This window comes from Diceros bicornis, chromosome 7, assembly GCF_020826845.1.
Source record: "Diceros bicornis minor isolate mBicDic1 chromosome 7, mDicBic1.mat.cur, whole genome shotgun sequence".
Lineage (NCBI taxonomy): Eukaryota > Metazoa > Chordata > Mammalia > Perissodactyla > Rhinocerotidae > Diceros > Diceros bicornis.
In genome coordinates, this window is record NC_080746.1 from 75,042,948 (window position 1) to 75,103,895 (window position 60,948).

The 60,948-nt window shown below is 37.1% G+C and overlaps 1 protein-coding gene across 5 annotated transcripts; it reads left to right on the top strand.

Annotated features, from left to right (window-relative positions):
* The first annotated feature begins 22,258 nt into the window (after positions 1–22,258).
* NUCB2 (nucleobindin 2) lies at positions 22,259–60,643 on the top strand. Of its 5 annotated transcripts, XM_058546070.1 has the most exons (15): positions 22,259–22,347; positions 26,443–26,597; positions 28,659–28,735; positions 37,637–37,780; positions 38,341–38,448; positions 41,815–41,941; positions 50,736–50,839; positions 51,670–51,855; positions 52,053–52,143; positions 52,729–52,787; positions 52,884–52,976; positions 54,027–54,116; positions 59,335–59,505; positions 59,794–59,875; positions 60,531–60,643. In XM_058546070.1, exons 4-15 carry the CDS (start codon positions 37,637–37,639, stop codon positions 60,536–60,538), a joined length of 1,263 nt encoding a protein of 420 aa, XP_058402053.1. In that variant the 5' UTR covers positions 22,259–22,347; positions 26,443–26,597; positions 28,659–28,735; the 3' UTR covers positions 60,539–60,643. The 5 variants fall into 5 exon arrangements, with proteins under 5 accessions (XP_058402053.1, XP_058402052.1, XP_058402056.1 ...); XM_058546069.1 differs by lacking the exon at positions 28,659–28,735; XM_058546073.1 differs by lacking the exons at positions 28,659–28,735; positions 52,884–52,976.
* The last annotated feature ends 305 nt before the right edge of the window (positions 60,644–60,948 follow it).

Genomic DNA, 60,948 nt, shown 5'->3' on the forward strand with positions numbered 1-60,948 from the left:
AGATTAATTTAGCAAGATTATATATTTTTCTCCAGCCATGCTCATACAAGATAACTGTAATTCAAAGAATTAAGGAACTGAGAAACTAAGGTGTTGGATGGATCAGCTGTGTGTGTGTGTATTCACAAATAGGAACATATATATACTTTTCTGTTTCTTTTTTCATTTAACAATATACATTGGTTATTACATATCAGACTGCCTTATACCTTTTATTGGCTTCAGAGTGTATGGGTGTGCTCGTCTCTGCAAGGAAATGGAGGCCCCGTGGTGAACAAAATTCACTGGTAATGTCTTAACTTACTTTTCTCTCATAGATCCATGAAGTGTGGGTGCCAGGAGTTGCATAGGCCCATGTCCTCTGGCTGAGTGAGACAACTTCCAAGTAATGTAGAACACTGAATTGTTGATTATTACTAAGCATAGTTTTAAATGTATGTAGTTTTGCTTCTTATTTTTATATGCTATAGAGCGTCTATGACTTTGGGTCATGTTAATAAACATGTTCACTTTTGCCACTTCAAGAAGTTGAAAAACAGATGTATAAGGCTGTATAAAGTTGTATCATATGTGTTTATGAGCTTTGCTAGTCTGCTAAAATGCTCCTGTACAACAAGTAGTTCTCATTTATCCATCTCCCCAGTTTTCTCTGTGCAGAAGTTAGTTACTTTGGTTAAAAGTTAGTCAATATAAGTGGCTGAGACTATTCTAGGAATTATAGTAACAAAAAAATATAGTAACTATTATTTTTAGGAATAATAGTAACAAAAAAATACAACTGTGTATGTCTTTTTGTTTTTCGAGAAAAAAGAATAGTTTTTGTCCAAAAGCAGAAATTCTCAGGTTTTTGGTCTCCAAATTCCTTTACTCTTATATTTTTCATATTGGAAATCAAACCAAGAAGATTTTAGACTTTTTTATTGATTTCTTTAAAGTTAGCAATGAGGACTCCATTGCATGTTAACATAAATAACATCCTCGTATTATTAGGAAATAGCTTTTCAAATAGCTTTGACCTGAGACAGAATCACCGTCCTAAACATTAGTAAAGTGTCAGTTTGTTCCAGAATATTAAAGAGCATAATGCAGGACAAAATTTAAAAGTTAATTTTATTGGCCTTGTGTCTTCTTAGTCCCTTTGGGCTGCTACAACAAAATACCACAGACTGGGTAGCTGATAAACAACAGAAATTTATTGCTCACAGTTCTAGAGGCTGGAAAGTCAAAGCCAACATGGTTGCCTTCTGGTGAGGGCCTCTTTTTGGTCCGTAGCGGGCACCTTCTTGCTGTGGGGGCTAGGAAGGGGCTAGGGATCTCTGTGGAACCTCTTTTATAAGGCACTAATTCCATTCATGAGGGCTCCACCCTCATGACACAAGCACTTCCCAAATGCCCCACCTCTTAATAGTATCATCTTTAGGGGTTAAGATTTTAACATATGACTTTTGGGGAGACACAAACATTTAGACCATAGCACCTTGGCTTATACTACTTGAATTTGAAAAGAAGATATGAAATGGGCTAACATTTTAGTGAAGTTGACTCTGTCTTGGTGGGTTTGCTTTTATGATATTATTCCTTGAAGAGACCAATCAGACACTTTGTGGCAAGTTGAGTACATCAGGCCTCTTCCATCCACTTGGGCGCCTCCTGGTATTCTTCTGCTCTATCATAACTATGAACAGTTACATGAAGCAAACCTGGACTGAGAAGAGTATGATTACCAATGGATTCAGATTCCTCAGAGATAAAAGATTGAGTTGCACTACCCGATAAGCCACCAAGACCTGCTGAGGTGCTTGGTAGCTGAGGGTGAGGGGAATTTAGAATACATAGTGGAGGAAGGAGAGGATGAGTACCGGTTGAGGCCTCAAGATCAACTGCAATGGATGCTGTAGTTCTTCCCACAAACCGTCCTCATTAAGTTTCCCCTCAAGAAGAGAGGCCCCTGGGCACCATGGAGGAGGTGCTCCCTGAACCTATATAGAGAAGTAGATCTGCATGGTGCAATGGATAGACTATGGCAGCTATGAGAAAGTGCCTCCTGGGTCCCTGACTACAGGGAGCACAATTGACTGTGGGCCCAGCCACTGTGCTTAGAGATTCATCCCTATGTTTGTGCCAAGGCCATCCTCCCTAGTCAGTGACTGAACACAGCAAGGATACTAAGGGAAGCCCCTTCTTGGGAGACTTGCTCTTCTTATGGTGACTTCAGCTGGAAGACTACCTGATGGCCTGGTAAACTTTTCTTAGAACTGCATAGCAGTCTCAGCACTCCACCCAAACTTCTTTCCTTCTTTCTCTCCTTCACTCAGGGTCAGATTTGCATTGTAATCCGACAAATCTCCCAGCCTTCTCTGGCTCCCTACCCATTTTCTCTCTCATAGACATTTCCCTTAATAAATTCCTTGCATGTTTAATCCAGTCTTGATGTCTGCTTTTCAGAGGATCCAGGAAACTAATTAATTACCAATCATCCATCCATCTATTTATACAAAACCATGAGTTTATACTGATTCCTCCAATTCCATTATAATACCATAGGGTTTATTCTGGCCTTCTTGCTTTCCGTATTTGAACTTTTTTCTGACAGTGAGAAATCTAGAAATTACCTACATATATTTACTAATTTCCTCTATCCTAGAATACACAAAAGATAGTTTCAGAATTACTAACTTGTTCCATGGCAAAAAACAAACCGACTAACTAAAGTTTAATATTTGCTTACAGATTTTTTTTGGATTTGACATCAAAAGCAAAGCCAACAAGCACAAAAATAAACAAGTGGGACTATATCAAACTATAAAGATTCTGCACAGCAAAGGAAACCATCAACAAAATGAAAAGGCAATCTATGGAATGGGAGAAAATATTTGCAAATCATATATCTGACGAGGGGTTAATCCAAAATATATAAGGAACTCATCCAACTCAACAGCAAAAAAACAAATAACCCAATTAAAAAATGGGCAAAGGGCCTGAATAGATATTTCTCCAAAGAAAACATACAAATGGCCAACATGTACATGAAAAGGTGCTCAATATCATTAATCATCAGGGAAATACAAATCAAAAACATGATGAGATATCATCTCACACCTGATAGAATGGCTATTATTGAAAAAGAAAGTGTTGGCGAGGATATGGACAGAAGGGAACCCTGGTACGCTGTTGGTAGGAGTGTAAATTGGTACAGCCATTTTGAACAATAGTATGGAGGTTCCTCAAAAAATTAAAAATAGAGCTACCATATGATCCAGCAATCCCACTTCTGAGTATTTATCCAAAAGAATTGAAATCAGGATCTCAAAGAGATAACTGCACTCCCACGTTCATTGCAGCATTATTCACAACAGCCAAGATAGTTATCAACCTAAATTTCCATCAGTGGATGAATGGATAAAGAAAATGTGGTGTATACATATAACAGAATATTATTCAGCCTTAAAAAAGAAAGAAATACTGCCATTTGCAACAACATGTGTGGACCTGGAGGACATTACCCTAAGTGAAATAAGCCATAAGTGGAAAGACAAATACTGAATGATCTCTCTTATATGTGAAATATAAAATAGTCCAACTCATAGAACAGAGAGTAGAATGATGATTACCAGGGGCTGGGGAGAGGGGAAAATGGGAGCTGATGGTCAAAGGGTACGAAGTTTCAGTTATGCAAGATAAGTAAGTACTGGAGATCTACTATACGGCATAGTGCCTATGGCTAACAATACTGTATTGTATACTTAAAATTTGCTAAAAGGGTAGATCTTGGGCCAGCCCACTTAGCGGTTAAGTGCTCACGTTCCACTGCTGGCGGCTCGGGTTCAGATCCTGGGCGCGCACCAACACACTGCTTCTCCAGCCATGCTGAGGCCGCGTCCCACATACAGCAACTAGAAGGATGTGCAACTATGACATACAACTATCCACTGGGGCTTTGGGGAGAAAATAAATAAATAAATAAAATCTTTAAAAAAATAAAAAAATAAAAGGGTAGATCTTATGTTAAGTGTTTTTACCACACACACACAATAATAATAATAATAAGAAGAAGAATAAAGAGAGTGGGAGGAAACTTTGGGAGGTGATAGATATATCTGTGGCCTTGATGGTGGTGATGGTTTCATGGGTATATATTTATCTCCAAATTCATTGTGTTATATACATTAAATATGTACAGCTTTTACATGTCAATCATACTTCATTAAAGTAGCAAAAAAAAAGTAAAATAAAAAATATATTTGCTTATAGTTCTTTTGGTCTTTAGCCCAAGTATATATATGCCAAAACACTGTGTTCAAAAGTTACTTGGATTAGTTCTTTTATCTTTGAATTTTGACCATAATCTGTGGTTTGACCTAAATCATGATTTCAGTTAAGGGCTAATTCGATAGCCAAGGAAAATGCCAAACCAATCCATAGCCCAAAATGGAACCCATATCTAAGATCAGACTTGCTGACCAGTCCAAGCACTTCAGTTCAGAAATCAGCTTACAATCCAGTCGGAATCCCAAAGTGCCATCTCAATACAATGTGTTACCCAGAGTTGTATTGACATAGACAACCATGTTGTCCTCAGCTAAGAGGTCAGCCCAGCTCAGAACATAGTTATGTGCCAGTCCAGCTTGACATAGAAACCAAATCACTCCTGACTAACCCAGATTAGAACCAAAGTCTGGTTTAGGATGGCCCAGAGCCCAGAATATGATAGCTCATTCCCAGACTCATTCACTCATTATTTATTCAACAGTGTTTATTGTAGGCCTTCTAGGTTCCAGGCACTGTGGTAGGTATTAATGCTTATCTGGACATGCGAAGATTCCTAAGAGGCTTGCGTCACCCTAGCAGCCTAAATGCAGGGTCCAGCTCCTCTTCCTGTTGTAGTCAACACTTCCAGACTAGCCATCTGATAAACTCTCTAGATTTTTTTTCATGACCTCATATTCTGCTTCATTCCCTTATGACAACTTTTTATTACATAATAGCATGTCCCATCGTGGCCCCACCCATAACCTTGTGACCTAGTAGACTTCTATACCTACTTATGACCATTCATTCAACAAACATTTATTAAATGTCTTTAGATTACCAGGCCCTAGAGACATGAAAATACTGCCTTCAAGTAACTCATAGTCTTTAATTCTACCAAAGGTGATAAATAAATTTTTTAAAAACCCCCTGCAATTGTATAATAAAGATATAAATTCTTTAATAAAAGTGTCTTCAAGATTCTATGAGAGCCTAATGGAGGAGTTGTTTCTTAGTGCTAGGAGGGCATGGTTAGGGGAAGTGATTTTTCCACTGTTCTTTGAAGAATGACTAGGAGTTTGGTGAGAGAGAAACACATTCCAAGAAAAGAAGCAGTCTGAGCCAAGGCATGCAGGCAGTTAGGAGAATAGGATGCTCCAAGGACAAATAGTTGGTGATGTTATGGAATATATAACTTATCCTTTGGAGACATAATGGTTTATACCACTTGGGGATAATGAGAATTGTTCTAAACCCTGACCCAAGGATGTTTGACACTGAGGATATTTATAAACATATAAGAAGAATACACCAATATTAGTGAATTTTCTTGGAAGGTATCTTATGAGTTAAATTACATTGATCCAGTTTAATTCCTTGATTAGGAAATCAAAGCTTTCAAATACATAATGGGGGCAAAATGCTCTGAGGTCAGAATAGCAGGATCAGAAAGAATGTTCTTGGGATTAAAATGGCAGGATATAAATATCCTGCTGCTTCCATCCTTGTCACAATGGATTTTCCAAGGCATGCATATCTTCTTATGTCATAGATTACCTTCCTCTCCTTTGATGTATTTCTTCAACATCCCCTCACTTCTTTGTTATGTGGAATTCCCCAAACCAGTGTCACTGACTTCAATGTCTATAAGCGCTAGGTGGATAATGTGAGTACACCTGGCTACATGGGGACTGTGGTAAACTAAGAATATCTGCCTTGTCCAAAGAGAAAAGCTGTTACTTTGCTCCAGACAGCCATTGCCATGTAGGAATGCAGACTAATGGTTGTCAGAATTCCAACAGTTTCAAGAGAAGCCAGAAGTTCTGATTTTTATTATGGTAACTCCCAATTTGGCAACTAATTGGAAAAAAACTCAACCCTGTATGCAGGCCAACAAAATATGTCTATTGGCCTGATTCCACCCCTGGGCACTAGTTTGCGATCTTTGTTCTAAAACTCTCCTACTTCAGTGTGATATCATACTTGAAGGAATGAAGGACTGTTCCATCTCCTTCTGACATCACTGAATTCCTAAATATGAACTCAACCCCCCTCTTCTTATGAAGTACTATTTTGCACCATCCTCTGGTGATTTCAGAATTTGCCCACCCTTTTAAGTGTCAAGTTTTACCTCTCTCCTTGTGATATCATGAACTATACCAACAATATTCCCCTCTACTCTTGACGTTTGCCTGGCCACACATTTTATGATATCATGAATTTCCCTATCAACTTGGAATGACAATTCCTCCATTGCAATCCTTTGCATATTTCTTTGTATCATCCCCTTGTGACATCACATGTTAACCTCATCCTAGAACTGCAACCTGGGATGGGCAGTGGGAAGATACAATCAGTATGGCATCACAAAAAGATGAGGTTGTTTGGGAAAGTTCATGGTGTCATAAGAAAACATCTATGTTAACAGAGCTTTTAAAAAGAATCATAAAAGTTAGAGAAGGATGTTTAAATACTGTGATTTAGATCTCTTTAGAGTGAGTAAAATGTGTAAGCTCAGCTTTCCAAGCATTTCACATCAACTTTATCACAGTGAAATTTTTTTAAAATTTATTTTAATGAGGTCATAATAGTTTATAACATTGCGAAATTTCAGTTGTACATTATCATTTCTCATTCACCATATATATGTGCCCCTTTACCCCTTATGCCCACCCCCTAACCCCCTTCCCCTCTGGTAACCATTAATCTGTTCTCTTTGTCCACGTATTTATCTTCCACATATGAGTGAAATCATACAGTGTTTGTCTTTGTCTGGCTTACTTCACTTAACATAATACCCTCAAGGTCCATCCATGTTGTTGCAAATGGGATGATTTTGTCTTTTTCATGGCTGAGTAGTATTCCATTGTGTGTGTGTATATATATATGTATATATATATATATATATATATACACACATATATATATACACACACCACCTCTTCTTTATCCACTCGTCAGTTGTTGGGTACTTGGGTTGCTTCCACATCTTGGCTATTGTGAATAACACTGCAATGAACATGTGGGTGCACAAGTCTCTTTGAATTGTTGATACCAAGTTCTTTGGATAAATACCCAGTAGTGGGATAGCTGGGTCGTATGGTATTTCTACTTTTAATTTTTTTGAGAAATCTCCATACTGTTTTCCATAGTGGCTGCACCAGTTTGCATTCCCACCAGCAGTGTATGAGGGTTCTCTTTTCTCCACATCCTCTCCAACATTTGTTGTTTTTTGTCTTGGTAATTATAACCATTCTAACAGCAGTAAGGTGATATCTCATTGTAGTTTTGATTTGCATTTCCCTAATGATTAGTGATGTTGAACATCTTTTCATGTGCCTGTTGGCCATCTGTATATCTTCTTTGGAAAAATGTCTGTTCATATCCTCTGCCCATTTTTTGAACGGCTTGTTTGTTTTTTTTGTTGTTGAGTTGTATGATTTCTTTATATATTTTGGAGATTAACCCCTTGTTGGATATATGATTTGCAAATATTTTTTCCCAGTTCATGAGTTGTGTTTTCGTTTTGTTCCTTATTTCTTTTGCCTTGCAGAAGCTCTTTAGCCTAATATAGTTCCATTTGTTTATTTTTTCCTTTTGTTTCCCTTGCCTGAGTAGACACAGTATTCGAAAAGATCCTTCTAACACTGATGTCAAACAGTATACTGCCTATATTTTCGTCTAGGAGTTTTATGGTTTCATGTCTTATCTTCAAATCTTTAATCCATTTTGAGTTAATTTTTGTGTATGGTGAAAGATAATGGTTTACTTTCATTCTTTTGTGTGTGGCTGTCCAGTTTTCCCAACACCATTTATTGAAGAGAATTTCCTTTCTCCATTGTATGTTCTTGGCTCCTTTGTCAAAGATTAGCTGTGTGGTTTTATTTCTGGGCTTTCAAATCTGTTCCATTGATTTGTGTGTCTGTTTTTGTACTAGTACCATGCTGTTTTGATTACTATAGCTTTGTAGTATATTTTGAAGCCAGGGATTGTGATGCCTCCAAGTTTGTTCTTTTTTCTCAGGATTGTTTTAGCTATTCGGGGTCTTTTGTTGCCCCATATGAATTTTAGGATTCTTTGTTCTATTTCCGTGAAGAATGTCATTGGGATTCTGATTGTGATTGCACTGAATCTGTAGATTGCTTTAGGTGTATAGACATTTTAACTACGTATATTCTTCCAATCCATGTGCATGGAATATCATTCCATTTCTTTGTGTCATTGATTTCTTTCAGTAATGTCTTATAGTTTTCATTGTATAGGTCTTTCACCTCTTTGGTTAAATGTATTCCTAGATATTTTATTCTTTTTGTTGAGATTGTAAATGGGATTGTATTCTTGAGTTCTCTTTCTGTTAGTTCATTTAGAAATGCAACTGATTTTTGTCAGTTGGTTTTGTACCCTGCAACTTTGCTGTAGTCGTTGATTATTTCTAATAGTTTTCTATTGGATTCTTTAGGGTTTTCTTTATAAAAAATCATGTTGTCTGCAAACAGCAAGAGTTTCACTTCTTCTTTTCCAATTTGGATACCTTTTATTTCTTTTTTTTGCCTAATTGCTCTGGCCAAAACCTCTAGGACTATATTGAATAGGAGTGGCGAGAGTGGACATACTTGTCTTGTTCCTGTTCTCAGAAAGATGGCTTTCTGTTTTTCCCCGTTGAGTATGATGTTGGCTGTAGGTTTGTCATATATGACCTTTATTATGTTGAGGTACTTTCCTTGTATACACATTTTATTGAGAGTTTTTATCATAAATGGATGTTGGATCTTGTCAAATGCTTTCTCTGCATCTATTGAGATGATCATGTGGTTTTTATTCCTCATTTTGCTATTAATGTGGAGTATCACATTGATTGATTTGTGGATATGGAACCATCCCTGTGTCCCTGGTATAAATCCTGCTTGATGATGGTGTATGATCCTTTTGATGTATTGCTGTATTCTGTTTGCCAATATTTTGTTGATGATTTTTGCATCTATCTTCATCAGTGATATTGGCCTGTAATTTTCCTTCTTCGTGTTGTCCTTGTCTGGCTTTGGTACCAGGGTGATGTTGGCCTTGTAGAATGTGTTAGGAAGTGTTCTGTCTTCTTCAATTTTTTGTAATGGTTTGAGAAGGATAGGTATTAAATCTTCTTTGAAAGTTTGATAGAATTTTCCAGAGAAGCCGTTTGGTCCTGGACTTTTATTTTTTGGGGGGTTTTGATTACCGTTTTAATCTCTTTACTTGTGGTTGTTCTATTCAGATTCTCTATTTCTTCTGGATTCAGTTTTGGGAGATTGTATGAGTCTAAGAATTTATCCATTTCGGGCCGGCCCCGTGGCTTAGCGGTTAAGTGCTCGTGCTCCGCTACTGGCGGCTCAGGTTCGGATCCCGGGCGCGCACCGATGCACCGCTTCTCCGGCCATGCTAAGGCCATGTCCCACATACAGCAACTAGAAGGATGTGCAACTATGACATAGAACTATCTACTGGGGCTTTGGGGAAAAAAAAAGGAGGAGGATTGGCAATAGATGTTAGCTCAGAGCTGGTCTTCCTCCTCAAAAAGAGGAGGATTGGCATAGATGTTAGCTCAGGGCTGATCTTCCTCACCAAAAAAAAAAAAAAAAGAAGAATTTATCCATTTCTTCTAGCTTGTACACTCTGTTGGCATGTAGTTTGTCATAGTGTTCTCTTATAATCCTTTGTATTTCTGCAGTATCCGTTGTAATTTCTCCTCTTTGATTTCTAATTTTATTTATTTGAGCCTTCTCTCTTTTTTTCTTAGTGAGCCTAGCTAACAGTTTGTCCATTTTGTTTATCTTCTCAAAGAACCAGCTCTTAGTTTCATTGATCCTTTCTGCTGTTTTTGTGGCTTCAATTTCATTTATTTCTGCTCTACGTTTTATTATTTCCCTCCTTCTGCTGACTTTGGGCTTTGTTTGTTCTTCTTTTTCTCATTCTGTTAGGTGTAGTTTAAGATTGCTTATTTGAGATTTTTCTTGTTTTTTAAGGTGGGCCTGTATTGCTATGAATTTCCCTCTTAGGACCACTTTTGCTGCATCTCATATGAGTTGGTGTGGTGTATTTTCATTGTCATTTATCTCCAGATATTTTTTGATTTCTCCTTTAATTTCTTCATTGATCCATTGCTTGTTCAGTAGCATGTTGTTTACTCTCCACATATTTGTCACTTTCCTAGCTTTTTTCTTGTAGTTGATTTCTAGTTTCATAGCATTATGGTCAGAAAAGATGCTTGATATGATATCAATCTTCTTAAATTTATTGAGGCTTGCCTTGTTTCCCAACATATCATTTATCTTTGAGAATGTTCCATGCACTTGAGAAGAATGTGTATTCTGCTGTTTTTGGATAGAGTATTCTACATATATCTATTAAGTCCACCTGGTCTAGTTTTTGTTTAATTTTACTATTTCTTTGTTGACTTTTTGTCTGGATGATCTATCCACTGATGTAAGTGGGGTGTTGAGGTTCCCTATTATTATTGTGTTGCTGTTAATTTCTCCTTTTAAGTCTGTTAACAGTTTCTTTATGTACTTTGGTGCCCCTGTGTGTCAGGTGCATATATATTTATAAGTGTTAAGTCCTCTTGGTGGAGTGTCTGTTTTATCATTATATACTGCCCCTCTTTGTCTCACATTGCCTTTTTTATCCCCAACAACATGAAGACGTAAGATAAGTAGATGATTTTCCTTTCATTCATTCATTCAGCAAATATATATTGATTGCCTACTATATGCATCAGATACTGTGCTAGGCTCTGGGTAAATTGTGATAAACAAATCAAATATGGTCTATACTCTCATGGATCTTATAGTCTAGTTAGAGAGACAGACAAACAACAATTAAAGAAAGAAGTGCATATATATATGTAAAGGAATTTCATATATATGTACATATATACATACATACACCATACTATTAGGGAGAATAATGGGAAGGGGGAGAGGGAAATTACTTTAGATTGAGTGGTTAGAGTGGGTTTTTCTGAGGCAGTGGCACTTGATTTGAGTTCTAATGGAATGAGAAGGATCCAGCCATGTAAAATGCAGGGGAAATAGTGGTTTACTAAAATGGGTATAGCTTGGGCAAAGTCTTTAGTTGGAGTTGGTTTCTGAGAACAGGAAAACCAACATGGCCAGGGAATAGTGACTGAGAAGCAGAGTAGTGAGAAATGAGGTTGAACAGAAAGACAAGAGTCATCATGAAGAGCCTTGATAGCTACAATGAGGAGTCTGGATTAGAAACATTGTTTTTGAGTAGATTAGTGTTATGTTTTAAAGATCACCCCTGACTACTGTGTGGAGAATGGATTATAGGGGATCAAAGTGGGAGTAGGACACTACTTTGGAGGCTATTTGCAGTATTCCCATGAGAAATGATGATGACTTGGACTGCGTTGGTAGCAGGAGAGAGAGAGAGAGAGAAGTATATTATGTATTTTGGAGGTACAATCAACAGAACCTGCTGATGGATTTGATACGTAGTGTGAAGGAAAACTAAGAATCAGGGATGACTCACAGGGTTTTGGCTTCAGCAACTGGGTACATACCATTTACTGAAATGAGAAAGAGAGAGTGCTGAACAAGTTCTTTGGGAAGCAGATGTTAAGACAGAGTTAGATGTGCGAAAAGTTTATCAAGGAATAACACTTGTAAAAGGAAAGAGATAGAAGTAGAATTCTGTAGGGGGAGTTTGCAGACAGTCATGCAAATCTGACAAAGTCTCTGCCAGCCCAGTGAGGAGCTCCAGAGCAAAGATTGCCAGTTAGTGGAGTTCTGTGTTGGACTAGGCTCTTGTACTACCACTTTCCTCATTCATTGGCTTGGAGCCTCCCCAAGAAGAGTACACCCTCAGTTATACCCCAAGAAGAGTGTAACTTTTGTTGTAAAGCTGAGGCAGACCCTGAAGTGGGTAACAGTTTAAGGCTATCAGCTAACCACACTCCTCATGCTGGGCTGTTAGTCCTTTTTTGAAGGGGGATGTGAGCAGCACATCTCCATGTGTCCAACAGGAAACAGCAGATAGAAAAAGATCCAAAATTTAGTTTTAGACAGCAGGGGGGCTAAAATAGTTAATTAGACCATTCATTCCTCAAATATTTATTGAGCTTCTGTAAAAGGCCATTCAAATGGAGATGTCATGCACGTAGTCAGAAGCAGTCTAGAGATCAAAAGATGTATTTGGGCCAGAGATATTTGAGAATTCACATATTCACTGGTTGGGATCACCCAATAAGAGACAAATGGTTTTTAATCCTGACAAGTATCACTTCTCTAGGGATTGTTTGGAGGCAATTTGGGTTGTCACATTGAGGGACAAAGAAGATACTACTGGCATTTAGCAGTTAGGGTCTAGGAATATAAAACATCCTGAAATGCATGGGAAATCCTGCCCAATGAAGAAGCATCCAACACAAAATGCCAATAGTGCCCCTGTGGAAAAATTGGCTGTAGACACAAAAGTGGTCCCAGAATCAAGCTTTGGGACATTCCAGCTTTTAGAAGTTGGGTAATGGAGAAGAAGCTGGCACAGGAGACTGAAAAGGAGTATCTAGAAAGGTAGAAAGAAAACTAGAAGAGAGTGGTGTCAGATACCAAGAGTGGAAAGTGTTTCAAGGAGGGAGAAGTCAGCAGTAAGGAATGCTGCTGACCAGTTGAATAAGATGAGGACAGAAAATTGTCCATTCAAAGGTAAGCTTAATAAGAGCAATCTCAGAGGGGTGGTGGAGGTGGAAGCCAGATTGGCATAAATTGAGAGTAAAAGGGAGGGGAGCAAGTAGAGAAAGGAACTTTTTAAAGGAATTCAAACAAACAATAAGTGAAGAAACAAGCTGGAGGGTGATTTGGGGTGAAGGAAAGGATTTTATTTCAAATATTATAATATGAAAGTTTTAAAGACACAGAAAAGTTGAAAGAATTTTGTAGTAAATATCACCAAATTCTATAATTAACATTTTACTACACTTGTTTTATCACATCTTCTTATCTATCCATAAGGAAGGGATTTTTAAGAATGGAAAACACTCCTATAGCATATTTGTGTGCCTAGAGTGTGATTCAATAGCTAAGGGAAGATTAGTGATATAGGAAAGAAAGAGGATAGCCAAGTGAGAAAATGAAGTCCTTGAAAACTGGGTGAGGGGAACAGGATACAGAGCTCAGGTAAAGCAGTTGCCTTTTGTTGTTACAGAGGGAAGAAAGAGGAAATGGTTAAAGACTCATGTAGGTTTGTGGGTTTGATATTGGGAAAACATGGCAGATGCTACACTGTTGCCTAACTAACAGCTTAGACTCTCTTCTCTTGCTAATACAACCTAAAATTTGGCCCCAATGGCCCAGACTCAGAGGATTAATAGTGATGGGTCTAAGCCAGTCATAACCACTGCATTCCCCTTTGCCAGATACTACCTTTCCCATCATATCTTGCAGCTAAGAGAATGGCCATATAACCTATTTCTGGTCAATGAAACTTAAGGGTTATTTGCTGAGGGGGCTTCCGTGAAGGCTTTTCCCTTGCTGATGAAAGGAGAGGAAATTTCTCACATGAAAGGTCCTTTAGCTGCCCCCCCACCCCATGTTTTTCCTACTTTTGAATGGGGTCATGATTTATGATGTCAGGAAGTATGATAGCCATCTTTCAACCTTCAATAAGCTTGAAGATGAAAAGCCAGAGCTGGGAAAAAGAAAGAGGCTGCGATGATACTGCTTAGCAGCTGAACCAATGCCAACAACTACCTACCTTCAGCCTTATTTTTATCATAGAAAAATAAACTCCAATTCATTGAAGCCTCTGTAGTCAGGTTTTACGTCACTTTAGCTGAATACAGATACAGAATATGGGGGAAGTATGGTACCTTTTTTTCTGCTAAACACCTCTTCCTAGCTTGGTTCTGGTTACAGACTCTATTCCCCAGGCTGCAGGAGTAAATTCCTGACCTAAACAGGACTTAGATTCTTTGTACCGAGAATTTTAAACTTAAATAGGAACACCCAAAGACGGAAGGAGATAACCTAATTATCATGTCTAGAAAGAAGGCCCAAGATCTCCTGCCCCTGGGATTCTTTTCCCACTCATCTGTCCATTATCATCTCAATAAATCCCCTTTCTCTTTAGGTTAGCTGGCATTGGCTTCTGTTACTTTAAACCAGTGGTTCTCAACCAGGGGAGATTTTACTCCTCAATGGATGTCTAGCAATGTCTGGAGATATTTTTGGTTGACACAACTGGAGGTACGCGTTATTGGCATCTAGAGTGTAGATACCAGGGATGCTGCTAACATCCTAAACATACAGGACAATCCCCCACAACAAAACATATTTGGCCCAAAGTGCCAGTAGTGCTGCTGTTGAGAAACCCTGCTTTAAAACAACAGTTCCTTAACTTGCACAAGGAGATTCTCAAAAAAGCTGACTTAGGGTCAGCTGAAAATGAGTAGGAAGGAAGAAGGAGAGGTCTGAGGAGCAAGAAGAAGTATGGAATGGACTTTGAGGGTGTGGAAGAGAGAGTATGCTAGAGAAACATTGGAGGATTGCTGGGCAGTGGTTAGGGTCTGTCTGATGTTGGTGACTATGAATTTAGAGACATGGATCTAATGATATTTCTTCTGCAATGTAGAGCTATACTGGTTCAGACAAGGAGAAGGCATATTTTGGGTTCATCCAGGGCTGAGTTTTTGTCAGGTAAGAGCAACAGAAGGAAAGAAAGGCAAGGGAGTTGATGTTTGTATGGGACTTACTTTACTGATGAACCAGAGAAATTAAGCAGGATAATGAGGGAAGAAATAACAAGAGAGAATTGATAATAAAAACTAATGGGAAAGAGAAATTAAGAAAACCATCCCATTTACAATTGCATCAAAAAGAATAAAATACCTAGGAATAAATAAAGGAGGTGAAAGACCTGTACACTGAAAACTCTAAGACGTTAATGAAAGAAACTGAAGAAGACACAAAGATGGAAAGATATTCTGTGCCCATGGATTGGAAGAATTAATATTGATAAAATGTCCATACGACCCAAAGTAAAGTACAGATTCAATGCAATCTCTATGGAAATTCCAATGGCATTTTCCACAGAAATAGAACAAACAATCCTAAAATTTGTATGTGTTGACTGAAATAAAGAGTCTGGGTAATGGTTAATTAAAGAAGTTTATTCGATAGTCAAAGTGAGGAATTCGAATCCCGGGAAACAGTCCAACAGAGTATTCTGAGGAACTGCTCTGAGGTCTACAGGTCTGATGTAGTTTATATACTTTTTTAACAAAGCAGTGTACGTGCAGAAAGGGCTTACACATCTAATAGTCGTCTACTTCAAGGATAACAAGAACTTTTGGTTATACATCACACAAGGCTTGTAATGTTGGTGTTATCTATGTGTGGAAGGAGGTAAGGACCAGGGTCATTACTTTTTCCCTCAATCTCTAAGAAACGCAGCTGGGAAACGTGAGAGCAAGATTCTCTCTTTCCTATTGCTGATTCATCCTGCTGGCATCTTCAGTCATGAGATGAGGGGTTGCAAGGTCATTTAGACACAGGCTTATGAGGCCTGCATGGCTGCTTCACAGTATAGCATGGATTTTTGTACTGACTTTAAGCCTACGCAGCTTGCTTGCTAGATTTGCCTGTTAGACAAGGGAGAGGAGTCCCAGTTTCGTTCATATACGTAACCACAAAAGACGCTGAATAGCCAAAGCAATCTTGAGAAAGAAGAACAAAGCCAGAGGCATCACACTTCCTGATTTCAAACTATATTACAAAGCTGTAGCAATCAAAACAGTATGATTTTGGCATGAAAACAGACACAAGAGATCAATGGGACAGAATAGACAACCCAGAAATAAACCCACGTACATATGGTCAATTACTTTACAACAAAGGAGCCAGGAGTATACAACTGGGAAAGGACAGTCTCTACAGTGAATAGTGTTGGGAAAACTGGACAGCCACACGCAAAAGAATGAAACTGGACCACTATCTTATGCCATATACAAAAATCAACTCAAAATGGATTAAAGAAATGAACATAAGACCTGAGACCATAAAACTCCTAGAAGAAAACATAGACGGTAAGCTTCTTAACATCAGTCTTGGCAATGATTTTTTGGATTTGACACCAAAAGCAAAGAAAACAAAAGGAAAAATAAACAAGTGGGATTACACCAAACTAAAAAGCTTCTGCACAGCAAAGGAAACCATTAACAAAATGAAAAGGCAACCTATGGAATGGGAGAAAATATTTGCCAATCATATGTCTGATAAGGGGTTAATATCCAAATATATAAAGAACTGCTAGAGGCCAGCCCGGTGTCGTAGTGGTTAAGTGCACACATTTGCTGGGGGGGCCCGGGGTTCGGATCCCTGGCGCACACCGACGCACCGCTCGTCAACTGTGGCAGCGTCCCATATAAAATAGAGGAAGATGGGCACGGATGTTAGCCCAGGGCCAATCTTCCTCAGCAAAAAGAGGATTGGCAACAGATGTTAGCTCAGGGCTGATCTTCCTCAAAAAAAAAAAAAATGCTGGAACTCAATAGCACAAAAACAAATAATCCAATTTAAAAGTGGTCAAAGGACCTGAATAGACATTTTTCCAAAGAAGATATTCAAATGGCCAACAAGAATGTGAAAGGGTGCTCAACATCACTAATCTTCAAGGAAATGCAAATCAAAACCACAATGAGATATCACTTCACACCTGTTAGAATGGCTATTATCAAAAAGACAAGACATAGCAAGTGTTGGTGAGGATGTGGAGAAAATGGGACCTGTGTACACTGTTGGTGGGAATGTAAATTGGTGCAGCCACTATGGAAAACAGTATGGAGATTCTGCAAAAAACTAAAAATAGGGGCTGACCCGGTGGCATAGCGGTTAAGTTCACATGCTCTGCTTCGGTCGCCTGGGGTTCATGGGTTCGGATTCTGTGCAAGGACCGACGCACTGCTTATTAAGCCATGCTGTGGTAGTCCCACATATAAAGTAGAGGAAGATGAGCATGGATGTTAGCTCAGGGCCAATCTTCCTCAGCAAAAAGAAGAGGATTTGCAATGGATGTTAGCTCAGGGCTAATCTTCCTCAGGGAAAAAAAAAAGAAAATATATTAAAAATAGAACTACCATATGATCCAGCAATTCCACTTCTGGATATTTATCTGAAGGAAATGAAAACACTACCTCAAAAAGATATCTGCACCCCCATGTTCATTGCAGCATTTTTTACAATAGCCAAGACATGGAAATAACCCAAGCGTCCATTGATGGATGAATGGATAAAGAAATCTACATACATACAATGGAATATTATTTAGTCATAAAAAGAAGAAAATCCTGCCATTTGTGACAACATGGATGGACCTCGAGGGTATTATGCTGAGTAAAATAAGTCAGACAGAGAAAGACAAATACCATTCTCACTTATATATGGAATCTAAAAAAAAAAAACAAACAAAACCCACAGATACAGAGAACAAACTGGTGGTTGCCGAGGAGGGGGGTGGGAAGTAGGTGAAATGGGTGAAGGGAGTCAAGAGGTACTAACTTCCAGTTAGAAAATAAATAAGTCACGGAGATATAAAGTACAGCATGGTGACTATAGTTAAAAGTACTGTACTGCATATTTAAAAGTTGCTAAGATTGTAAATCTTAAAAAGTTTCATCAGAAGAAAAAAATTTGTAACTACAGTATGTGTGGTGATGGATATTAACTAGACTTACTGTGGTGATCATTTCACAATATATATGTATTGAATACATAATATTGAAACATTATGTTGTACACCTGAAACTAATATAATGTTATATGTCAATTATATTTCAATAAAAAAAGAAAAAGAAAGAAAAAACCCTGATGGGATCAGGTCGATCCAGGGACCAGCAGCATTGGTATCACCCTAGAGCTTGTCAGAAATGCAGAATCTCAGGCCTCATTGTCGATCTACTGAATCAGAATCTGCATTTTAACAAGACTCCTACCTGATTTGTATGCACTGAAAATTATTAAAGTGAAACCTCACTAAAATGGAGTCAGGAAACCAGAAGGGGGAGCTCTCATGCAGTACCACTCGATGTCAATTGAGTTGAAACACTATCAGGTATAGACCCCAACAGAAGAATCATCAACAGGAAAGAATCATCAATTACAGGCCCCAACAGGAAAAAATGTACCTTGCATCTCCTACAAGGAATCAACTACCCAAGCAAAGGCCAATGAGAAACCATCAGTCTTGCTTTTCACCAATGGTCTTTCGTTTAAAACAACTCTGCCCAACTTCCTCCTATTTCTCTATAAAATAACACTCCTCTCCTTTGCTTGCTGGGCTTGCTTATGGCTTTTGCCATAGCTTGTTGTCTTGAATTGCAATTCCCCTGCTATTCCTGAATAAACCCATCTTTCTGGTAAAAGAACTGGCTGTTTTATTTTTAAGGTTGACAACACATTAAAGTTTGAGAAGCAACGGATAAGAGGATTTGATGAAGGTGATCGTTTTTGTACTTGGAATACTGAAAAGGTGATTCTGGGTGAATTATCTAGATCATGGCTTAGCAATTTTTTTCTGTAAAGAGACAGTAGTAAATATTTTTGGCTTTGAGGGCCAGACAATCTTTGTCACAACCACTTAACTCTGCCATTGTAGTAGAAAAGCAACCAGAGACAGTACATAAACAAATGAGTGTGGCTGTTGAGTATGACTGTGTTCCAATAAAACTATTTACAAAAACAGGCAGTTGGTTGATTTGGCCCGAGGGCCACAGTGTGTTGACCCTTGATCCAGACCCTAATAAAACTAGTAAGTCTTGGCCCCCAGGTAGAGTGTACGGTGGAGTTGCCTTGTTTCTGATGACTTACTGTCTCTCATGAGTAGGTACTACAGTCTCCCTTTCCCCTCTTCTGAACAGAATGAAGAACTTGCCAGTTGACGTTCTGTGGGATCCTAGCATAAGCGAGAAGGGGAAACTTGAAGAATTAGAAAGCCAGAATCCCCTTGACACCATTTTTTTTTTTCTGGAGTACCAAGAGATGTCATAGGAGGTAGGCTTCACATCAGCTGGTTCTCTGGAGTTGTTTCCCTTTTATTTTCTCCTGGCCTTTAGGAAACTCATTTTGAGCTTCTCAGCTAAGCCAAGGGAAATTAAGGACCACCTTGCTTAGACCACATTGAGCAATGGCCTCTCGATGGCAGTGGCAGTGGTAATCAGAGAGGGGTTCAAAGGCAACAGGCTGGGGTTTGGTGGGAGGGTGGGGGGAAGAGAAATAATATCTATTGAGCATCTCCTCTCTAACACTTTACATACATCATTTGAATCCTAACAGTAAGTTCAGTATTATGATTCCAGGTTACAGATGGAGAAACTGAGACCACTATGTTATCGAACATTAAAATAGCACTTACTGTGTGCCAGGCACCACTCTAACTGCCTCACAAATATAAACTCATTTAATCCTCATGACTATTTGAGGTGGGAACTATTGTTGTCTCCATGTTAGAGATGGGGAAGCTTTGCTATGGAGAGAATTTAAGGAACTTGCCAGAGGACATTCAGCTAAGAAAGGTGGAGCTGGGTATTTAATCCAGCCAGGGCTGGGACCCAGTTCTGACTCTAAAGCCTTGTTTTTTCCCTTGTACAATGTAGCAGTATGTTCCTCAGTCCTCCTCCCCATCAGGAGATTCTCCACCAGTGCTAAGCCCCCAAGTTTTGGACTTTACCTACTAAGTAAAGTAACATTTCTTTATAAGTCCCTCAGATCATAGGATGTTTCCAGGGCTCACTATCAACATTCCTATTTTTCTCTACCACAAAACAACCTTTATAAGAGATGCTGTTGCCTGTTTCATATGCACATGACATTCTGAAATATTTTCGTCAGGGATTTCTCCTAATCCTGCATCTTGCTGTTTAATCTTTGTTTGCCCTGTCTTCCTTGTCTTTTCTTTTTCCTTCACCCCAGAATATTGCTGAGAATAACGCTGGCATCCCAGGCACCAAGCTAGTGTTCATTATCCTTTTCCTTTCATTGTATTGTTGGACTAATCCAATCTTCTCATTTTCCATTCTTCATCTCCATTGGATTACTATAAGTAATACAGATAGATTATTACAGATCTTTCAAGGCGTCCCCTTAAAGGGTCTATGCCAAATTTTAGTGCCTGGTTCAGGCACTATGTATTTGACACTGTGGTAGACAATGGGTAATAAAAATGTGGAAGATAGGTCCTGCCTTCAATGTGTTTACAGTTTAGTGTTTTCCACAGCATTGGGCTGTGGTACTTTTTCCTGATCTGACGCTAACATTGGCTACTAAGGATACACAATCAATACCCAAGTAATATTTCTCATGTTTTTCAAATGGAGCTCCTACACCATAACCTCTTGAATATCCTTTCTTTCTCTAGTGCTTTTACTCTTCAATCTACCCATTAGAACTGAATATGATGGGCCGGCCCTGTGGCGCAAGTGGTTAAGTGCGCGCGCTCTGCTGGGGCAGCCTAGGGTTTGCTGGTTTGGATCCCGGGCGCGCACCTATGCACTGCTTGGCAAGCCATGCTGTGGCAGCGTCCCATATAAAGTAGAGGAAGATGGGCACAGATGTTAGCCCAGGGCCAGTCTTCCTCAGCAAAAAAGGAGGGGGATTGGCAGATGTTAGCACAGGGCTGATCTCCTCACACACACACAAAAAGAACTGAATATGATCATTTTCCTTACATTTGCCTCTGCTGTTAAACCTTCAGTGGAGGTAGAGTCACAACATTCTAGGACTTTCATGATGATAAGGGAGATAGTTTGAGATTTTCATTTAGAGAAAATGGACAAGTGTTTCCTTCTGAACCTTAAAGAGGAGCTTAACCTGGAGGCACTATTCTAAGTATGCAGAGGAGAGGTGTATGAGAGTAAGGATTGCAGGTCTTGGAATCCAGAGATTTGAATTATAGTCTTAGCGGGGCCACTAATGCGAGAATGGCTAACATTTACTAAGCCCTTACTATGTGCCAGTCACTTTTCTATTGACATGGTATGCTGTAAGGAGGGAACTATTATTATCCCATTTTACAGACAAGGAAACTGAGGCACAGGGTTCTTAAGTAACTTGCCCCGAGTCATAGAGTTGGTTTGAGATAAGTAGAGTCCGGTTTTGCAACATAGGCGGTCTGACTAGATTGGTGCACTTAGCTACAAGGCTCTATTACTTTCTGATAAAAGGAAGCTACCAGTACTAACATATACGCAGCAGGTTCTGTACTGGTTTTCTGGAATATTATCTGATCTTCACTAACACCTCCGAGGTAGATGATATGATTTTTTACAAGGGAGAAAACTAAAGGCCCAGAGAGGTGCTATTACCGGGCAGACTCAAGCTTTAAAACCAGCCTCGAGGCTCCAAAAGCTTCTCTAATCCTCGAGCCACGTATATCTTCGAGCCTCAGTTTCCCCATCTTTAAAATGAGGGTGTGGAGTAGATGTCTCCGTTCTATGGGGGGTAGGGTGTAGAGAAAAGAGACATGTCCGCAGACGGGTGGGAGAGAAGGTGGAGTAAAAAGCAATCGAGCCACAGTGGCTCAGAGCCCAGCGTGACGGGGGCGGGTGAGGCTACAAATGCAAGATTCCCGCCGTGGAGGAGGCCGGGGTGTTAGAAACGGGCGAAAACGGGCCTGACAGCTCGTCTCTGACCCAGCTGGGCGCTGCCGGCGCGGGCCAGCAGCCAATGGCGAGGCGATCCCTGGGTTTTGTCCCGATCCCGGGACAGCACCTCACCCGCCCAAATCTCGCCGCACAACCTTCTCCCCTGGAGAAGGAAGGGGCGCGGCTTCCCGCCCGCGTCACAGAGCGCCACGTCCCTCTTGGCTCAGCCTCCCCCAGGCTCCTACAGCCTCCCCGCCAGCCCGCGCAGCCTCGCCCCCGCCAATCGGCGCCGTCCGCGATCCCAGTCTGACCAACAGCGGAGGCCGGGGGGCGGGTTCTGTCGCCATGGCAGCCAGGGGGTGGGAGCGCGCGGTCGGCGAAGGAATAGAGCAAAGCCGCGGGCGGGGGCTGGAGGGAGAGGGCTGCGCGCTGCCTGCGCTCTGCAGGCGGAGCCTCGCGTGCCGAGACCCGGCTAGGTAAGGCTGGTGGCCTCGAGGTGGGCGCAGGTCACCACGGGGGGAGGCTGGAGCGGGTCCTGAGATAAGGTTCAAGGCTTCGCTTGCCCTGCCCGGGCAGTGAGGATGGTGGGGTCCGCACAGTGGGCGGACACGGGTCGGGGTTGGGGGGCTTCCAGCTGGAGCCTGAGGCGTGGGGTCCCTTCCCCCGCTCCACTCGCTGCAGGGCTTCCAAGCTTTCTTTGAGGTCGGTGAGGGTGGCAGGCTCTTGGCAGGGAGCAGGTGGGGGTGGGTGCAGGACCGAGACCCCGGCGGGTCTCCCCACTGGCCTTGGCAGGTCAGTGGGCGAGGCAGGTGTCCACTGGTGTGGACGGTATACCCATCAATTCCGGGCTGATGCTCACCACCATGCGCCGCCGAGCAAAGCTAGGCCCGTGAATCCTACTCTTCTGCCGGTTCTGTGACCGGCAACCCCTGACACTTAGGAGAGGAGAAAGTTCATGCCAGTTGTGGTATTGTTTTCCCTTAAGTGACAAATCATTAGTTGTGAGATGAGCTCTTTCAGTTTCACAGTATGAGAAAGATGGTACTTCCTTGTTGCACCTGCTGAGTAGTAACTCAGTGAGCAAATGTGGTTATTGTTGTGGTTGGTGCTGGCAATGGTCTTGGATGGCAGTTATTTTATAATATTGAGAGAGAGACAGAGAAAGAGCGAGAAAATACGAACATGAACCATTGAACCATTATTCTTGTTTCTGGGAGACAGAATCTCTTGAAGTTCTCAAAGTGTCCACTAAACTCCTAAACTGGGTGATGTACATTTACGCAATTGAATAAGTAAGTGCTGCCAGCTAAGCCTTTTAGTAAGGCTATTAAACCATGGATAAATATGAACACCAAACGATATATTATCTACGTTAAAAAAAGTGGGGGGGGGGAAGGAGGTTAAATGCAAATATTTTTAATAGTCAATTTTGTTTGAAGGAGATTGTGGACTCTATAAGAATTGAAAGAGCTGATGAGACAATTGCTTTAGGGAATTGGTTAAAAGTATGGCTAGTGGTAAAATAGATTTGGATCCGATAATCTATAGCTTCTTTTACGACCTATTTAAATTGTTTCCTAAGGCCTTCCCTGGTGAATTCTGTTGAATAATTAGAGTCAGGCAATATCTAGATTCTTGCATCTTGTCCCTCATAGAAATTGCCTCAAAATTTATCCTGATTTAAGCTGAGTGTGAGTTCTTATCTTATAAAACTTGAACAACAAGTTCAACAAATGTCAAACAAACATGTTTCAACAAATGTTCCTCAGTTGGTAGGGTTGAAAATTTTTAAAAAAATATATGGAAATTTAGAATTAGAAATCTCAAATAATATCACTCTTGTTTTTAGGGTGAACATGGAAACTTCTATTTCTCACCTTGGTCTTTAAATTCTCCGCAATCTGGTCCAACTTTCTAGTATGAGTGAAAAATTCATTTGTCTCCTTGTAGTTACCTATGCTGTTCTCTTCCTCTATGCTAATTTTACCCATCTTGTAAGGGCCGAGTCTGTGTTGTGTTTACCTTTCTCTGATCTCCCGAGGTACTTACTGTTCATCTCACACATTTTGTATATATGCTTTCAGCATGCTTTTTGCCAAGTTGGTTCGTGCTCTGTAAATACGAGTCAAAATGAAATGCACAATTAAGGCAATGAGGGTACCTTTCAAAACACTGGTTATTGATTCTGGTCACTAATATAGAGTATCAGTAGCATGATCAACACCAGTTTCTTTTTGTTTTGGGATATGTTGTGTATCTCTATAGACATACCTAACTAATTTTGTGTTATTTAGAATAATATTTAAATTGCTTTCCACTTTCTAAGGACCCTTTCGATGACTGAAATGTGCAAAATATTTTAAGTATTGGGTAGCTGGAGAAATCAAGTGTAGGATTTTAAAATATATGGAAAATAATCCTTAAAGTAGATAATCTTTTAAGTATTGTGAGTAATTGAGTTGACTATATTTGGCGTGATAGATGATTAACTTTTTCTAAATAACTGAAGGTCTAGAAAGGGGAAATTTGTTATATTTATGTTTAATACATGCAAATTGTTTATAGACTTTAAAACACAGGCTCCTCAGAATTTCAAATAATTTATTCAAGGAAAAATATCAATCAATTAATAATTTCAATCTAAAATTAATGAAAAAAACATGATATAGTGAAAAGTATACTTAATTAGAATTTGATGGCCAGATTCCAGTTCTGGCTCTGCCAAATGATCTTGGCCAAGTTAGTTAACTAGCCTGTGCTTTATAACATTTTATGAAAATAGAGTGTGAACCAAGCCACCTCTAAGATCATTTCTGGTCCCAGAATTCTCTGATTTAAAAATGTTAAAGCAACCTAATGGAAATTGAGATGGCAGTTACATGCGTTTATTTTTGGCAGTATGTGTAAATAATGAAGACATTGTAATTTTAATAAATTTGTTTATTGAGTGATACAAATGAGCAACAGTATCTGCTTTTCATAAGTCTATTATTGAGGATACTGTAACCGATTGTTACAATGGGAAGAAAAAGGTGATATCATGGTTTCCTTGATTGGTGTCCTTTTCTACAGATCTGAGCATCAGAGACACTAAGATCTATACTGATGTCTTGATACAGGGAAGGGTTGGAGTCCAGCTCAGCTGATCATGTGTCTGATGTTTTGTTTTAAACCTCACTTTCCCATTGACTCTCATTTTCAAAGGGAAAAATGGAGATGAGCACCAGGTTACTGGTTGCCCTTGTCATTGCTGCCATCGAGATACTCAGAAGCCATTTATTGTCCTCCACCCCACTCCTTTTCGCAGTTAGAATTATGACTTTGACAGTAAGAAGCAGCAGCCCAAGTTTCCTGGTTCAGGGCAGTGCCTTAGAGAAAGAAACCTGGGTCTCTTGCAAAAGTTCTGTTTTAATGCCAGGGAGGAAAAGATTGTGTTCCTCTTGTTGGATGTATTCTTTTCATTGGTCTGCAGCTGCATCAAGACTTTGGCTGTCGTAAATGCTCTATGGAGAACTCTAATGTGGCTCTTCAAAAAATGACATTTAAAGATTGTATGTCAAACTGGTTTGCTGCTTTTTAAGTTTTATAACTTTGGGTGTTTGCAGAACAGATTTTCATTGTTTCAATATATAGCTATTTCATTTTCAAGACAGGAAGGGCATTAACATTTATCGAGCATTTACTATTGCCATGCACTGTGCTAGTTACATGATATTCATTGTTATTTTCATCCAGTCAAAACCTTATGAAGAAGTATTAGTTAATTTTATAGGTAGGAAAATTGAGACTCAGAGAGGCAAGTAGCTTGCCAGTAAATGGGAGTGGTTAGAGTTCAATCTGCTGTTTGTTTATTTTTGGCCATGCTGTGTTAAGAAAAGTCATATGCCTTTCCGACATATAACATGCGTGTGATCACTCTCCTGTTTAGATGATTTTATGGTAAATATACCATAAAAAGAAAGAAATATCTGCATTCTTAAAATTTGAAGATATTTTATTTGCTTATTTTCTTTACAGACTGCTCAGAAATAATTGATTATGTTCACCAGTGAGTTTGCACGTGAGCTAACGGTCTTGTACCTTATGGGTAGGTAGTGGAGTTTCAAAAAAGAATTTGAGATGTTTTGCTTTATTACTGATCTGTGTGACTGAGACTGAGGCCAAGGTTAATTTTTAAAAGTGATGGTAAGGGTAAAAGAAAGATTCCAGTGAATGATTTAATGGGAAAACTTAGCCTGTATCTTGAAGTCTCATTGCTGAGGAAAATAAGGTTTTAGTCTGAATTCTTCTTAGTTATTTAAAAGGGGAGCCATATGGTAAAACCTAGGCACACTACATCAATATCTTTGTTTATTCTGGTCTTTGATTCTGTTTATTTGAATATCTCTCTCCCCTCGCCACTGGAATATGATATTATTTAGTCTCCTTCCATATCAGAAAAATTTGGTATTTTTTCTTTTCACGGGATGTGACAAATGCATACACTATCCTGTGCCCTTACCACTGTAATAATGCTAAATTTATGTTTATATTTAATGTGTTTTTATTTCATTTTTTTTTTTTACATTTAGAACCTGTCAAGAGTCGGTTTTTAGTGAAAAAGCATTGAGGTAGGAGCCAAGACCCACCTCTTTGCTAATTTGATATTCTGCAAGTCATCTTATCTCTCTGGATCTCAGTTGTCTCATCTGTAAAAAGGAGATAAAAATTCTTTACCTGTCTGAAGGTAAGTGATCAGTTAAGAAAGCAAAAAATAAAAACAGACTTAATGGTGGCTTAAACACACAATATTTATTTTCTCATGTAAAATAATTCTTGAAGTAGGCAATCTGGGGGTACATATAGTATCTTCATAAAGTCATCAGGGACCTAAACTTATTTCAGTTCTTTGCTCTTCTATCCCTAAGGTGGGGCCCTGGTGCTTATAGTCCAAGATAGCTGCCAGAGCTCTAACCATCACAGCCAAGTTCCAGGCAGCAAGGTAAAGACAAAGAAGGATGCATCTTCTCCCTTTAAGGAGACTTCCTGAACCAAACCTCAGGCTACCAGGGAAGCAGGGAAATATAGCTGGATGCATGACTGCTCTGAATAAAATTGGGCTTTTGTTACTGAGGAGGAAGGGAAGATTTGGATATTAGCAGGCCAATAGAAGTCTCTGGGGGCCGGCCCTGTGGCTTAGCGGTTAAGTGCACACGCTCTGCTACTGGCAGCCCCGGTTTGGATCCGGGCACGCACTGATGCACTGCTTGTCCGGCCGTGCTGAGGGGGCGTCCCACAGCAACTAGAAGGATGTGCAGCTATGACATACAACTATCTACTGGGGCTTTGGGGAAAAAAAGGAGGAGGATTGGCAATAGATGTTAGCTCAGAGCTGGTCTTCCTCAGCAAAAAGAGGAGGGTTGGCATGGATGTTAGCTCAGGGCTGATCTTCCTCACAAAAAAAAAAAAAAATAGAAGTCTCTGCCACAGTATGGATCTTTTTCTCTTTCATCTCTGAGATCTTGTGGCTGTGATAACCACTAATAGAAACTTCAGTAATTTGCCATGGCAGAGCTTTAAGTCTGACCATTGTCTACAGAAGAAAATAAGTTTCGTGTAATAAATTGTGTTTCCTTTTTTACTTTTATCCTATGATTCATTATAAAAGCCTTTCTGTCTTGATTGGGTATTTGTTTTGGTTATGTTTTTAAATTACTCATAAATGCTCAATAGATGTTTGTTGTGCAATTTATGGCTGCGTTAACAAAGAGCTAACATTTATTTAGCCACTTGCTGTATGCAAGGCACTAAAAAGACAGAGATAAGTTGTCCCGAGAGTATCACATAGTAAATCATCAACAAGTAAATTTATGTTGAAAAGTATAATCCACCTCAAGTTAACTTTAAGTTCAGTATCATCACATGAGGCACACTTTTACCTTCCTTGTTAGTTAGAAGTTGTTTTTTTTTTTGTAAATCACTTAACCGTTACCTGTCTTGAAATTTCCTCTTACTTAACTGCTAGGCTTTGCTTACCTTACTTTGGTATACCAATATTTTATTTCCTTCCAGACTTTTCTTTGTAAATATTACATAAATATATCCTATACTTGTCATGTGAAATGGTTCATTTGCTACTGTATCTGTAAAGAAAGTAAATTGAAATCAAGTTTTGATAAAAGGAAACTGAAATTCAGGGAATAGAAATTAGAGGGGGGAAGAATCTAAAAATTCAGTCAATCGTTTATGGATATGAGAAGGAAGATAAGGAGCAAATGAAGATTTTATTTCTACAAAGTGTATTTGTGTTTTTGCAAGGTTTAAAATTTTTCCTTGTATCACTTAGGCACAAAGTACAAAATTCTTTTGCTACTAGTCCTTTGATTTCCTTTTTTTCCAATCTAGAACCATTGACCCCAAATAAACAAAATAATCAGGAGCCTTATGAGTATAAAAAAGGCCTAGTTTTGTTTTTAAGAGACATTTAGCTTTGTAAGTCACCTGACTGAAAATGTTTATTTGCTGAGTACCATTTTAATGCCTTTAACATTTTTTTAATTAATGGAAAAAGGATCATGCTATGCATTGTTTTGTAAACAGCTTTTTTTCAAATTGCAATTGTTTATTTAATAGGTTGCCTTCCACACTAGATTGAAAACCCTATGAGGGTAGACAGACCATGTCTGTCTTGAGATCACTGCCTGATTTGAACCTGCTGCTCATCCTACTTGAGAGTCAATTGTCAGCCTATCCTGATTTGGATCAGTCTGCTGTTTCAGCCGAGCTTAGCCCAGTGTCTCCTCTTTAGGTCTCTGTTCTTATGGAAGAAGAGGGTGATAAAAGAAAGGAGAAGGCCATTGTTACTGACCCAATAATGGAAGAAAAGTAGCTTTGTGTCCTCTTCTTCCCATTGCCTCTCCTTATCCCTCATCTCTCCTTTTGTGTGGACATTATTGGGTTTATGAAAATCTGTAAACCCATCTCTGACACATGTGACGTTATGTTAGTATTTAAAGAGATTTTTGTCATTACTTTTCTACCTAATATACTATAACATTTTCTAATTCTTTTGTTATAACAGTTCACATTTATTGAGGCCTTATTAAGGAGTAAATTTTAATTAACTTTAGACTTCAGTAAGTTAATTGTCCTAATTATTTCTAGAATAAACACTAAAAGATTAGAAACTAGTAGAGGGGGAAAAGTATGTTTAAGAAATTCTCCATCAATCAAAAACAAAAAGAAAAACAAAGGCAAGGAAGGAGAGGAAGTAAATATTAAAAAGGCAGGATAAATAGCTTAAAAGAAGATGGTAGGTTTAAAATTCAACATACGATATTTCGTTGACTCTAAGACTCCAGTGATATTAAGACACATCATTATATGCCATATAGAAAAAATACTGCCAATTAAACCATGACATTGAGCTTTACCACTTACATTTTCACTTTATGTTTACTGAAAATCCTTTTTTAGATTCATTTAGACATAGATTTTTCTCACATTGCTTTTATGCATACATAAAGAAATGACAAGTGAAATAAGACTTTTCCACATTCATAGTCTGATTCTTTGGAAACACTTTCTTGATTCAGAATTGTCAATGTCTGTGTTTTTCCACACAACATTGTTCTCTACTATGGAAAGTGGGTGATTTTCTTCTGGGAATTTCTTCAAGCCCCTTTGCCTGGAATTTTCTTCCAAGCCTCTGACAGTCATTTTGTAAGCTTTGATCGTAGCACTTTTCAAAAGATGACAACGGAAAGTTTTCAGATTCATCTTTTTTCTCAACCTCTCCTTCAGTGGTTTGTTGACTGAAACACTGAGGAGTTGCAGTTGTCTAGACATGGCATCAGGAATAACATCGTCATGTTACTTTTCAGGCAAGCTATTCTTTAAATATTCAGATACATGGCTTCAGAATGCATCAAGAACTAAATGGATACACTTGGTTATGAAGGGCTCTTGGACATTCAAACCAGATTTAGTTAGCTGAGTCATTATCCATTCCCTGTCACCCCCTGCTTCCTTTTATGGCATACAATTACATTTTTAGGAAATTATTTTGTAGTTTAAAATTTAATATGGCAGCAACTTTTGGCACAGGTGTTTATGATAGTGTTACAGTGATGTGCTATTTCCTAACCCATTTCAGGATATCAGTCTCTTTAGCACCTTTAGCATTAGTGTATCATTTTGAGGCACGTAGAAGAACATCAGGATTTTGTCAGCATTTTCTATTGACTAAACTCAGCTTTGTTTTATCCTCAAATTCCTGAAAGTTATGCAGCTTCTCTTCAATGTTAGTAGGAAGTTTCCGACAAATTGACATTTGCCTTAACAATGCATGAATCCATTGTCAACTTAAAAAGCAAATTCTCCGGTTATTTTACTCTCAAAACGAGTTTATTTGGGAATTGTCAAAAGAATTGCAATTTGAGATGAGCATGCTATTCGGAGAACAAAGGAAGGGGCATGCTTTTATAGAGCAAAAGAAGGAGTGGGGAGGGGCTTTTCTAAACAAAAATCCATTGGAGGAAAATAACAGTTTACGGTGGCGATGGCTTCTCGTTGGCTGAGCTCTGGCCTTTTTCATCGGCTGTGCTATTGCTGGGTGGCGAGAGAAATCTTCCTTCAGTAGTAAAGTAGTCGTACTTCTTGTCAGAGATGCAAGCTTACATTTCTTCCTGTTGGGAGTAATTGATGATGTATGGTAGGGTGTGAGAGCTCCCTCTACAGGCCTTCCCAACTCCAATTTGGTTGAGGTTTCTTTTACTAATTTCCATACCGTCGAATCAGCCTTATGTTTCATATAAAGTTTTTTATTTATTGGAGGCATTGTCAGTTTCTCCTGCCTTCATTTGTATTGTTTGGCTGCTCATAGGTAATCTTGTTGCAGCTCAGTAACAAAATGTAACACAGCTTTGTCGACTTGTGGTTATCATCTTGTCTAAAGTCAGGCAAAGCAATTAGTTGTTCTTTTAGAAGAAAATGTAAAGTTGCTATTATTCCTTTAACATCAAATATTTGCTTCACTAATATCAGCTGCTTCATTTCAATGTTTACAAAATAACTTTTCATTTCAGTCCTAACTCGTGATTTAATCTTTTTGAAGACATTTAAAGTGGCAATTAAACTCAATTTGTGAAGTACCAACAATGCAAAAACTCAATCTAAAGTAATGGCGGTAAGAAAAGCTATGATAAAGTTCGTGCACGTACATGCAATAAAGACCGTTCCTACTGCGATTTGGTCACCACAATTTTAATGTTTCATTAACTGAAAAACACTCTGATTTCTGAGATGTTAAACTAAGGAATTGTGCATCTTGGAATTGATTGAGTACATTATCAATAATTTGGTTAAATATAAACAGAGAAAATACTCCAGTTAGAAGATGGAGATTGTTAGGCTGGATGAAAAAGAAGTGTGTGTGTCTGTGCATGTGTGTGTGTAGCCACACACTAATCAAAAGAAAACTGGTTTAGCTATATTACTATCAAATAAAGTAGACTTTAAGGCAAACTGCGGTATAAAGGTCACTCACGTGATAAAGGAGTAACTCCACCAGAAAGCTAGAAAATCATAAATTTGTGTACACTTAATAACACAGCCTCAAAATATTTAAATAAAAATTGATGAAATTAGAAGGAAAAACAGATAAATCCAAAATCATAGTGCAAGATTTTCACTTTTCTAGTAATGATAGTACAAGCAGACAAAAATCATTAAGAATATAAAAATTGGATAATTATGAAAAGTTATAGAGCATGGCTAGTTCTTCTATAGGTTAATGATGGCTTGTAAATTGTGTTTATTCTTTTTTTATCTTCAGATTTTATTTTATTAGCTCAGATTTTTTTGCCATGTTTTTCGTTCCTTTAAAAAATTGAAATATGATTCCCATATCATAAAATTCACGCTTTTAAAGTGTACAATTCAGGGGCTGGCCCCGTGGCGCAGCAGTTAAGTGTGCGTGCTCCGCTGCTGGCGACCTGGATTCAGATGCTGGGCAGGCACCGATGCACCGCTTGTCAGGCCATGCTGTGGCAGCGTCCCATATAAAGTGGAGGAAGATGGGCACAGATGGTAGCCCAGGGCCAGTCTTCCTCAGCAAAAAGAGGAGGATTGGCACAGATGTTAGCTCAGGGCTGATCTTCCTCACAAAAAAAGTAAATAAATAAAATAAAGTGTACAATTCAGGGGTTTTTAGTTTATTCACAAGGTTGTGCAACCATCACTACTATCTAATTTTAGAATATTTTCATCACCCCAGACAGGAACCCCATGCCAATTAGCAGTTATTTCTCATTCCCCTCCCTTGCCAGCAGCCCCAGGCAAGCATTAATCTGCTTTCTCTCTCTATGGATTTGCTTATTCTGGACATTTGATATAAATGGAATCATATAATGTGTGTCCTTTTGCATCTGGTTGTATTTATCATTAATTCTATTGTATTTGATTTTAAAACAAACAAGTTTCTACTTGAACTCTCAGTCTGTTGTTCTTTAAAATTATCAAAAAGTGAAACCACTTTTGGTTTGGAAATGGCAGTCACAATTCATTATCTTCTTCCTGCAAAAGTTGGAAAGAAATCCAACTTGAATGAAATGCAGGTCTGACCATCTCTTTAGCTAAAATCAAGGAGGAACTTACTTTCTCCTTCCAAAGAAGCAAGATCTGTCTGATCACAGGGCACGGTTTCTCACATCTTGTATCCAAAGTGTGAAACATTTCTGGCTTTACCTCATTTTTGTTGTGTCTAGATAGTAACCTTCTTTGGTAGTTGGTTTTTGTAATTCTTTATATCCCAGGACCCAGATCTTCTACCTGCTCTACCAATGTAATTTTTTAAAATTTATTTTTATTTTTTATTGTAAATCGTGGCTGCTATTTATTTTTATTTTTATTGCAGTAACATTGGTTTATAACATTATATAAATTTCAGGTGTACCTCATTATATTTCGATTTCTGCATATATTACATCATGTTCACCACCCAAGGACTAATTACAATCCATCACCACACACATGTGCCTAATCACCCCTTTTGCCCTCTCTCCTCCCCCTTCCCCTCTTGTAACCACCAATCCAATCTCTGTGTGTGTGTGTGTTTGTTGTTTTTATCTTCTACTTATGAGTGAGATCATATGGTATTTGACCTTCTCCCTCTGACTTATTTCACTTTGCATAATACCCTCAATGTCCATCCATGTTGTCACAAATGGCTGGATTTCATCGTTTCTTATGGCTGAGTAGAATTCCATCGTGTATATATACCACATCTTCTTTATCCATTCATCCCTTGATGGGCACTTAGGTTGCTTCCAAGTCTTGGCTAGTGTGACTAATGCTGCAATGCACACAGGGGTGCATGTATCTTTACACATGCGTTCTATCAATGTAATTTTAAGCTGGCTAAATAAGCAATATTTAGTCTAAAGGCATTTATAAATCATATAACTTAATCATTTCATACAATTGGTGTGTGTACAAGCAATTTTATTAGTATTTCTGATAATGTAACAGAAAAGATCTATACTTTATTCAAAAGAATAAACTGTTAATAGAATTCAAGAGTTTAAAGAATACTAAGGTCTAGTTAAATTCGCTTGTTTAAAAAAAATCCATTATTTTTAAAAATGAGGAAACAAGCGGGGAAAGGTAATTGACTAACCTATGATCACAGCAAGTGAATGGTGCAGCTGGAATTAGAATACAGACCTAAATTTAATTTTGCCTTACTCTTCTTAGATAAAACGCATGTTTGTTTTTCCTTGAGGATTCTAATTTACTTTTCAGGTAAGCATTCTCTTTGTCTTTCATTGTAGAGGAGGTTCGTGAATAAAAGCAAAGGGAGGCAGTAGCATGCATCAGAATCACCTATAGGGCTTGTTAAAACAGATTGTGCCCCCGTCCTCCCTGCCCCCCTCAAAGAGTTTCTGATTTAGAAAGTCTGGAGTAAGCTTTGAGAGTCTGCATTTCTAACAAATTTCCAGGTGATGCTGATGCTGCTGTCTCGGGGACCACAGTTCGAGAACCACGGCTTTAAAGCAGACATAGGCTTTTGGAGTCAGTAACTCCAGGTCTAGACTCTGGCTCTATGACTTACTCCTGTGTGACCCTGATCAAGTTTTTTAGCTGATATGTCTCAGTGTCCTGTACTTTAAAATGGGGATAATAATATTTATGTCACAGAGTCGTTGTAAGAATTAAATTAGTTAATATAAAAAAAAAGTTTAGCATACTGCCTGGTACATAGTAAACACTAATAGATAGTTTCTGTTGTTATTTATAATAAGCCTGGGGCCCAATTAAGTGTTTATGAACTATAAATTCAGTCCATGTTTTAGAGTAGATGCCCAGAGACTTTGTCACTTTGTCACTTCGAGATGCCGTCAGGACACACACACACATTCCTCTTTTGACTTGCTTTCTTATTTATGGTAGCCTTGGCAGAAGAGTGAGAGAGCAAAAGTGACAAATTGGTAAAGGGATTCCACTTCCAAGATTGGATTTAACTATAGTTTACTTTTATTAATCTCAGGCTTCTATTGTGTATTGAAGTAAAGGTGGATGTTATTAAAAAAAAACAGCATATTTCAAAATATATGACATAGCGGCGAATTGCTGAGACAGAACTGCTTATTAATTGCCCTGTGTATGTGTGTTGTATGGTGGGAGGAGAAGGGCTTAGGGGACATTGGAGGTAATGCAGGGTGGAGGGGAGGAGTCTGTGTGAAAGATTCTTTTAAACTCTGGGTTGCCCATATCAAGGGATAGTCGCAGTTCCTGATGAGGTCTGCAAAATGAAGTTACAGAGGTATATCACCGAGCTGACTTTCTGCGTCCACATTATAGAAAGACTATTCAAATCATGTTAGCAATTAATCATTTTCTAACTATATGTGTACCATGTTAGGAGCCATGGAGACTCAATTAAGCTCCAGGAGTGTGTGTAGAAGATATCAAAATTGACTGGAGCAAAATTGACTGGTGATTTAAGTCATAACCTGGGCTTTTCAGCCATAAATATACTTAAAACTATTATCCTTTTTAATGGTCATTTGGTCAGCTTGTTTATAGTTGCACATGGGACTTGCAAAGAGAAACAAGAGTTTCAATTCAGAGCTTTTTAAAAAACAATTAACTCAATGATACTTTTTAATTAATTAAAAAGAAATAGGTAAAAGGTATAGCTAATAAATACATGAAAAGATGCTCAACCTCGTTAGCTAATGAAATGCAAAATCACAATGAGATACCACTTCACACCCAGTAATAATAAAAAGATAGACAATAAAATGTGTTGGTGAGGTTGTAGAGAAATTGAATCCTGCATACATTGCTGGTGGGAATGTAAAATGGTGCAGCCGCTATGGAAAACAGTTTGGCAGTTCCTGGAAAAGTTAAACATGGAGTTACCAAATTGACCCAGCCACTCTTCTCTACGTATATAACAAAAAGAATTGAAAATACGTTAACACAACTATGAACACCAATGTTCATAGTTGCGTTACTCATACTAGCCAAAAAAGTAGAAACAACCCAAATGTCCATCAACTGATGAATTGATAAACAAAATGTGGTATATCCGTACAATGGAATATCTATTCAGCTATAAAAAAGAATGAAGGATGGATTCATGTTCAAAATGGTTGAACCTTGCAAACATAATGCTAAATGAAAAAAGCCAGATATAAAAGGCCACGTATTACAGGATTCCGTTTATATGAAATGTCCAGAATAGGCAAATCTATATAGACTGAAAGTCGATGAATGGTTGCCAGGGCCTGCAAGAATGGGGGAATGGGGATTGACTGCTAATGGGTATGGGGTTTCTTTTTGGAATGATGAAAATGTTCTAAAATTAGTTTTGATAATTGCACAACCTTGTAAATATACTCAAAACTACTGAATTGTGCAATTTAAAAGTATAAGTTTTATGGCATGTGAATTATATCTCAAAAACCCAAAAACAAAACATACACCTGTGGTGGGCATGAAGCATGAATGAGAAATAAACCTTTGTTGTCATAAAAAATAATTATGGGAAGAGGAGTAGTTCATGGTGGGAAGGCATTCTGTGGAGAAACAAACCATCCTTCTATTAGAGATGCATAATGCATAGTAGCTTATCACAAGTTCTAAAAGTCTTTTGAAAATGAAAACCTATTTAGCTTCATCGAGCCAATATCTCCCAAACATTTCATCATGAAAAACATCTACTCACAACAGTTGTGTTGAGGAACCTAGGGTCCTAGAGAAAAGTGAATCTTAGGCTTGAACATATGTACATAGGAATCACTTGGAAAGTTTGTTAAAACAGATTCCTGGGCCCCACTCCAGAGATTTTGATTCAAGAGGTCTTGGGTACAGCCTGAGAGTTTGCGTATCAGACAAGCTACGAGGTGATTCGATCCTTCAGGTTTGAGAACTAAACTTTGAGTAGCATCATTATAGAATAGGCAAATCCTATACCTTAAATGGATGAATTTTATGGCATGTGAATTATATCTCAATAAAGATGCTAGAAAATTTGATATACTAGAAATGGTACTAAAATGTGAGTTCTAGTGATTTGGTTAATGCAAGACAATGCTCTATGAATGAATTGTTTTAATTAAAAATTTCTTCATCTGTAAAATGAGTCACTACCCTATGTACTACCCAGGGTTGTGGTGAAAATGAGGCAATGTACTCTTATCCAAATTGTGTTCTGTGGAGAAAAACATGTTACTTAAAAAAAAAAATTTCATAGCCGGCTAAGTTTGGGAGACTGAGCTAAATAATGCATATTCTGGATTGATGGTCTGACCATTATTCTTGACTTGGACCCTAACATAATGTTATGATTGAATGAAGAAAATTTGAATAATATTGTGGGACCCGCAATAGTTGCTCCTCTTGGGTTTCAACCCTGTTACATCCTGCTTGATGTTTTTTTTATTATAATTTTATTTATTTATTTCCCCAAAGCCCCAGTAGATAGTCCTGTGTCATAGGTGCACATCCTTCTAGTTGCTGTATGTGGGACGCTGCCTCAGCATGGCTGGAGAAGCGGTGCGTCGGTGCGCGCCCGGGATCTGAACCCCGGACCGCCAGCAGCAGAGTGCGCGCACTTAACCGCTAAGCCACGGGGCCGGCCCAATCCTGCTTGATGTTTTATTGACCTATTTATTTGAAAAATTATTGACCAAAAAGAATTTTAGCAAATGACTATTGGCTATGATAAAATTGTGTTTAATAAGGTAAAGAGAATATTGGTAGCTAGTTGTTTGCCTCTTTTAATCAACTGATGTTCATAGAGCAACTTATTTTCAAAATTAGGTTGAAACTAAATTAAATTATCATATCCAGAAATAATTTTAGCTCTCTAGTATTTTAATTGAGAAAAATATATATAGTTTTTATTTACTTCTTCATTTCTTAAACTTGGGTTATTTATTTGTTAAAATTTTGAGTCCCTCATTACCATCTTTATATGAAGCTTTTATAATTAACCAAATGCTTTCTTGTACTATATGAGCAGTTTAAACTTTAAAATTTTGTTTCCTTGTCTTCTTAATTTTAGCTGAAAAGCATTCTCCCCCGATTTTCTTTAGTGATCTATTTTAAGCATTACTTTTAATAAGTTATAATCTATTTTTAACATTTTTCCTAGAATTCTTTTGGTATTAAACTTCCTGAAATTGAATATATTATTAATGTCGCATTGGAAATGCATGTATATATAGTTTGAAAACATCTTTTCAGGATCTTACTATAATTATACCTTTATTTCAGATGAGGTGGAGGGCCATCCTACTACAATATTGTTTTCTCTTGGTTACATGTCTACTTACTGCTCTTGAAGCCGTGCCTATAGATATAGACAAGACAAAAGTAAAAAGTACTCAACCTGTGGACAGCGCAAAGATAGAACCACCGGTAAGTGAAATGATAAAGATAACCTTGTGGGAAGAATTTTAACTAAAATATTGCTAATATTTCTTATTTACAAAATTGGACATTTAGGAACTATTTCTAAAATAGCAGTGAAAAGTGTATTGAATGAGCATATGTTGTTTAATATTAGGCAATATTTATTTAATGTAGTTAGTATATTAGATAGTGCAAAGAAGAATTAATCATAATACAATTCTAGTGTAGAGCTGACCAGCCAAGAAAACACTTTATTGTATTCAAAGGAGAGACAGATAGCAATGAGGAGACACAGGTGACAATGGAGTAAAACCAATTAATATTATTCGTTAAGTCTTCATTGTCTAAGCCATATAGAAAATCTGCCTTTATGCATCAGTAAAACATGGTATTGGTTCTGATACAAAACTCTTTATTTAAGAAATACAGCTTTTTAACTTTGCCTAAACTATCAAAGTAGATATGTCTCAATGCGATTTTGCTAGACTTTTTTTTTAGATTGAAATCTTTAGGTGCGGGGAAGGAAAAACTTTCAGAAGCATTATTGTTTCTTTCTTGATTTGAAGGATACTGGACTTTATTATGATGAATATCTCAAACAAGTGATTGATGTGCTGGAAACAGATAATCACTTCAGAGAAAAGCTCCAGAAAGCAGACATAGAAGAAATAAAGGTAAATGTAATTAAATAATTATTTAACAAACATTTGGGCATGCCAGACACTGAACTGAGTACTGGGGATACAAAGATGAGACACATTCCCAGCCCTTAAAGAACGCTCAAGGGAGAATAATATACAGAAAAAGATTATTAGGATGAATATATGATGAATGTGTAATGTATTTTGGAGATACTGAGAATGAAGACATAACTCACTATGAAGCAGTGGGGAAAGGTGGAAAGTCATTCTTCCTGTTAGAGATTCTGCCAGTGCTCAAAGATGTGACTAGGAAAAGGAGAGAGACTGGGAGGCATCCCAGGCAAAGCTGCAAGTGTATAGAGACAGGAGCTATATAGCACACTGGAGATAGTAACTGTGCTAAACTGGAACCTAAAGTGGGAAGTGGAGACAATGATTGGCTAAATGACGAGGTTGGAAAGAATCATGGGCTGGATGACAGACGCCCTTGTACATCGTGTTAAGGGGCTTGGATCATGATGTGATGACAGCAGGAAGCTATTCAAAGGTCTAGAATATGTTAAGTTCTGGTGTTTTAATCAGGTCCAGATTTATAGAAGAGGTAATGACCATATCTTACTCCAATAGGGGAGGTTTAATTATTTGCCTCTGTCTTAAGAACTTTATTAGACGTAATCCTAGCCCGGGACGTTTTTTTTTTTTTCAATTGATGTTTTAATAGTTTTTAACATTGTGAAATTTTGGGTTGTACATTTTTGTTTGTCCATCACCATATATATGTCTCCCTTCACCCCTTGTGCCCACCCCCCACCCCCATTGCCCCTGGTAACCACAATACAGTTTTCTCTGCTGGGACATCTCTTTAATACTTGTAATAAAGAAAGGGAGTTGTAAGATCTGACACGAGAGATTCCTTTAAAGCCCATCCTTGAAGGGCAATGAATCCATTTAGTTGGGTTTATCTTAAGAGTCAGATAGTAAAGAAAATTTCCAATGATTTAATTTTAAACTTTCAGTTATAGCTCTCCAGATAGTTTTGTTTATTTACTTATGTTATTTTTATTTATTTGTTTTTAACTTTCCTAAAAAATGATCTTGCCTGTTTCTAGAATCAGAATTAGAGAACTTTGTTTGAGGGAACCTTACTGGGTCAAATATCCTTCTTATTTTAGTCTCTGTCCCTGGTGTGGCCATCTTTGAGAGACTTACTGGCATCAGGTTGGGCAAGTCTCCGAGCCTGTGTGTGGCTTTTAGTTCACATCTCCTCCTGGAGGCTATGAACTGTTCTGGGGGAAAAGGCAGCAGAATTAAACCAGTAATTCCCCTGAGTTGTCTTGAGAATAATTTTGTGCATTCTTTGAAGAATTAATTTGACCTGTGGAACTAATTTCCTGGGGTGAATGATGTTTAATGTAGAACTTTCAATGTCTCTTATCTACTTAAATTAGGACTAAGAGCGTTATTTGGGGGTAATAGAAAATGTGGATAATGGGAAGTCCTATCTAGAAATAATCAGGGTAAAGGAGACAGCAAGCTTCCTGGGTTGGTGTAGGGAATGCTTTTATAACTGTCTTCCTCTCACAGTCAATTCCTGATCCCTCTCCCTATTGAGGGGTGTGGGGGAGGCAAAATGAAGTAAGTTAAACAGTTATTCAATGAAAAAGAAATGAGTAAAAATAGACAATAAAACCCAAGCTAACAGAATCATTACAAATAGCTCAGCAAAGACTCTGGTCTCAGGAAAAACTGGGAAAAAGAAAAAGTTAGAATTTGTCCTTTCCTCTTCAGCCAAGCATTTTGAAAGGGGAATCGTACTACATTTCTTCGCTTCCCAAGCATTGCGAACTGGAAAGATGATGGCTTTGCCTGCACCACTTCACTGCATGTGCTTTCGTAGAGGGTGTCAGTGACTTCTTAATTGCCAAATCCAGTGAACACTTTTTATTCCTCTTCTTACTGGACTCCTTGATTTTATCCCAGTGGTTCTCAGATTTTAGGGCTTGTTGAAACACAGATTTCTGGACCCTACCTCTGGAGTTTCTGATTCATTAAGTCTAGGGCCTGCATTTCTAAGGTTCCCAGGTGACGCTGATGCTTCCACTTGGGGACCACACTTTGAGAACCATTGTTTTATCTGATAATAATGACCGTTGTCTCCTTGAAATATGCTGCTCTTTTTGCTTCTGTAACAGCACATTCTTCTAGTTCTTCTCCCATCCTGAACATTCTTTCTTGGTCTCCTTGTGGGGTTTCTTTTCCTTACCTCCCTCGGCAGGCCCCATTGACTCAGTCCTGAAAGGTTCGTCTGCCTGTTTGCTAGTGAGACTTGCAGCTTGTGATTACAAACACATTTGTAAATTCAAGAAAGTAAACCACTAGCTATTTTGTTTCTTAAATTTTGGAACATGTATCTCATTACTCGTTTATGAAAAAAGTAATCAAAGGAGACAACCTAAAAAAGATAAATTTTGAAAAGTTATTTACATATGGAATGACTAAAGCTGAAGGAGGCCAAGTTACTTTAAAAAATTATTGAAATATAATTCATACATATAAAATTTGCCCCTTTAAAGCATACAATTCAGTGGTTTTTAGTATATCCACAGAGTCATGTGACCATCACCACTATCTAATTTTAGAACAATTTCATTAACCCCAAAAGAAGCCCTGTACTCATTAAGCAATCACTCTCCATTTCCCCCCTCTCCTCAGCTCCTGGCAACCACTAATCTAATTCCTATCTCTATGGATTGGCCTACTCTGGACATTTCATATAAATGCAGTCCTACAATATATGGCCTTTGTGCCTGGCTTCTTTGACTTAGCATAATGTTATCAAGGTTTATCGTGTTGTAGCATGTATCAGTATATTCATTCCTTTTTATGGCTGAATAATATTCCACTCTATGGTTATTTCATGTTTTGTTTATCACTTCATCAGTTGATGGGCATTTGGGTTGTTTCTTCTACTTTTTTGGCTAGTATGAGTAATGCTGCTATGAACATTCATGTACAAGTTTTTATGTGAACATATGTTTCAATTCTTTAGGTATATACCTAGAAATGGAATTGCTGGGTCATATGTAATTCTGTGTTTAACTTTTTGAGGAACTGCCAAATTGTTTTCCAAAGTGGCTGTGCCATTTTACAATTCAAGTTACTTTTTGAGTTTCTCCTTTGTGCTTTAATTATGCTTTTCTAAATTTTATGGCTTTTATTCATGTTGATTTTAGAGTTGCAAACTTGAATCCCTTCTGAAAGAAATGCTATTTGTAATATCAAATTTATCTAAATTAGTCAAAAATATTTATCACTACTTTGTTTTAACCCTATTTTTAATATAGTGTATCTGGTCTAAAAATGCAATGTCATAGATAAAATTATTAATTTTTTTAACAGAGTGGGAGGCTAAGCAAAGAGCTGGATTTAGTAAGTCACCATGTGAGAACAAGACTTGATGAACTGAAAAGGCAAGAACTAGCAAGGTTAAGAATGCTAATTAAAGCTAAACTGGATTCCCATCAAAGTAAGTACTAAAGAAAAGGTAGGAAAATTTCAGTATTTACATGTTGAGATCAGTTTACATTAGCATATGCCATGTACTTCTAGTCAAAATCTAGTGTTACTACAGTCTTGTGTCCCTTAGTGATGGGGATACATTCTCAGAAATGCGTCGTTAGGCAATTTCATCATTGTGCAAACATCATAGAGTGTACTTACACAAACCTAGATGGTATAGCCTACTACACACCTAGTTTATATGGTACTAGTCTTATACGACCACCATCATATATGCGGACCATCATTGACCAAAACATTATGTGGCACATGTCTATATTGATTTAGCTTCTCTTAATTTTTAAAATTTAATTTTTTGAATAGGTAATACATTCACATCATTCAAAAATCAAAATGGGGGTTGGCCCAGTGGGGTAGTGGTTAAGTTCATGCCTTCCGCTCCAGCGGCCTGGGGTTTGTAGGTTTGGATCCCAGGCATGGACTATACACCACTCATCAAGCTGGCTGTGACAGTATCCCACATACAAAATAGAGGAAGATTAGCACAGATGTTACCTCAGTGACAGTCTTCCTCAAGCAAAAAAAGGAAGATTGGCACCAGATGTTAGTTAGCTCAGGGCCAATCTTCCTCACCAAAAAAAAAAAAAAAAAGGATTCTAGATTGGAAATCATAAAAAAAAATCAAAATGATGAGCCTTAAATAATTATATCAATGAAAAGAAAGAATGAAAAGTAATGAATTAAGCCACTGATTTAAAAGAGGAAAAATAACATCAAAGCAAACCAAAAGAAAGCAGAGAGAAAATCTAATTAGAACAATTTCTATAGATGAAATAGAAAAATTGTCAGAGAGCTAGCTCCACAAAAAACCCCAGGCCCACACAATGTCAAAGGGTATTCTACTAAACCATTAAAGAGCAGATTGTCAGTGGTATTAAAACTATTCCAGAGCATAGAAAAAGAAGGAAAGCTTCCACCCTCATATTGTGTATCGATGCCAAAACCAAAATTATTGTACGTCAAAAAAATACTATATCATAGCAAGTGGAGTTATTTCAGAAATGCAAGATTGACTTAAATATTAGGAAATCTAATACTATAAATCATCATATGAGTAGAAATAAGAAAAAAATTTTGGTGTGACAAAAGATATCAAGTCAAAGCACAAATGATAAATTGGAATAAATCTTTGAAACTGTGTTTTTTTAAATTAAGGTTATTTTTTTAGAGCAATATAAGGTTCACAGCAAAATTGAGGGGAAAGTACGGAGATTTCCCATATAGCCCCTGCCCCCAAAAATGCATAGCCTCCTCCATTATGAACATCTCCCACCAGAGTGGTACATTTGTTACAACTGATGAACCTACATTGACACATCATTATCACTCAAAGTCCATAGTTTACATATTCTATGGGTTTAGACAAATTTGCAATGACATGTATCTACCATTATAGCATCATACAGAGTAGTTTCACTGCCCTAAAAATCCTCTGTGCTCCACCTATTCATCCCCCATATTCTTTTTTTTTTTTTCTTTTCCTTTATTGTGGTAACATTGGTTTGTAACATTATATAAATTTTAGGTGTACATCATTATATTTCGATTTCTGCGTAGATTACATCATGTTCACCACCCAAAGACTAGTTACAATCCATCACCATACACATGTGCCTAATCACCCCTTTCCCCCTCTTCCCTCCCCCCTTCCCCTCTGGTAACCACCAGTCCAATCTCTGTCTCTATGTGTTTGTTTGTTGTTGTTTTTATCTTCTACTTTTGAGTGAGATCATACGGTATTTGACTTTCTCCCTCTGATTCATTTCACTTAGCATAATACCCTCAAGGTCTATCCATGTCACAAATGTCCAGATTTCATGGTTTTTATGACTGAGTAGTATTCTACTGTGTATATATACCACATCTTCTTTATCCATTCTTCCCATCATGGGCATCTAGGTTGCTTCCAAGTCTTGGCTATTATGGATAATGCTGCAGTGAACATAGGGGTGCGTGTATCTTTATGCATTCACATTTTCATGTTCTTTGGATAAATACCCAGCAGTGGAATAGCTGGATCATATGGTAGTTCTATTCTTAATTTTTTGAGGCATCTCCATACTGGTTTGCATAGTGGCTGCACCAGTTTGCAGTCCCACCAGCAGTGTATGAGAGTTCCCTTTTCTCCACATCCTCTCTAATACTTGTTATTTCCTGTCTTGTTAATTATAGCTGTTCTAACGGGAGTGAGGTGATATCTCATTGTAGTTTTGATTTGCATTTCCCTGATAGTTAGTGATGTTGAACATCTTTTCACGTGCCTGTTGGCCATCTGTATATCTTCTTTAGAGAAATGTCTGTTCAGGTCTTTTGCCCATTTTTTAATTGGGTTGTTAGGTTTTTTGTTGTTGAGTATTTTATATATTTTGTTGTTGTATGAGTTTTTCATATATTTTGGATATTAACCCCTTATCGGATATATGGTTTGCAAATATCTTCTGCCAATTGATAGGTTGTCTTTTTGTTTTGTTGATGGTTTCCTTTGCTGTGCAGAAGCTTTTTAGTTTGATGTAGTCCCATTTGTTTATTTTTTCTATTGTTTCCCTCGCCTGGTCAGACATGGTGCTTGAAACTATGCTGCTAAGACTGATGTCGAAGAGGATACTTCTTATGTTTTCTTCTAGAAGTTTCATGGTTTCAGGTCTTACATTCAAGTCTTTAATACATTTTGAGTTAATTTTTGGGTATGGTGTAAGATAATGGTGTACTTTCATTCTTTTGCATGTGGCTGTCCAGTTTTCCCAACACCATTTATTGAAAAGACTTTGATTTCTCCATTGTATGTTCTTGGCTCCCTTGTAGAAAATTAGACCATAAATGTGTGGGTTTATTTTTGGGCTCTCGATTCTGTTCCATTAATCTCTGTGTCTGTTTTTGTGCCAGTACCATGCTGTTTTGGTTACTATAGCTTTGTAGTATATTTTGAAATCAGAGAGTGTGATATCTCTAGTTTTGTTCTTTTTTCTCAGGATTCCTTTAGCTATTCAGGGTCTTTTGTTGTTCCATATAAATTTTAGAATTCTTTGTTCTATTTCTGTGAAAAATGTTGTTGGAACTGTGATAGGGATTGCATTGAATCTGTAGATTGCTTTAGGAAGTAGGGACATTTTAACTATGTTAGCTCTTCCAACCCAAGAGCATAGAATATATTTCCATTTCTTTGTGTCTTCTTCTATTTCTTTCAACAATGTTTTATAGTTTTCAGTGTACAGATCTTTCACCTCTTTGGTTAAGTTTATTCCTGAGTATTTTATTCTTTCTGTTGCAATTGTAAATGGGATTGTATTCTTAATTTCTCTTTCTGCTACTTCATTGTTAGTGTATAGAAGCGCAACTGATTTTTGTATGTTGATTTTGTATCCTGCAACTTTACCATATTCATTTGTTATTTCTAAAAGTTTTTTGGTGGATTCTTTAGGGTTTTCTATATATAAAATCATGTCATCTGTAAATAGAGACAGTTTCACTTCTTCCTTTCCAATTTGGATCCCTTTTATTTCTTTTTCTTGCCTGATTTCTCTGGCTGGGACTTCTAATACCATGTTAAATAAGAGTGGTGAAAGTGGGCATCCTTGTCTGGTTCCTGTTCTTAGAGGGATAGCTTTCAGTTTTTCTCCACTGAGAATGGTATTAGCTGTGGGTTTGTCGTATATGGCCTTTATTATGTTGAGGTACTTTCCTTCTATACCCATTTTCTTCAGAGTTTTTATCATAAATGGATGCTGTATCTTGTCAAATTCTTTCTCTGCATCTTGAGATGATCATGTGATTTTTATTCTTCATTTTGTTAATGTGGTCTATCACGTGGATTGATTTGCGGATATTGAACTATCCCTGCGTCCCTGGAATAAATCCCACTTGATCATGAGGTATGATCTTTTTAATGTATTGTTGTATTTGATTTGCTAGTATTTTGTTGAGGATTTTTGCATTGATATTCGTCAGTGATATTGGCCTATAATTTCTTTTTTTGTGTTGTCCTTGTCTGGTTTGGGTATCAGGGTAATGTTGGCTTCATAGAATGAGTTGAGAAGCTTCTCCTCCTCTTCAATTTTTTGAAAGAGTTTGAGAAGGATAGGTATTAAGTCTTCTTTGAATGTTTGGTAGAATTCACCAGGGAAGCCGTCTGGTCCTGGACTTTTATTTTTTGGGAGATTTTTGATTACTGTTTTGATCTCCTTACTGGTGATTTGGTCTATTCAAATTCTCTATTTCTTCTTGATTCAGTTTTGGAAAGTTGTATGATTCTAAGAATTTATCCATCTCTTCTAGATTATCCAATTTGTTGGCATATAGCTTTTCGTAGTATTCTCTTAGAGTCTTTTGTATTTCTGAGGTGTCCATTGTAATTTCTCCTCTTTCATTTCTGATTTTATTTTTTTCTTGGTGAACTAGCTCATCCCCCATATTCTTTTACTTTTAGACTATGAGAACATTAAATAGTTATGAAGTAGAATTTTTGAAATAGGAAGATATTTTAAAGAAAGTAACCTCATAGTTCATATGATCATCTCCATATATACAGAAAAGGCATTTGACAAAAGTTAACACCCCTTCTTAATTTTAAAAAAGTAATAAAACAGTAATCAATAGATATTTCTATAACGATCAGATATGTCCCACTCAGCTATATCATACTTTGTGGGGAAACACAAGTATGTATTCTAAGTAAAATCAGAAATAAGGTGATGATGCCCACTATCACCACTTTGTATTGTATTGGAGGTACCAGCCAAAACAATTATGCAAATGAAAAAAATTGGAGGTAAAGTAATTAGAAAGGAGATGATAAAACCATCTCTATTTGCAGGTGATGTGATATATACCTAGAAAATCCAAAGTGATTGACTGAAAAACTTAGTATAAACAATGGGAAAATTCAGCAAGGTAATCTCAATATACAGAAATTAATATTTTTCATATGTACAAACAGCCAGTTAGAAGAGATAATGGAAGAAAAGACTTCATTTACAATAGCAACAAAGATAAAATACCCAGAATAAAACTATTAAGAAATGTGCAAGATTTGCAAAAACTTTAAAATACTTCTGAAGGACACAAAAGTAGACTTGAAAAAAATGGAAAGACATAACGTCTTTTTGATACAAAAACTCAACATTATAAACAGGTCAGTTTTCCCTAGGTTAATTTATAAACTCAACATGATCCAAATAAAAATGTGTACTTTTTTCTTCTTGTACTAGCCAATTAATTTTAAAGTTCATATGAAAAAGGAAACAAGCAAGAAAAGCTACATTCCTCTTATAAAAAAGAACAATGAAGAAGGACTAGATATATTAGATATCAAAATATATCCCTAAGCCTCACTCACTAGAACTGTATGGTTTTGGCATATAAGTAGAAAGACCAGTGGAACAGAATAGAAATTCCAGAAGTAAAATTAAATATCTATAGAATTTGGTTTAAATTAAAAGTGGTATCTCATTGTTAGTGTGATAAAGATAGATTTTTTAAAAAAATAAATAGTGTTGGTACAATTGTGTAGCATTTGGAAAAAGGTACAGTTAGATCTATATCTCATATACATCAGGATAAGTGCAAATGAATCAAAGATTCAAGTGTAGAAAATAAAACTGTAAAGGCAATAGGTGACAACATAGGTGAATTCATTTATTATCTTAGAATGGCCTTCCTAATTATGAATCAAAATCAAGGGGCCAGATTTAGCCAGTGAGAGGTCCTTTAAGCTGGCTCCCGTGTCCTTGTGACATGCTCCATAGGTTGGTTATCCTGGATGGTTCATTGTCATTAGTGAACATCTGAACATTTACTCATGGTGGAATGGTAGTTCTTAAACTTCAGATTGCATAAGAATCACCTGGGAGCTAGTTAAAAATGCAGATTACTGGATCTCACCTCCAGATATTCTGATTCTGGGGATTAGTAATCTGCATTTTAAACATGTACCTCTGGCCAATGGAATCATATTGGAGAAGTGCTTGTGTACAGCATTAAACTCCCTGCCAGTGAATAGACTTAAAAGGAAGTACCAAATACTCATTATCCTGAAATTAAGGGTATCAATGGGAGCTAAATTGAGCTCATACCGTACTACTTCAGGTGGTCAGACGCACAAGGTAATTCCATCCTTGAAGCCAGGCGCAAGGTGTTTTGAGATTTTTTCCCCCTTGGATAACCTCCATCCCTCAATCTTGGCAATATTTTCTTTATTACAAGATAGGGGCTCAATTTCATTATCTAAAGAAAACAGTCTGATATGCTTAGAAAACTTACGAATAGCTTCTCATTGATTCAATTTATGAATTGAAATTTCTGATAATTCGAAGAAGAGCATTAAGGGTCTTAATTTTTTTTGTATGATTTTTAAAGTAGGCAATATATTCACATGGTTTAAAACCAGAATATGTAGGAAGGTATATAGCAAATATCTCCTTGATATTTTTGTACCCTAACACCATCCTTCCTGAGTTTCTTTATTCTTATATAAGCAAATACAAATAAAAGTTCTTGTTTTTCCTCTCTCTCTCTCTTTTTTCTTTTTGTGAGGAAGATTAGCCCTGAGCTAACATCCGTTGCCAATCCCCCTCTTTTTGCTGAGGAAGATTGGCCCTGGGCTAACATCCATGCCCATCTTCCTCTACTTTGTATGGGATGCCGCCACAGCATGGCTTGACAAGTGGTGTGTCAGTCCACGTCAGGGATCCAAACCTGAGAACCCTGGGCCACTGAAGCGGATCGTGCAAACTTAACTGCTATGCCACCGGGCCTGCCCCTTTCCTCTCTTTTTATACAAAAGATAGCATACAATACACATTTTGTGCCTTGTATTTTTCCTTTAATAGTATCTTTTGGAGCTCTTTTAGTATTAGTATATAGAGACCATCTGCATTTTTTTTTCACAGTTGCATAGATTTCCATTATATGGATAGACCATAATTTATTTAACCAGGCCCCCTGTTGATGGACATTTAGGTTATTTCTAGCAAACACTCTTGTACATATTATCACTATGTATCCATGTAAGATTATCAGTAGGATAAATTTCCCACAGTGAAATTGTTAAACTAGAAGATACAGGTATTTGTAATTTTGATAGTTATTGACACCTCCACAGAGGTTGTATCAATACACATTCTCACTAGCAATAATTTATCACAGCCTTGCTAATAGTATGTATCTTCAAACTTCAGGAGTTTTGCCATTCTGTTAGATGGTATAATAGTGTAGTTTTAATATGTATTTCTCTTATTTTGAGTGAGGTTAAGCATCTTTTCACATATTTCACCATCTGGTCATATCCTTTAGGGCTGGGTCTTATAACAAATCTTTTCTTCATAAGTAAAACTCTTAGTACAGTGCCATACTAAGAATTCAGTGAAAGCTTAGTTGAACTAAATTTAGCAGTTTCTTACTTTCTGTCATAACAAAATGTTCCAGGCTCATCTTGTACCTACCCTGCCCCAGCTGTGGAATCAGCCATTTCTCTGAGGATTCTTGGTTCTTTTTAGTGGGGAGTAGTATCACAGACCAAGGGCTGACATTAGGTGTGCTTATTGCTTCTGGAATATATTTTCTTCTTGGCACTTTCATCGGACAGAGGTAGGAGATATATGCATCTATACACATATACATGCACACACATTTATGTATATATATAAATACACACATGCATATACACATGAAATATAAATGCGTATACATTTACATGTGCATATTTTAGAAATAATAAGTTCACAAAGATAGCACTAATTCCCATCCATTTCTTTCTTTTTTTTTTTTGTGAGGAAGATCAGCCCTGAGCTAACATCTGGCAATCCTCCTCTTTTTTTTTTGTTTTTTTATGTTTTTTTTTGCTGAGGAAGACTGGCCCTGGGCTAACATCCATGTCCATCTTCCTCTACTTTATATGGGATGCCGCGACAGCATGGCTTGACAAGCGGTGCGTGGGTGCCCGCCCAGGATCTGAACCGGCGAACCCCAGGCCGCCACAGCGGAGCACAAGCACTTAACTGCTTGGGCCACCGGGCCGGCCCCTCCCATCCATTTCTGCAGGTTTCTTCTTGCCTTCCATTATTTCATATTTGTATATTCCTTTTTCCTAAGTGAGAACCCAGAGGTGTAACAACATCAACTCATTTACCTATTTTGCTCAGTTCTCTAATACAGCTGAAAGAGTCCAGAATCACTTCACCCATTCAACTATAATACACTGTAGCTTGTTTTTTAAAAATTCTTTACAAAGAAAAACGATGTTTCTTTAAAAATAAGTCATAATTCAAATGAATTTACCTGAATTAGATATTTGTTGTTCCATAAAGGATTCATTGGAGCAGCATACAAAAAATTCTTTCACATAAATTTTAGAGCAATTCTTTTTAGAAATTCTACTTAGACATTTGATGAGGGCAGTATATTAGAGTTCATCTAATTAAAAGTAGGAAATTTGGTAGTTTTACAGTAATAAAAATTTTTTTACTATTAGTATACTTATAGTCAACTAGTCTTTCTAGAAATAACATAAAAATGTACATATTAAATTGTATTCCATTCTAGATTCAAAGACATTACTTTTGCCTAAAATAACAATATGTACAATATTCTAAAAGAAAATATGAACCCTTAGATCATAATCTAAAACTTGGAATTTTCTTATAAAATCCCATAGGAATAAATGTGAATGCTTATTTTTATGTACCATTTATATTAATGTTTCTAGCTTCTAATAATTGATCATTTACAGTTTTCCCATTTTCTTTCAGATACAGGCATAGACCACCATGCTCTTCTAAAACAATTTGATCACCTAAACCACCTGAATCCTGACAAGTTTGAATCTACAGATTTAAATATGCTAATCAAAGCGGTGAGAATAATTCCAAAAAATGTTGTCTTTTGTTGTGCCTTTGAGGTTTTGTAATTTGACAAGTAAATTCAATGAAGTGGTAATATAACTTTTATATACTCTCTAGAGTATCTTTAAAGAGAGATAGCTTAACCCTTATTATGACAGATAATAACGTGGACATACAGGTCTGTAATCCCTTACCCACAATTCCAAAATCCAAAACACTATAAAAGCTGAAACCTGGCTTGAATTATGGTAAGGCTATTTGTAGTTTTTATTTAGCCTAGTTAGTGTGAGTATTCATGGATTTTGCTAAGGAAGTACTCATCTGATTATAGACTCTGCAGGGATGTTGCATAATGTGGCATATATGCCAAATTCCCTTTCTAAAATCTAGAAAATTTTGAAACGCATTTGGCCTCAGGTCTCTTGTTTTAGATATGAGTTTGCAGACCTCTCATGTTGTACTGTATGGAGTTACCAAACTAGATGTTCTAGTCTGGGTGTTATTAGATTTAGTTAAGTGGTTAGAAACCATTCTGGTTTTCTATACTGTACAGATTTGATACAGTCCCTTCCTTTTTCTTCTTTTTAAAATCATTTTTTATATTGCTTGCTTATGAGGAACTTCCTGAAGTTGAAGCTAACTTTGAACTTTTAGTTTCTTTGAATGCCTACATCCCTCATAATAATAATGATTAAGTAAAATAGTAGAATTTTAAAAAGCATTCCAGTATTTTGGGGCCTTCCTATACTACCTTCTGTTAGAGAGTATGCTATGTGCAAGAAAGGCTTCATTTATATTTTTCAAACACATCTTTTTGTTTAATTTAAACATTGCATTATAGGCTACAAGTGATCTGGAACACTATGATAAAACTCGACATGAAGAATTTAAAAAATATGAAATGATGAAGGAACATGAAAGGAGAGAATATTTAAAAACACTGAGTGAAGAAAAGAGAAAAGAAGAAGAATCTAAATTTGAAGAAATGAAGAAAAAGCATGAAAATCATCCCAAAGTTAATCATCCAGTAAGGATTATGACTTTATGAAACCATAGTTAGATGAAGATATTTCTTTGTATCAGATAGTAGAATTTTATCGTAAGTTACTAGTACTTAAATCTTGATTCTTAATTCTGCGAAGTTTCTCAAATTTATATTTTATTTTGAGTATATACACATAGATTATCTTTTGTTTTGAGTGTTTTTTAAAAATTGATTCACAGGGAAGCAAAGATCAGCTAAAAGAGGTATGGGAAGAGACTGATGGATTGGATCCTAATGACTTTGACCCCAAGACATTTTTCAAATTACATGGTAACGGATTTGATACAAATATTAATATTTATATCTGCTGTTGAAAAATTATGGTTGCTTTACTCTTAATTGATTTCTGCCAAGGTCTGCTATTGAGTCCTACTGATAGTAAATGTTTAGAGTTTTTCTCTAGTAATGTAATAGTCTATTGTTGGTCTGCAGTATAAAATATTTTAGATCAGTAGCTGTGTCTTTATACTTGCTTTTACTTTTGGGTCATTATATGACTTAATGCAATGTTCTCTGTAAACTGATAGTATTTCTGTGACTAGCTAGGTTATATCTAACAGGTTTTATGCTATAATATTAAAATTTGCATTTACTCTTATAGTGTATGGTTTTACTTTATATTTTTGGAAAAAATTGGTTAAGATATTTTTCTAACAAACTGTTATGAATTATAAATAATGAATCATTATCAATTGGACTGATCTAAGGCTTCATAAAAAGAAGAAACCATCTGTAGCATATTGATGCTTCATGTCAGTACTACTTTTACAAACCATTTGTAAATAGTTGTATTTTTATTATTTATTTTCTAAGGCATTAAAATCAATTTTTGAATTTGTAACTTTTAAACTTTAGATGTCAATAGTGATGGCTTCCTTGATGAACAAGAATTAGAAGCCTTATTTACTAAAGAGGTAAGTGAGTTCATTAATATTCAGTGCTTTTGCTCTCTTTTTTTTCCTTCTATTATCTTCTTTTCTTTTATGTTGGTTTTAAAATTTTCTTTTTAGTTGGAGAAAGTATATGACCCCAAAAATGAAGAGGACGATATGATAGAAATGGAGGAAGAAAGGCTTAGAATGAGGGAACATGTAATGAATGAGGTATGCTTTAAAAGTTTAACATTATATGTTACCTCTATGGATTATACAAGTTCTTTCAATGAATCTTACCACAGGATGGAAAATAAATATACAGAATAGGTATCTAATTAGATTTTCCATTTTTGATCCAGAATATTCAGTAGATTCCCTTGGTGTTGATAAAATAATTTGTAACTACTTTAAAATATTTTAAAAGATTAAGATGCTGCTCATATAAGCTATAAGAATTCTTTTAGAAGTAAAAAATAATGTAGTCCAATATTTGATATTTTAAAAGGCTATGTTAGTTTTTTCCAAGAAAATCCAAAAAACCCAGTACCTTAATGGTTTATAACAACAAATATTTATTTCTTTATCACATTCCTAAGGTGAAAACTGAGATAGACGTCATAGGCAGAGTGACTAAAACCCAGAGTTTTGCTTTAGTGATTTTCACCTGATATTTGAGCTGTTAATGATGAATTGGGATCTCTGTTGAGTGCTGGCATCCTAAGCATCAAGTGAATTTCTTTGGCCATTATAGAGTTCACTTTTGTAACTGAATTTACCATAGTCTGTAAGAGCCATCGAAGAGAATTTGGAGAGATTGTCAACGTTAGTTTTGATTTAGTTAGTTGTTTGTTTTTAAGAAAAATTGTTGAGAGCATTTTAACTTAAACTCCTGTACTCTTGGCTAAAACAGTCCTCTTTCTGGAAAGGTTTTTTTCCTAGCCCAAGCACTTGGCTTCCAGAGGGATTATGCATGGTGTGGTGAGGGAGGAAGACAATGCTAGCCTGACCAGTCAGATCAGCAGACTCAAACTTGGTGATCTTTGGGGGTATCAGGTATATAGATATTTTCAAATTTGAATTATATAGAAGAGAAAGATATCTATTTTCTGATTCTAATATAATTGACTATTCTGTTTCTGGTTTTTTCCCTTCAGTTTCTGTGGATGTTAGGCTAGCCCTAATTGCTGTATGTTTATGTAGTAGCATGTATTAGAAGACAGTTTCTAAATAATGTGAGAAAGAGTTATTTTATTTTACATATACATTTTCCTTAATCAGGTTGATGCTAACAGAGACCGATTGGTGACTCTGGAAGAGTTTTTGAAAGCTACAGAAAAAAAGGAATTCTTGGAGCCAGATAGCTGGGAGGTAATAGAACCTACTTCAAATGGGATGTATGGGTCAAGAAATTCTACATCAATCTACTCTACTTTTAACTTGTATTCCCCATTATATTTGGATGTGTAGGCTTACTGTCTTGGCTTTTCATATAAAATGTCACTATAAAATAATGGACTTGATTTCTTAGAAAGCTTGTGGCAATCTCTTATTTGTAATCACATTGCATATAATTGGAAGTCTTTAAATTTGTACTTTTTCTAAGTGTAAAATATTGTTCACTCTTGAAAATTAGACACATAGATACATTAGAAGAATAAATTAGAAGTTACCTATAATTCTATCATCCAGAGGTAGACACTGAAATTATGCATTGTATTATGCCAATTTGGAAATAATATGCAGTTAATGTGTTTTTTTTTTTGTGAGGAAGATCGGCCCTGAGCTAACATCTGCCAATCCTCCTGTTTTTTTTTGCTGAGGAAGACTGGCCCTGGGCTAACATCCACGCCCATCTTCTTCTACTTTACATGGGATGCCGCCGCAGCGTGGCTTGACAAGTGGTGTGTTGGTGTGTGCCTGGGATCTGAACCGGCGAACCCCAGGCCGCCACAGCGGAGTGCGCACACCCAACTGCCTGTGCCACTGGGCCGGCCCTGCAGCTTTTTAATTTAGTATATGCATATATAACATATAGTATATAAATGGTATACTGTCCCATTTTTAATTTATATATGCACATAAAGTCATATCTATATGTTTTTAAAAATGGCTTCATAGTCTATAAATGACTTTGTGTGTTTGTAAAATTTTTTTTTAATTTAACAGTATTTCATGAACATTTTCTCTCTCTCTCTCTTTTTTTTTTTTTGGTGAGGAGATCAGCCCTGTGCTAACATCTGCCAATCCTCCTCCTTTTTTTTTTTGCTGAGGAAGACTAGCCCTGGGCTAACATCTGTGCCCATCTTCCTCCACTTTATATGGGACACTGCCATAGCACGGCTTGCCAAGCAGTGCGTTGGTGCACGCCCGGGATCTGAACCGGCGAACCCCGGACTACTGCAGCGGAGTGCACACACTTAACCGCTTGCGCCACCAAGCTGGCCCCATGAACATTTTCTAATGCCATTCCTCAAACACATGATTTAAAAAATGACTACTTAGCATACAGTTGTGTGGTTGTAGCATAATTTATATAATCACTCCTCCAGAGTCAGACATTTTGAGTCAATTGCAATTTTTTTTTACTGTAACAACACTATGATGAGTGTCCATTTGTTCATTTTTGGGTATCTGTGATGATTTCCCTGCAATTAATTCCCAGAAATAGAACTATTCTCAAAGTTTATGAACATTTTAGTTTTTAAATATATTTTGTCAAATTGCTCCAGAAACATATACCAATTTATGCCATAGTTTACTGTGTATTAATGAGTGCATGCACATCTTTGAAGGAGTGGTTGAGAGGTACCAACCAAAATAGATTGAAGAAAGAACATTGTCTTTTTCTATGTAAAATATAAAACAAAAAGATTACCATTTTAATTAGATTTTTAATTGTCAAGAAAATAGTTTGAGATAGGGTGACCAACCATACTGGTTTACCCAGGACTGAGGAGTTTCCTGGGATGTAGAACTTTCTAGTGCTAAAACCAGGAAAGTTCTGGGCAAATTGGGACAGTTGGTCATCTTAGTTTGAGGTTAAAGAAATCAGCTTCTTTTTGTTATAAGTTTTTGTCTAACATTGGAAATATTTCTGGACTTTGATGAAGAAGAAGAATGCTAAGATTATTCAAACAACTCCCTTTAGTGCTTTGGGTGAACTAGATCAATAGATAATTATATACTTTTTTCATTTTGACATAATTTCAGGTTTACAAAAAAGTTGCAAGAATAGACAAGGGGGGCCGGCCCCGTGGCTTAGCGGTTAAGTGCTCACGCTCCGCTACTGGCGGCACGGGTTCGGATACCAGGGGCGCACTGACGCACCGCTTCTCAGGCCATGCTGAGGCTGCGTCCCACGTACAGCAACTAGAAGGATGTGCAACTATGACATACAACTATCTACTGGGGCTTTGGGGAAAAAAAAAGAGGAGGATTGGCAATAGATGTTTGCTCAGAGCTGGTCTTCCTCAGCAAAAAGAGGAGGATTAGCATGGATGTTAGCTCAGGGCTGACCTTCCTCACAAAAAACAAAACAAAACAAATAAACAAACAAAAAAGAATAGACAAGGAATTCTTGAATACCCTTCGCCCAGATTTCCCATTTTACTACATTTACTTTGTCTCTCTCTCTTTTTTTCTCTGTTTCTCTATTTTTGATCTGTGTGTGTATATATATATATAACATATATAATTATTTTTGAGAGTAAGTTGCACATGATGCTGCTTTTTAACCTTAAATACTTGAGTGTGTATTTCTTGCAAACAAGGATTTATATTGCATAATTACAGTAAAATTATTAATGCTATACACACAATACTCTAATCTCTACACTTTATTGAGATTTTTGTTAATTTTCCCAATATTGTTTTTTATAGCAAAAGAAAATCCAAGATCTTGCCTTGAATTTAGTTGTAATGTCTTTCTAGTCTCCTTTCCTCTGAAACAGTTCCTGAGTCTTTGTATCTTATGGCATCGATTTCTAAAGAGTACAGACCAGTTATTTTGTAGAATGTCCCTTGGTTTGAGGTTGTGTGCTGTTTCCTTATGATTCCTACTTTTGGTAGGAATACCACCAAAGTGATGCTAAGTGTACCGTATCAGGAGGCATATGCTGCTGATTATTCCCATAACTGGCAATGTTAACTTTGATTATTTGGTTAAGGTGATGTCTACCAGGTTTCCCCACCATAAAATTACTATTTTACCTTTTCTAATTTAAAAAGTATCTTGTCTAACCCACCAGACTGCTAAAATCAGAAGTCAGCTTTTTTTAAAAAAAATAATTCACTCAACATCATATCAAAAGTATTTCCAGGGGCTGGCCAGTTGGCATAGTGGTTAAGTTCGCACGCTCGGCTTCTGCAGTCCGGGGCTCGCAGGTTCGGATCCCTGGCGTGGACCTATGCACCACTCATCAAGCCATGCTGTGGCGGCGTCCCATATACAAAATAGAGGAAGATGGGCACAGATGTTAGCTCAGGGTTAGTCTTCCTCAGCAAAAAGAGGAAGGTTGGCAACAGATGTTAACTCAGGGGTAATCTTCCTTACCAAAAAAAAAAGAAAAAGTATTTCCAAATACTACTTGTAAGCATTATTTTAATAGCTATAGAGGTGCTCCACTGTTTCCTCAGAGTTAGACATTTAGGTTATCTCCAGTCTTTTATTGTGATTTACAAAAGACAGTGCTGCTATTTTTATATACAGCTTTTTATGTGTTTAGGGATATTTTATAGGACAGATTCTCAGTGTAGCATTAACAGGACCAAGGGAATATTTTTAAGGCTGTGGATATACTTTGTAAAAGTGCTTTTCAAAAGAATTGTACCAATTTACATTTCCACCAATAAAAAATGAGAGTGTTCTGTTTTTAAAAAAACGTATCTTTGGGGATATACTTTGAGTATATATACTAGTTTTAGCATCCACTGGTGATTCTGGCCAGAATCAGTTGTTACCAAGACTCTTAACAAATGGTGATTTTCTAATCATCTTTCCATTTACATTCATTTGTTGCCTTTCTACTATAAGGAAAAGCTGGGGCCTGCCCGGTGGCATATTGGTTAAGTTTGCATGCTCCGCTTCGGGGTTCACAGGTTTGGATCTCAGGCACGGATCTATGTACCTCTTATCAAGCCATGCTGTGGCAGGTGTCCCACATAAAACAGAGGAAGATGGTCACAGATGTTAGCCCAGGGTCAGTCTTCCTCAGCAAAAAGAGGAGGATTGGCAACAGATGTTAGCTCAGGGCTAATCTTCCTCACCAAAAAAAAAAAAAGGGAAAAGCTGTCCCTTCTCCCTTCTCTATCTATTTATATTAGTGTAGACTCATGGCTTCTTGTTTTATTCAATAAGCTCGAATCCTTACCATCATTATTTATTTCGATGCTCAAATTGTCCCCGATTTGGCTAGTGGGAGTTTCCTCAAACTGGCTTTGTGTCCTTCTGGCATGTTCCTATCATTCTTTGAGGACTTCCTTACTTTTTAGCATAATAAGATGTTCAAAGCTCGTCTTGTTCTTTCTCTGTCTCTCCTCTGGAATCAGCTCTTTTTCTGAGAAGCACTGCTTCCTTTTAGTGGGGATTGATCTTACAGACCAGGATCTGGGCCCTGGAAATGCTCCTTGCTCCTGGAGCATCATTGCTTCTAGGCCTTGTCAGATAGCACAGTTGGGGAATTAAAAAAAAAAAAATATATATATATATATATATTTATGTATATTATGTGTATATTAACATATATCCACACATACACGCATATACACATATGTAGAGACACCTACACACATTTATATTCATTTTTACATATTTAGCTATCAGTGTGTATTAAAACTCAGGAGTTCACACTATCTCCTTAAATTTCAATCTGATACCTCCACTTTCGATATAACCTTCTATATTTTCCTCTTTCCATATTTCATATGAAACCTGGTTCCCATTTTCCACAATAATGTTCCACTTATTTGCTCAATCCTAGGATGGACAAAGTGTTTCAGAATTGCTAATCCATGCCTCTGCAAAACAAAAGTTTAATATTTGTTTAGATTTTTTTGTTGTTGTTTTTAACCTGAGGGCATACAGTTCAAATACTGTGATCAAAAATTTCTTGGGTTAGTTCTTTTTGTCCCCCTCGTCTTTCTGTAGGTTATTTTATTCACTTAAAGGTATTATTTATTTACTTCTGTTTGTATTCAACTTGGGGAGTTTTCCTGTCCTTGTGGATTTCATTTTTTTTCGGGTTTTTTTTTTTGAGTATGTGAAACATTGACAGGTTTCCAAAAATCAAATCTGTATAAAAAAGGTGTATTCAGAGGAGCGTGATTTTCCTTCCCACATTCTCTTTGTCGTTTCCCACCCAGTCCGCTCCTTTGTTCTGTAGGTAACCAATCTCATCAGTCTCTGGGTTGTCTTTCCTGTTTTCCTTTCGCTCAAATGAGTACATAAATATATATTTTCTTTTTTCCCCTTCTTTCTTACCCACAAGGTGTAATACTATAGATACTCTTTTATAGTTTGCTAATCATAGAATTTTAAAGCTGAATCAGACCTTATTGTTGTATTCTTTCCTTATTTTTTTTCATGTAGACGTTGGATCAGCAACAGTTCTTCACAGAGGAAGAACTGAGAGAATATGAAAAACTTATCTCTTTACAAGAAAATGAACTTAAGAAAAAGGCAGATGAGCTTCAGAAGCAAAAAGAAGAGTTACAACGTCAGCATGACCAGCTTGAGGCTCAGAAGCTGGAGTATCATCAGGTGGTATTTTGTAAAAGGATTGTGGCGTGGAAAAGGGTTTTAGGTGCCTTGCCAAAAGGCTGTGTTTTTGTAATATAATATTTCCATGTACTATTAGCTGTCATATTTAAATTTTAATGTTTTTTAAACTGCTCTGTTGAATATTAACCTAAAAACTAATTTTAGAGTTTGAATATCTCATTTTGGGAAACAGTTTTCAGTTAGTTTCTTGCCCTTTGTCAAAGGTCACACATATGAGAGAAAATCAAATAAAACTTACTTTTAAGACATTGTTTCTCCATTCCCTAGGCTGTACAGCAGATGGAACAAAAAAAATTACAACAAGAAATTCCCCCATCAGGGCCTGGTGGAGAATTGAAGTTCCAGCCACGTATGTAATTTTGTTTGTTTATTTGTTTAAGGAAATAAAAAATGAATACATTGAAATTGACATTTATTACAAATATAATTTCAAATAATTAGTATCTATGCTATTTCCTATATATTTGTAGAAATAGAGTAACTTGTATTAAAGAAAAATGAAAAGGCCTATAAAATTTTTATGCATCAGCACATTTCAAAAGCTATATAATTTGATAGCCATATTTATGGTGAAATGATTTATTTCAACATTATTCATAACTCTTTTTAATCAATTATTGATATCATCAGAGAACATTTTTTAAAATTGTAATCTATGATTAGCTGAGCATATTTAAAAAACAAATACTTAGGGCTGGCCCCGTGGCTTAGCGGTTAAGTGTGCACGCTCTGCTGCTGGCGGCCCGGGTTTGGATCCCGGGTGTGCACCGACGCACCGCTTGTCTGGCCATGCTGAGGCCGTGTCCCACATACAGCAACTAGAAGGATGTGCAGCTATGACATACAACTATCTACTGGGGCTTTGGGGGAAAAAATAAATAAATAAAATTATAAAAAAAATAAATAAAATAAAAAACAAATACTTAATATATCTGTATATAAAAGGAGATTCAGGATAAAGGAAGATACCTTGAAAATGACAGCATATTTTTTTTTTCAAACAGACGTTTAAAAACTGAAGTCCACCAGAACTTGGAAGAAAACTATTAAATCAACATCTGTTTCTTCTTTTTACCTCCCTTCCTTTTTCTCTGCTCAATAAATATTTTAAAGCATATATGGAATAAAGGAAGATGCTTTTTAAGTGAAAACACATTTTTTTGGGACACAGATATTTAAGGATTGAAGTCTACCAGAACCAGGAAGAAAACAAACTCAATATCTGCTCTCACTTTCATCCTTCCCTTCTTTCTCTTGGTTCTCCTTTAGTGATTTAATTAAGTGGCCTTATGCCATAATTTAATGAAACTATCTAACTATTTAAGTGAGAAAGCTCTATTACTTTTAAAATAAATTGCTCTCACTTACTGAGAAGGATAGATACTTTTTTATGGGGGCTTATCATCCCCTCTCTCAATAAAG

Excerpts from the sequence above, each read along its gene's own strand:
- NUCB2 (XM_058546070.1), top strand. The coding sequence starts at position 37,637 with ATGAGGTGGAGGGCCATCCTACTACAATATTGTTTTCTCTTGGTTACA. Across the intron at positions 50,840-51,669 it reads TAAATATGCTAATCAAAGCG|GCTACAAGTGATCTGGAACA; the intron begins GTGAGAATAATT and ends ATTGCATTATAG. Across the intron at positions 54,117-59,334 it reads TGGAGCCAGATAGCTGGGAG|ACGTTGGATCAGCAACAGTT; the intron begins GTAATAGAACCT and ends TTTTTCATGTAG.